We start from the raw sequence: 72,089 nt of genomic DNA, 5'->3' as shown, positions 1-72,089 counted from the left end.
TATATCTAACTGCTCGATTAATCCATAATATAGACTATAAGTGGTGTCACCTTGATAAAACATAGTAACAAAAGGGTTAGAGTCCATAATCCAAAACAACATATTAATTCTACGTAATGGACCATAGTTTAACAAAAAGGGGCCCACATTCGGAGGATTAAACCTCCTCTACCACGGATAATAATACACATTAGCTACTACTGAAATAGTAATTGTCCTAAGGACAATATACACAAAAGATAGTACTACAAGCATTATAAGTAGATCCTCCATACGAGCCAAAAACCTGGAGTCGGCTTCTCGAACCGTCGACTAGTCCAATCCGGTGGAGTGAGTAGCACTAATACCTGCAAACGGAGAATATCTATATGAGCTAACAAAGCTCAGTAAGGGTCTCGAAAGATACCGAGACTTGAAAATATAGTCGTACTACACATATTATGTTCTAGCCACACAAATGAAATGAAGTTAAATATAATGCACATTTCTAGCATTCAAAATTCGTGTACGTAAGAAAGCTTTTTCATTTTATCGGATCCGATGAGAAATTAACTTCTTTACTTAGAAAATAAGAAGTTTATTCTGAGCCCGTTTTTGGTGGAATCAAACCACCCAACTGTAGTATCTATGGTTGGAATACCGGCCCCCCGTATCCTTTCTCATCCTTTCTAAGTATTTCATTAATCTCCCCAATTTATTTTATTTAATTTCAAAAGTGGCATGGTCGAAGAATTTAGAATTCCGGTTGAGTACATAAAGGTATCAATATTCCACAATAACCCATAAGAAATTTAAAACCACCACAAAACATCACAAATATCAATCAAGTGACAAATAACCACATAACACACAATAAATCACACATCGAATTATGCATTCATGAATGTTTACTCACATATAACCAAAATTCCCCACAAGGCTAGTAAAGGTTCATTTAATTCCTATATCCTCCTTAAGCTACTAAATCCCAAAATCTCTTTACTAGCAAATATAGGATCAAGAAACATATTAACTTAGAAGATTTCGGGTATTCAGTACAATGCCCCTAAATCACTGGAAATTACAGTTTTGACCCCAAAAGTTTAAAAACTCACACATGCAATTAAGCTAAAAGTTCCTAATTCATATTTTCATGAAATCAACCCTTAATACATCTGAAGTTTCAATAATTGCAGAAAAATCCAGTTAGAAGTTATTTTTGCAGATTTTTCGAAAATTACATTTTTCGCCCTAGACTCTCTAGATCTATACATGCATGACCCTTAGAAATTCCCAAAAATACTTTTTCTTACAAAACTTCTTAGAAATTCAAATTTTCTTTTACCAAGTGCTGAAAAACAGATTTGGAAAGCAATTCGAAATTAACTTCTCAAAATTGCAGATTTGCCCCAAAAATCTTTCGGATTACACATGCATCCGTACTAAAATTTCAAATTTCATTTCTTCATAAACAACCCCCAAAAATCCGAAATCTTTGTTCAATATATGCAGAAGAACGAAACTAAAAACTTGATTTATGCAACAACTTCGAAAATTCTATTTTTCACCCTAAAAACCTTTAGATTTATACATGCAAGACCCCTAGAAGTTCAAAAATTACCTTTTCTTACAAAATTTTCTTAAATCTGAAATTTCCGTTCAATAAATGTCAAAAACCAATTTTGAAAACTCATATGAGTCTGACTTCTCCAAAATTACAGATCTGGCCCAAAAGTATGCAGATTTACACATGCAACCCCAAAACTTTTCCCAATTTTAATTTTTTTCACAATTTTCGAAATAACTGAAATTTCCTTGAAAACCATCAACTCAAATCTAGTATTTAAGACCTCTGATCATACATGCAATAACATAAATCATATAAACTAACACAAAGGGAAACATTAAATGCAAGAACAACATAAAACAAGAATTAGGGGTGTCTTTTAATTAATTTCGAAATTTTGTTCTTGATACTTGATACCTCCATTTGCAGCAAGGATTTCGATTCCTTACCTCAAAAATATAAAGAAATAAAAGCTAGCTGAAAAGGGGAAGGTTCTAAGGAACCTTCAAAGAAAAACCGAGAGTTAGAGGAAGAAAAAGAATGAAGAAGAAAGAAGGGTTTGAGAACTTCGAATGGTAGCTCTTACCTCTTCAAGCATTGACATTAAACCAAGCTACTTTGATATGGAAGGACACGGTATAGATTTCAAGGTGAGAAGTGTTTTCACTAGTGAAGGGGCACCATGTATTTATAGTGTTCTTGGAGTATTCAAGGGCAAGGGTGAGATAGGGAATTCTCATCTTTGGCTTGAGAAAAATCTTGTTGATTTAGGGAGGGGTTCGAGCTTGGTGGAGCTGATGGCAATGGTGGCTTGAAGAAGGAAGGAAACAAGGGAGAGAGAGGGGGTTTGATGCAGCCGAAATGAGGGGGACAGAAGGGGACTCTTGGCCTTCTAAATAGGCATGCTTGAGATGGAGTGTAGGATTGGTCTTAATATGGGTTAGGCTAGGCTTAGGATTATCATTTGTTTATTTTATAATTATTTAATAATCCTCCCCTAAAATACACACATATACGGCACATATACATACATATATATTATGTATTATGGAAATTATGCTAAGTCCTAGCATGCATGTATAATTCGCCCGTAAACACATGCACATAAGGTCACGTATAAAATTCGATATCTAATAATCCGGCACATAATAATTCATGTATAGCCCTATTTTTAGTATTTAAGTGGCTAGAGATTATTGTTTAGAAACTATCGTGTTTTGAAAACGTGGGGTGTTACAATCTTCCCCCCTTAAAAAATTTTGTCCCCAAAATTTGTTACATGCCCCGAATAATTCGGGATAGAGACTTCTCATTTCTGATTAGCGTTCCCATGTAGCTTCTTCGGGGGTTTGGTTGTGCCACTGTACTTTGACTAGGTGAATCTCGCGGTTTCGAAGTGTCTTGGTTTTGGAGTCGAGAATTCAGAGGGGTTTTTCTTTGTATGAAAGGTTTGGATTTAGCTCAATAGGTTCAGCTTTGAGGACGTGTTCGGGGATGGAAATGTATTTGCGAAGCATGGAGACGTGGAATACGTTATGGATTCGGGATAGATTAGGTGGAAGTGCTAGATGGTAAGCGCGACTGCCTATTCTTTCGAGTATTTCGAACGGTCCAATATATCGCGGAGATAGTTTTCCTCGGTTTCCGAATCGTAAAATTCCATTAAAAGGGGCTACTTTTAGGAATACTAATCCTCCGACTTCGAATTCCAAATCTCGCCTTCTATTATTAGCGTAGCTTTGTTGTCGGTTTTGGGCAACTCGCATATTTTCTCGGATGTCTCGAACTAGGTTCACCGTTTGTTGAACTAGGTCGGGTCCGAGAAGTTTTCTCTCTCCAACTTCGTCCCAGTAGAGGGGAGATCGGCACTTGCGTCCGTAAAGTGCTTCGTATGGTGCCATTCCGATTGATGATTGGAAGCTATTATTATACGCAAATTCGATCAACGGTAGCCGAGATTCCCAGTCGCCTCCAAAGTCGAGTATACAGGCTCGAAGTAGGTCCTCAAGGGTTTTGATCGTGCGTTCCGACTGGCCATCGGTTTGGGGATGAAAGGCAGTGCTGAAAGATAATTTGTTTCCAAGAGTTCCTTGCAAACTTTTCCAGAATTTTGAGGTGAACCGTGGGTCTCGATCCGAAATAATAGCCGTCGGAATTCCGTGGAGTCGAACGATTTCTCGCATATAGAGTTCTGCGAGTTTATCTAGGCTAAACGTCTTGCGGATTGGAAGAAAATGGGCCGATTTGGTTAGCCGGTCGATAATCACCCAAATAGAGTCAGATCCGCGCTGGGTCCTTGGGAATCCTTGAACAAAGTCCATTGTTATCACTTCCCATTTCCATTCGGGGATTTGATTTGGTTGTAGTAATCCTCCGGGTCGTTGGTGTTCAGTCTTGATATGTTGGCAGGTGAGGCATTGGGCAACGAATCGAGCGATATCTTTCTTCATTCCCGGCCACCAATATAGTTTCTTCAAGTCTTGGTACATTTTGGTTGATCCGGGATGACATGTATATGTGGTCTGATGTGCCTCGGCTAAGATGAGTCGTCTAATTTCGGCATCGTCGGGAATGCAAGTGCGGTTTTGGAATTGGAGAAATCCGTCTTTGGAAACTCGGAAGTTAGGGTTTGCTTCGAGATTTGTGCGAATTTTCCGAAGTTGGGGGTCTTGATCTTGAGCTGTCCTCACGCGTTCTGAAAATCTGATTCAACTACTAGGGCGTTTATCGACTTCCGACTAAGGGCATCTGCCACAACATTCGCCTTCCCGGGGTGGTATAGGAATTCGCAGTCATAATCTTTAACCAGATCGAGCCATCTTCGCTGCCTCATGTTTAATTCTTTCGGTGTGAAGAAATACTTCAGGCTTTTGTGATTTGTGTAAACGGTGCACTTATCGCCGTATAAGTAGTGACGCCAGATTTTAAGTGCAAAGACTACTGCTGCGAGCTCTAGATCGTGAGTTGGGTAGTTCTTCTCGTATTCCTTGAGCTGGCGGGACGCGTATGCTATCACTTTTCCGTTTTGCATTAGTACAGCACCTAGTCCGAGCTTTGATGCGTCACTATAAATCACAAATCCTCCGGATCCGTCTGGTAGTGAAAGAATTGGAGCGGTGGTCAAACGCTTCTTTAGTTCTTGGAAACTATCCTCGCGGTCTAGGGTCCATTGGTAAGTAACTCCTTTCTTTGTGAGTTGAGTGAGGGGTGATGCGATTTTTGAAAAATCTTGAACGAATTTGCGATAGTATCCGGCTAAGCCAAGGAAACTTCGTATCTCCCTTACATTCTTTGGAGTGGGCCAGGTTGAGATTGCGTCTATTTTGCCGGGGTCGACGGAAAGTCCTTTGGCAGAGATGATGTGGCCAAGGAAAGTGACTCGGGATAGCCAAAATTCACATTTACTGAACTTGGCGTAGAGTTGATGCTCTCGGAGTGTTTGGAGTACTATTCGTAATTGGGAGGTATGTTCTTCTTGGGTTTTGGAGTATATAAGAATATCATCGATGAAGACAATGACAAACTTGTCGAGGTACTGATGAAAAACTCGGTTCATAAGATCCATAAAAGCGGCGGGGGCGTTGGTCAAACCAAACGGCATTACTACGAATTCGTAGTGGCCGTATCTAGTTCGGAAAGCTGTCTTAGGAATATCAGCTTCTTTGACTTTAAGCTGGTGGTAACCTGACCGAAGGTCGATTTTGGAGAAGACGGATGACCCTTGGAGTTGGTCAAAGAGATCGTCGATACGGGGTAGAGGATATTTGTTCTTTATGGTCACCTTATTCAACTCTCGATAGTCGATGCAAAGGCGGAAAGATCCGTCTTTCTTCTTAACGAATAGTACCGGGGCTCCCTATGGAGAGTGACTGGGGCGGATGTAACCCTTATCGAGTAATTCTTGAACTTGATTTTTCAATTCTTTGAGTTCCAGAGGAGCCATACGGTACGGAGCCTTTGAGATTGGTTCTGTTCCCGGAATAAGATGAATTTCGAATTCAATTTCGCGATCGGGCGGTAGCCCGGGTAGGTCATCGGGGAAGACGTCGGGAAATTCTTGAACAACGGGAAGTTCAGACATCACCGGTTGAGGTTTTGAGCTAGTCTCCAGAAGGTCGACGAGATAGCCGATATGTCCCTTGTTGATGAGTTTGGTGGCTTTGATTGCGGATATTATAGGAATTAGAGTCTTGGTGTCGCATCGAAACTCTAAGAGGGTGTGATTTGGGAGAGAAAAGCTTACGGTCTTTAGGGCGCAGTTGATTTGTGCCTTGAACTTGGTCAACCAATCCATTCCCATTATGAGGTCAAAGTTCTTGATTGTTAAGATGATGAGATCGAACCTCATGGGTTGGGATTGAATTTGAATAGGACAATCCTTCACTACTTTGTCAGTGATCATTTCTTCGCCCGAGGGCATAGAGATGCGATATTCGTGGCTTACTTGAGTTGGTATTAGTCCAAGACGTACACACACATTGGTGGAAATAAAGGAATGTGTAGAGCCAGAATCAACCAAAGCATACACGGGTTTTCCAAGAATAAGAACGGTACCTGCGATCATCGTCGGATCTTGACGCACTTGTTCTCGGGTCATGGCAAACGCGCGGCCTGGAACTCGAGTTTGAGCGTTGGGGCAGTCTCTCGCCTTATGGCCGGGCTTTTTGATTCGAAAACACAACTCGGTATCCTTTACGCAGATCCCAAAGTGAGCCTTTCCGCAGTTCGAGCAAGTTGGCTTGGTCGTTGGTGCTACTGGTTTAGGGTTTGGACTTTGGACCTTCTTTCCTTTGAATTTGTGATTTCCAAAGTTGGCCTCCTTCCATGGTCGTGGTGTGGGTGGCTGGGGTCGCTTCCCTTGCTTAATTTCATTTTCGTCTTGAGCAGTAGTTAGTGCCTTGTCCACCATTTGGCGAAAAGTAGTGGCGTCGGACATGTGGATATCCCTTCGAATTTCGGGTTGTTAACCCCTTGTGAAGTGATTTTTCTTTTCCTCAACGTCCTTGGCGATGAATGGGGTGTACAAGCATCCTCGTTCAAATAACCGAACGTATTCGGTCATGGTGAGATCCCCTTGGCGGAGTTCCAAGAATATGTAATTTCTTGAGTTTTTTGGCCCGAACGTCCTTGGAAAAGTATTTCTCGAAGAATTGGACCTTAAATGACTCCCATGACAAGTTCTCGAGTTCGACACCTTCCTTAGCTCCCTCCCACCAGTTCCGGGCTTCGTTACGAAGTAAAAAGAGGGCACAGTGCACTCGTTCACGGTCATCCATTTGCATGTAATCAAAGATTACTTCCAAGGATTTTATCCACTCTTCGGCTACGACCGGGTCGGGATCACCGTGAAACTCAGAGGGTTTCATGCGAAGAAAACGCTCGTATAGGCTTTGGGGATTTGGTTGAGGTGTAGGTAGGGTTTGTCGGCTTTGAAGGAGTTGTTGAATTTGATCGCGATGATTTTGCGCTTGCTCACGGATGAGGTTGGAGAGACCGAGAATAACGTTAGCGGTGTCTGGGAGATTATTAGTGGCGGCGGTGTTCCGAGATGGTCTTCATGTCATTTCTTAGTGTGTGTTGCAAAAATTTTAGATCAAATAGAAAAATATAAAACACAAGTAAGCACATAATTACCGGACAGACCGAGTCTTCACGCTTCGAGGGTTCCGAATTCCGGTTCGGTGCTCGTATAAAGTTTCTACAAATTTTGCTCTAATACCATGTCTGTGACACCCCCTAGTAATCGTATAGCAAACTGAGAGGGTTTGCCATGCACGGAAGCTTTAAGTGTGTTATATAAGGGTTTAGATATATGGGTAGACTCCAAGGATTAGCGAGCCGATTTTTTAATTTTTTTTTTTTGTTTTATTTTTTTTTTCTAAGGACCTAAGACTTTAAGACGGGTTTGGCTTTGGAAAAATTTTCGGCGAAGTGATTTAGTGGGATGGAGGAGCATATATCTAACTGCTCGATTAATCCATAATATAGACTATAAGTGGTGTCACCTTGATAAAACATAGTAACAAAAGGGTTAGAGTCCATAATCCAAAACAACATATTAATTCTACGTAATGGACCATAGTTTAACAAAAAGGGGCCCACATTCGGAGGATTAAGCCTCCTCTACCACGGATAATAATACACATGAGCTACTACTGAAATAGTAATTGTCCTAAGGACAATATACACAAAAGATAGTACTACAAGCATGATAAGTAGATCCTCCATACGAGCCAAAAACCCGGAGTCGGCTTCTCGAACCGTCGACTAGTCCAATCCGGTGGAGTGAGTAGCACTAATACCTGCAAACGGAGAATATCTATGGTTGGAATACCGGCCCCCCGTATCCTTTCTCATCCTTTCTAAGTATTTCATTAATCTCCCCAATTTATTTTATTTAATTTCAAAAGTGGCATGGTCGAAGAATTTAGAATTCCGGTTGAGTACATAAAGGTATCAATATTCCACAATAACCCATAAGAAATTTAAAACCACCACAAAACATCACAAATATCAATCAAGTGACAAACAACCACATAACACACAATATATCACACATCGAATTCTGCATTCATGAATGTTTACTCACATATAACCAAAATTCCCCACAAGGCTAGTAAAGGTTCATTTAATTCCTATATCCTCTTTAAGCTACTAAATCCCAAAATCTCTTTACTAGCAAATTTAGGATCAAGAAACATATTAACTTAGAAGATTTCGGGTATTCAGTACAATGCCCCTAAATCTCTGGAAATTACAGTTTTGACCCCAAAAGTTTCAAAACTCACACATGCAATTAAGCTAAAAGTTCCTAATTCATATTTTCATGAAATCAACCCTTAATACATCTGAAGTTTCAATAATTGCAGAAAAATCCAGTTAGAAGTTATTTATGCAGATTTTTCGAAAATTACATTTTTCACCCTAGACTCTCTAGATCTATACATGCATGACCCTTAGAAATTCCCAAAAATCCTTTTTCTTACAAAACTTCTTAGAAATTGAAATTGTCTTTTACCAAGTGCTGAAAAACAGATTTGGAAAGCCATTCGAAATTAACTTCTCAAAATTGCAGATTTGCCCCAATAATCTTTCGGATTACACATGCATCCGTACTAAAATTTCAAATTTCATTTCTTCATAAACAACCCCCAAAAATCCGAAATCTTTGTTCAATATATGCAGAAGAACGAAACTAAAAACTTGATTTATGCAACAACTTCGAAAATTCTATTTTTCACCCTAAAAACCTTTAGATCTATACATGCAAGACCACTAGAAGTTCAAAAATTACCTTTTCTTACAAAATTTTCTTAAATCTGAAATTTCCGTTCAATAAATGTCAAAAACCAATTTTGAAAACTCATATGAGTCTGACTTATCCAAAATTACAGATCTGGCCCAAAAGCATGCAGATTTACACATGCAACCCCAAAACTTTTCCCAATTTTAATTTTCTTCACAATTTTCGAAATAACTGAAATTTCCTTGAAAACTATCAACTCAAATCTACCATTTAAGACCTCTGATCATACATGCAATAACATAAATCATATAAACTAACACAAAGGGAAACATTAAATTCAAGAACAACATAAAACAAGAATTAGGGGTGTCTTTTAATTAATTTCGAAATTTTGTTCTTGATACTTGATACCTCCATTTGCAGCAAGGATTTCGATTCCTTACCTCAAAAATATAAAGAAATAAAAGCTAGCTGAAAAGGGGAAGGTTCTAGGGAACCTTCAAAGAAAAACCGAGAGTTAGAGGAAGAAAAAGAATGAAGAAGAAAGAAGGGTTTGAGAACTTCGAATGGTAGCTCTTACCTCTTCAAGCATTGACATTTAACCAAGCTACTTTGATATGGAAGGACACGGTATAGATTTCAAGGTGAGAAGTGTTTTCACTAGTGAAGGGGCACCATGTATTTATAGTGTTCTTGGAGTATTCAAGGGCAAGGGTGAGATAGGGAATTCTCATCTTTGGCTTGAGAAAAATCTTGTTGATTTAGGGAGGGGTTCGAGCTTGGTGGAGCTGATGGCAATGGTGGCTTGAAGAAGGAAGGAAACAAGGGAGAGAGAGGGGGTTTGATGCAGCCGAAATGAAGGGGACAGAAGGGGACTCTTGGCCTTCTAAATAGGCATGCTTGAGATGGAGTGTAGGATTGGTCTTAATAGGGGTTAGGCTAGGCTTAGGATTATCATTTGTTTATTTTATTTAATTATTTAATTATTAGAAAGCTATTTTAGCTGGCTAAAATTCCTGTCTAATGTAAAATTTCCAAATTCGGACTCGAACATGGTAAAAATTGGATTCCAAAACCGACCATGAAAATATGGGCTACAGTTCGAGGACACGAATGCGCATCAAGAAACGTGCACCAAAACACTCGCTACAAAATATACGCACATATGTAAAAGTACAAAAGCATGCACAAAAGTATTCACGCAAAAGTGCATTCGCAAAAAGGATCAAGAAAACAAAAACTACAATCCTCGGACATTAATACTAATCAACAAACATGCACAAACACACTCGCTCAAATGGACATGCACAAACGTACATGTAAAAAAATATGCGCAAAAGTACATTCGCAACAACGTTCTTAAAAACACGAAATACAACACTAGGACTTTAACACGCATAACCAAACAATTGCAAAAACACTAAATACAAAAGATACATTGGAGTGTAGAAATAACATTCAACGTTTACATTTACGTGGATTTTTTTATGGATTAATTTATATTTTTGTTTTAATTGGTGGATTAAATCTTATAGGTACAAATTGATAATTAGGTGTCCATGAAGCAAAAATGATCAAAGAGTAAGAAAAGAGTTGCAATTAGGAAAATAAAATCAAATTAGAAGAGAGGATCCCCCAACATCTTCGGTAGTGTCCACGAAGTCGAGCATAACTTTCTCATCCGCACTCCAAATCAACTGGTTCCGGCAGCATTAGAAAGCTATTTTAGCTGGCTACAATTCATGTCTAAGGTAAAATTTCCAAATTCGGACTCGAACATGGTCAAAATTGGATTCCAAAAGCGATCATGAAAATACGTGCTACAGTTCGAGGACACGAATGCGCATCAAGAAACGTGCACCAAAACACTCGCTACAAAATATACGCACATATGTAACAGTACAAAAGCATGCACAAAAGTACTCACGCAAAAGTGCATTCGCAAAAACGATCAAGAAAACAAAAACTACAATCCTAGGACATTAATACAAATCAACAAACATGCACAAACACACTCGCTCAAATGGACATGCACAAACGAACATGTTAAAAAATATGCGCAAAAGTACATTCGCAACAACGTTCTTAAAAACACGAAATACAACACTAGGACTTTAACACGCATAACCAAACAATAGCAAAAACACTAAATACAAAAGATACAGTGGAGTGTAGAATAACACTCAACGTTTACGTTTACGTGGATTATTTTATGGATTAACTTATATTTATGTTTTAATTGGTGGATTTAGTATCTTATTGGTACAAATTGATAATTAGGTGTCCATGAAGCAAAAATGCTCAAAGAGTAAGAAAAGAGTTGCAATTAGGAAAATAAAATAAAATTAGAACAGATGATCCCTCAACATCTTCGGTAGTGTCCACGATGTCGAGCATAACTTTCTCATCCGCACTCCAAATCAACTGGTTCCGCAGCATTAGAAAGCTATTTTAGCTGGCTACAATTCGTGTCTAATGTAAAATTTCCAAATTCGGACTCGAAAATGGTCAAAATTGGATTCCAAAAGCGATCATGAAAATATGTGCTACAGTTCGAGGACTTGAATGCGCATCAAGAAACGTGCACCAACACACTCGCTACAAAATATACACACATATGTAACAGTACAAAAGCATGCACAAAAGTACTCACGCAAAAGTGCATTCGCAAAAAGGATCAAGAAAACAAAAACTACAATCCTCGGACATTAATACAAGTAAACAAACATGCACAAACACACTCGCTCAAATGGACATGCACAAACGTACATGTAAAATAAATATGCGCAAAAGTACATTCGCAACAACGTTCTTAAAAACACGAAATACAACGCTAGGACTTTAACACGCATAACCAAACAATAGCAAAAACACTAAATACAAAAGATACAGTGGAGTGTAGAAATAACATTCAACGTTTACGTTTACGTGGATTTTTTTATGGATTAATTTATATTTTTGTTTTAATTGGTGGATTTAATCTTATAGGTACAAATTGACAATTAGGTGTCCATGAAGCAAAAATGATCAAAGAGTAAGAAAAGAGTTGCAATTAGGAAAATAAAATCAAATTAGAAGAGAGGATCGCCCAACATCTTGTTAGAGTAAGTGACCGGCAAGCCAACTTGTGGCTGTGGTCTTTCTCTTTTCTTTGTAATAAAACAATCGTTTTTCGTTCGTAATAATAAAATATCATATTTGGCATTCTATATCTGTTATCCCATGCAAGCAGCATAGATATAGTCCTAACGAGTTACTCTATTACTATGAGTTGATCTAGTAGAATCGTGAGATAACTCAGCAATGTAATGTAACTGTTAAACCTTGTTCCTAGTCGATGGGTTACGCCAATAATGAGGATACCGGCCTTTCCCTTTTGAGACTAGCACTTAGTGTATGTGTACTGCGTCTCATCAGTCCTCGGTGTTGTGACATCGGCATACTTGAGTGGGTGCTCATACTGGATGAGTTCACTGAACTCCCTCGCCCTAGAAATCTATAAGTGGTTCTCATTCATCGAGTAATAGGTTTCTAAGATATAGTTGTACACCATAAGTCCTTAAGACCCAGACATCACCGTGACTTCACTAGAGGACCGATTGTATCGTGACCTGTCCCTGAGTCCCACCGCGGACCGCACCAAGGGCCAACGTTCGTGCAATCCGAAATCTAGTGTGAAGTCTGTGTATTGTAGTAGGGGATTCGAGCGCTTGAGTAGTCATGGATGTCCTGTGTGTTCTGACGGTTTATAATCCATGGAATCTCTGGCCAGAGTTGATAGTGGGGTGATTAGGGAAATGTGTTTCCCTAAGTCGCACACGAACGGATTTATAATACCTAGAACGTTCGCACGGTTATTGAACTTTATAAGAGGTCTCGGTGAACCAATGCCTCTAGTTCAATCGGGATATGTGCTACGAAAGGATCGTACTGTACGCTAACTATATCATAAGGTTCTTGCAGGCACTTCATTTGTATCTAGGGAATCATGATGCGTAGTTGCTAGACGCCAATCTTGATTCGTTGGGCACCGATTTGATCGGGATTAGGTAAAATGAGTTTTACCCTAATCGAGACTCTTGGGAGGAGTTCGTATAAGAACAATGTGTTGTTCGAATCACAAAGAGTTGTGAGCCCACGGCTAGCATACACCTGAACCATTGAGGGTCACACTTCTCGTGTAACATGGATCCTTGATAACAATGAGCATAGATTAATATGTTAATCCTTGCAAAGTTGGAGGTCAATATGATTGAGTCCAAGATTCGTGATTGTGGATTACGAGTCGGAATAAACGTGGAGAAAGAGAAATGCGGAATTTAGTGAACTTTCTAAATTGGGAAGTTTCCCGATTTAGCAAGTCCACTAAAGTGGAAGTTTCCAATTTTGGAAATTGGAAATTTCGAAGAGGCACTCGTATCGACGAGGACTTTGAGCTCGTCACAAATATAATTTTGTTATAATTTTGTGGACGATCGTTTATTAGAAACGAGGCCGACGAGGGAATGGGCTTAATGCATCAGTGGGTCAAGCCCAATGACTTAAGCCCGCTAGGGTTGAAAACCCTAGGTATAAATAGACCTCAAACAAGAGTTTGAGATCAGTTTTTTACACAACAAAACCCTAGCCGCTCAAGCCCTAGCCGTCCTCCCTCTCGGCCGTTGCTGCACCGCCGCACCACCGCCGTCCGCCGCCGCAATCCGCCGGTTTTTCCCTCTCCTTTCTCTATCGTATTCCCTTGTTATCTAACCCCTTTGTATCTAGTGCTACAGTAGGGGGAGATCCGTTTATTCGAGGTGAAACCTAATTGGAGAGGAGCTGCTGCCCCGACGGAATTGCCACACCGCCGCACGCGCCGCTGCACCGCCCACGCGCCGCCGCCGTTGTCACGCACGCGCCGCCGTCGCTCCACCTACGGACCAGCTGCCGTTCGGTGGTGTTCCTGCAGCCCCGAGGATTGGTAATCGCAGCTTGTACGTGATTGGTTCTTGATTTCGATTCGTTGAAATCTCACGCTACAAGAGGTAAACAAATCGAAACTGTCGTAGATTAATTCGAACATGTTTGTATGAATTGCAATTTATGACTATGAGTAATATGCGATTATGTGTTTCGATTTCATTAAATGATGTATAAGCATGTTTCGTGATTTTCGATTATACGTATTTTCAATTAAATCGAAAATTTACCATATGTATGGCGGAAGCGTTAAGGTACGTTGACTATGTGATTAGTTTATGCATGTAATCGAAACTAGTTCGATATAATTTTTTTAAATTCCGCTGCGTATACATGCACGATCCCCAACAGTGGTATCAGAGCCACGGGTTAATCGTTTATTTGTCAACGTGTTTATCGTTTTCGAAAGCATGCTTCGATTTGTTGAATTGTTGAATTTTTGGTATTATCAAATTGGGTGGTTTAATATTAATTAAATATTTTGAATATTTCAGAAAATATAAAATTTTGAAAACTCGTTTTTCTGCTGTTTTTCCCCAGCTGACCGAACAGGTCCGGTCGGACCGGTCGGACCGGTCCGGTCAGCAACAACAACAAAAAAAAAAAAAAAAAAAAAAAAAAAAATATTTCTTTTATTGATTTTCTGAGATTAATATTAAAATTAATTGATTTTTAATTTTTGAAATTATTTATCAATTAAACCCAATTAGATAATTGATCCATTAATTTAATTTGAATTCAAAGAATAGTGTTGGATTAATTATTTAATTTAATCGTTAAATTAGTTTAATTAATGGAACACAAATTAGATGGCAAATAATTAATGGACTTCATTCTTATTTGAATGATTTATGAATGAAGGAAGTCCGTTAATTATATTTGCAATTTATCGTATTTATTAATTAATTCATGAGATGAATAATTGTGATTAAGTACGATGATGATCGTATGTCTCTCTTAGGATCAATATGCGTTTCCACATACCTAGAGAACATAGTTGTAGGAATCACAAACGATCATAACCTAAAACTTCCGATGAGCTAATAAGATTTAATAAATAAAATCCCTCATTCTTAATTAAGAATAATTATCAAGCTATAAAGAAAAACCAAATTGTTGAATTTTTCTTTCCTTCTACCAACAATTAAATTATGTGTAGCCTCTCATAATAGTGCAGTAAGCCGTGTTAGCGGGGAGTGCTATTGTGGGATAAGCTGTAATTTAATTGACATTAGATGGAGATACGGTCATAGATAAAATTATGGTGGATTAATGTGGTCGGCTAGATTAACTAGGGATTGCATTAGTTTGATATAGTTGGATCTATGACATCTCATATTGGTAGGCTACACTTGACACACGAAGATTTTGATATTCGCTAGATTAACTTAGGTCATTATCAAGTGTGAGGTAAATCGATCTTTAGGGTCACATAGTGATGTGATTGATAGTACTCTACCTTTAGGCTTATGTAATCGGGATAGATTAACTACGGGTTACATTAGCGCTATTGGACCTAAAGCCCATTAAAGAAAAATAAGTTTTCTCGATTGTCTGCTAGAGGGTGGTGGAATTCGATAAAATTAGTGGGAGAACAATTAAAATATAAAAGTCCAAAATTTTAATTGTAACGATTATTACGAACTAAACTCTAATTATTGTCTTCTTAAAATTTTCTCAGCAACAATGTCCAAACATCCCCTTTCCTCAATCCTCGACCAAAACAAACTCACCGGTCCAAACTATTTGGATTGGCTTCGCAATCTGAAACTTGTGCTCCAAGTCGAGGAGCGTCTCTATGTGCTCAATGAACGTCCCCCCGCTGCTCTTCCTGCGACTGCTACTGCTGACGAGACTGCCACTTTCGAGGCATGGAAGAAGGACGACCTCCATGCGAGGTGCTACATGCTAGCATCCATGGTGCCAGAGCTCGCGAGGAAGTATGAGTCTCACGTGCATGCTTATGATATCAAGCACCATCTTGAAAGCATGTACAGTGAGAATACTAGGGCATCGAGGTACTCAGCTACCAAGGAGTTGATCACCATGAGGCTGCGTGAAGGGGCTTCGGTCCACGAACACGGTCACAAGATGATCACTCTCCTTGAGAAGCTGGTGAGCCTCGATGTCACCCTCCCGGCCGAGCTCTCGGTGGATTTGATCCTACTGTCCCTTCCTAGTTCTTATGAATCGTTCATAGTGAACTTCAACATGAACAAGCTCGATCCACCATTGGATGAGTTGTTGAACATGTTGGTCAGCTATGAGTCCACAATCAAGAAGGAGAAATCTGTTCTCCTAGTTGCTCCTTCTGTGAAGAAAAGTTCTTTCCAGAAGAAAAGGAAAGAAAGGAGTTTCGGCCCGAGCAAGAAACTTGAAAAGAGCGAGTCGAGCGGAGTGAAGAATGAAAAGGTCACCAAGCAAGTTGATGACGCTTGCCATCATTGTGGAAAGAAGGGCCATTGGCGACGCAACTGCAAGGCTTACCTCGATCAGAAACGTTCTGAAAAGGGTACGTATTTAGTTGAAGTTAACTTGTCCGTTAAATCTTCTGCTTGGGTATTGGATACTGGTTGTGGCTCACATCTTTGTAATGATTTGCAGCTCATGACAAGAAGTAGGAAGCTTAATGTGGGTGAGACCTACCTAAGAATGGGCAACGGAGCAAGGGTTGCTGCTGAAGCCATTGGGACAATTTATCTTTCTGTTTTGGATTCTAGTTTTTCCATTGTTTTGAACAATTGTTTATTTGTTCCGTCACTTATTCGAAACCTTATTTCAATTCCTGTTTTGGATAATGAAGGTTTTACTTTTGTTTTTGGAAATTCGATTTGCATTATACAAAAGGAACAAAATATGATTTGTAGGGGACAACTTATAAACAACTTATATGAACTGAATCCAAGTGAAATACCTATTAACGTTATATCAGCAAAACGAAAAGATATAAGTCTTAACCCCGCACAACTTTGGCACGCTCGACTAGGTCACATTTCCTTGAGAAGGATGAACAAGTTTGTTAGTGAAGGAATGTTCTCCTTGGAGGACGTTAAATCACTTCAATCTTGTGTATCCTGCCTTAAAGGAAAAATGACCAAGACTCCCTTCAAAGGGAAGATGGAACGGGCCGAGGGTCTTTTGGATTTGATCCATTCAGACGTGTGTGGTCCACTAAGCGTTAGTGCTAGGGGTGGTTTTAACTACTTCGTTACCTTTACCGATGATTATTCTAGGTATGGTTTCGTGTACTTAATGAAGTATAAGTTTGAAACTTTTGAAAGGTTCAAAGATTTTAGACACCAAGTAGAAAACCAACTCGGTAGACGTATTAAGAAACTACGATCCGATCGTGGTGGCGAATACTTAATTACTGAGTTTATAGACTATCTTAAAGAGAATGGGATTCTGTCTCAATGGACTCCTCCTGGAACTCCTCAACTTAATGGAGTTTCCGAACGTCGGAATCGAACACTGTTAGACATGGTTCGATCTATGATGGGGTTCACCGAGCTACCGGCATACCTGTGGGGTCATGCACTCCTAACTGCCGTGTATTTGCTGAATAGGGTTAATACCAAAGCAGTTAACTCCACACCTTATGAACTTTGGCACTCCAAGAAACCCACGTTTAAACATATTAGGATATGGGGTTGTCCCGCTTACGTGAAGCGGCTAGTGGGAGATAAGTTGGATACAAAATCCGACCTATGCTATTTTGTGGGGTATCCCGAGGATTCCATGGGATACGAATTCTACTATGTTTCCGAGGCAAAGGTGTTCGTCTCGAGAAATGCCGTGTTCCTTGAGAAGGAATTTCTATCGGATAGAAAGGGCAATGTAGTTGATCTCGAAGAAGTTCGAGAACCACAATCTGAAGTTCAAGCACAACAATCAGATAATGAACCAATTCAACAAACCACTAACATACCTCCTGAACCGTCGCTGCGTAGATCCGAAAGAGTTCGGAGAGCGCCCGATAGGTTATTCCTCGTTGATGAAGTTGACCGAGGATGTGATCCTAGAACTTTCAACGAAGCTGTATCGGATACAGACAAGGGACATTGGCTTAATGCCATGAAATCCGAAATGGACTCTATGTACTCCAACAAGGTATGGACCTTGGTAGATCCACCCGAGGGAATTGTTCCCATAGGCTGCAAGTGGATCTATAAGAAGAAAATTGGAGTAGATGGAAAGGTGTCGACCTACAAGGCTAGATTGGTAGCGAAGGGTTATACTCAAAAGCAAGGAGTTGACTATGAGGAAACCTTCTCTCCAGTTGCTATGCTTAAGTCCATTAGGATTTTGCTGGCCATTTCTGCGTGGTATGACTACGAGATATGGCAAATGGATGTGAAGACCGCTTTCCTTAATAGGGACATTGAGGAAGAAATATACATGGCGCAGCCGGAAGGCTTCATATCTTCTGGAGATGAGCAAAAGGTTTGCAAACTCCAGCGATCCATTTATGGATTGAAACAAGCATCCCGTAGTTGGAACAAAAGGTTCGACACAACTATCAAAGAGTTTGAATTTGTGAAAAACCCGGAGGAACCTTGTGTCTACAAGAAGGTTAGTGGGAGTGCAGTGACTTTTCTTGTACTTTATGTTGATGACATACTACTCATTGGGAATGATGTAGGGATGTTGCAGTCGACTAAAGTATGGTTATCCACACGTTTCTCGATGAAGGATTTGGGAGAAGCATCCTACGTATTGGGAATACGGATCTGTAGAGATAGATCGAGGAGATTGCTTGGCTTGTCTCAATCCATGTACATAGACACCGTTCTTAAACGGTTTAGCATGGAAGAATCCAAGAAGGGATTCTTGCCAATGTCCCATGGGGTTCGTCTCTCGAAATCCATGCGTCCTCAAACGCAAATGGAAATCGAGGAGATGAAAAGGACACCTTATGCATCCGCTATAGGAAGCATAATGTATGGCATGCTGTGTACACGACCTGATATTGCGTATGCTGTAAGCGTCACAAGCAGATATCAGTCCGACCCCGGCCCAGCCCATTGGAAGACTGTGAAGGACATTCTCAAGTACTTGCGAAGAACTCGAGATTTGTTTTTGGTCTATGGGGATACCGAGTTGAAAATAGAAGGCTTCACGGATTCTAGTTTTCAATCGGATGTGGATGACTCGAAGTCAAACTCGGGGTATATATTCAAAGTCAACGGAGGTGCCGTGTGTTGGAAGAGTTCCAAACAAGGCACGACGGCTGATTCCACCACCGAGGCTGAATATATTGCAGCATCAGATGCTTCAAAGGAAGGGTCATGGATTAGGAAATTCATCCAAGAGTTGGGTGTATTTCCGAACGCTAGCGATCCAGTACGGCTGTACTGCGATAACAACGGAGCCGTAGCACAAGCTAAGGAACCAAGAGCTCATCAGAAGTCGAAGCACGTGTTGAGAAAATACCATGTGATCCGAGAGATCATAGAGAGAGGTGAAGTCAAACTAGACAGAGTCACCTCTGAGGACAATATTGCAGATCCCTTCACCAAGCCATTGTCAGGATCAGTCCACGAGAAACATCGAGAGTCGATGGGACTTAGAATTATGAGTAGTTGGCTTTAGGTCAAGTGGGAGATTGTTAGAGTAAGTGACCGGCAAGCCAACTTGTGGCTGTGGTCTTTCTCTTTTCTTTGTAATAAAACAATCGTTTTTCGTTCGTAATAATAAAATATCATATTTGGCATTCTATATCTGTTATCCCATGCAAGCAGCATAGATATAGTCCTAACGAGTTACTCTATTACTGTGAGTTGATCTAGTAGAATCGTGAGATAACTCAGCAATGTAATGTAACTGTTAAACCTTGTTCCTAGTCGATGGGTTACGCCAATAATGAGGATACCGGCCTTTCCCTTTTGAGACTAGCACTTAGTGTATGTGTACTGCGTCTCATCAGTCCTCGGTGTTGTGACATCGGCATACTTGAGTGGGTGCTCATACTGGATGAGTTCACTGAACTCCCTCGCCCTAGAAATCTATAAGTGGTTCTCATTCATCGAGTAATAGGTTTCTAAGATATAGTTGTACACCATTAGTCCTTAAGACCCAGACATCACCGTGACTTCACTAGAGGACCGATTGTATCGTGACCTGTCCCTGAGTCCCACCGCGGACCGCACCAAGGGCCAACGTTCGTGCAATCCGAAATCTAGTGTGAAGTCTGTGTATTGTAGTAGGGGATTCGAGCGCTTGAGTAGTCATGGATGTCCTGTGTGTTCTGACGGTTTATAATCCATGGAATCTCTGGCCAGAGTTGATAGTGGGGTGATTAGGGAAATGTGTTTCCCTAAGTCGCACACGAACGGATTTATAATACCTAGAACGTTCGCACGGTTATTGAACTTTATAAGAGGTCTCGGTGAACCAATGCCTCTAGTTCAATCGGGACATGTGCTACCAAGGGATCGTACTGTACGCTAACTATATCATAAGGTTCTTGCAGACACTTCATTTGTATCTAGGGAATCATGATGCGTAGTTGCTAGACGCCAATCTTGATTCGTTGGGCACCGATTTGATCGGGATTAGGTAAAATGAGTTTTACCCTAATCGAGACTCTTGGGAGGAGTTCGTATAAGAACAATGTGTTGTTCGAATCACAAAGAGTTGTGAGCCCACGGCTAGCATACACCTGAACCATTGAGGGTCACACTTCTCGTGTAACATGGATCCTTGATAACAATGAGCATAGATTAATATGTTAATCTTTGCAAAGTTGGAGGTCAATATGATTGAGTCCAAGATTCGTGATTGTGGATTACGAGTCGGAATAAACGTGGAGAAAGAGAAATGCGGAATTTAGTGAACTTTCTAAATTGGGAAGTTTCCCGATTTAGCAAGTCCACTAAAGTGGAAGTTTCCAATTTTGGAAATTGGAAATTTCGAAGAGGCACTCGTATCGACGAGGACTTTGAGCTCGTCACAAATATAATTTTGTTATAATTTTGTGGACGATCGTTTATTAGAAACGAGGCCGACGAGGGAATGGGCTTAATGCATCAGTGGGTCAAGCCCAATGACTTAAGCCCGCTAGGGTTGAAAACCCTAGGTATAAATAGACCTCAAACAAGAGTTTGAGATCAGTTTTTTACACAACAAAACCCTAGCCGCTCAAGCCCTAGCCGTCCTCCCTCTCGGCCGTTGCTGCACCGCCGCACCACCGCCGTCCGCCGCCGGAATCCGCCGGTTTTTCCCTCTCCTTTCTCTATCGTATTCCCTTGTTATCTAAACCCTTTGTATCTAGTGCTACAGTAGGGGGAGATCCGTTTATTCGAGGTGAAACCTAATTGGAGAGGAGCTGCTGCCCCGATGGAATTGCCACACCGCCGCACGCGCCGCTGCACCGCCCACGCGCTGCCGCCGTTGTCACGCACGCGCCGCCGTCGCTCCACCTACGGACCAGCTGCCGTTCGGTGGTGTTCCTGCAGCCCCGAGGATTGGTAATCGCAGCTTGTACGTGATTGGTTCTTGATTTCGATTCGTTGAAATCTCACGCTACAAGAGGTAAACAAATCGAAACTGTCGTAGATTAATTCGAACATGTTTGTATGAATTGCAATTTATGACTATGAGTAATATGCGATTATGTGTTTCGATTTCATTAAATGATGTATAAGCATGTTTCGTGATTTTCGATTATACGTATTTTCAATTAAATCGAAAATTTACCATATGTATGGCGGAAGCGTTAAGGTACGTTGACTATGTGATTAGTTTATGCATGTAATCGAAACTAGTTCGATATAAATTTTTTAAATTCCGCTGCGTATACATGCACGATCCCCAACACATCTTCGGTAGTGTCCACGAAGTCGAGCATAACTTTCTCATCCGCACTCCAAATCAACTGGTTCAGGCAGCATTAGAAAGCTATTTTAGCTGGCTACAATTCCTGTCTAATGTCAAATTTCCAAATTCGGACTCGAACATGGTCAAAATTGGATTCCAAAAGCGATCATGAAAATACGTGCTACAGTTCGAGGACACGAATGTGCATCAAGAAAACGTGCACCAAAACACTCTCTACAATATATACGCACATATGTAAAAGTACAAATGCATGCACAAAAGTACTCACGCGAAAGTGCATTCGCAAAAAGGATCAAGAAAACACAAACTACAATCCTAGGACATTAATACAAACACACTCGCTCAAATGCACAAACACACTCGCTCAAATGGACATGCACAAATGTACATGTAAAAAAATATGTGCAAAAGTACATTCGCAACAACGTTCTTAAAAACACGAAATACAACACTAGGACTTTAATACGCATAACCAAACAATAGCAAAAACACTTAATACAAAAGATACAGTGGAGTGTAGAATAACACTCAACGTTTACGTTTACGTGGATTATTTTATGGATTAACTTATATTTATGTTTTAATTGGTGGATTTAGTATCTTATTGGTACAAATTGATAATTAGGTGTCCATGAAGCAAAAATGCTCAAAGAGTAAGAAAAGAGTTGCAATTAGGAAAATAAAATAAAATTAGAAGAGATGATCCCTCAACATCTTCGGTAGTGTCCACGAAGTCGAGCATAACTTTCTCATCCGCACTCCAAATCAACTGGTTCCGCAGCATTAGAAAGCTATTTTAGCTGGCTACAATTCCTCTCTAATGTAAAATTTCCAAATTCGGACTCGAAAATGGTCAAAATTGGATTCCAAAAGCGATCATGAAAATATGTGCTACAGTTCGAGGACTTGAATGCGCGTCAAGAAACGTGCACCAAAACACTCGCTACAAAATATACGCACATATGTAACAGTACAAAAGCATGCACAAAAGTACTCACGCCAAAGTGCATTCGCAAAAAGGATCAAGAAAACAAAAACTACAATCCTCGGACATTAATACAAATAAACAAACATGCACAAACACACTCGCTCAAATGGACATGCACAAACGTACATGTAAAAAAAATATGCGCAAAAATACATTCGCAACAACGTTCTTAAAAACACGAAATACAACGCTAGGACTTTAACACGCATAACCAAACAATAGCAAAAACACTAAATACAAAAGATACAGTGGAGTGTAGAAATAACATTCAACGTTTACGTTTACGTGGATTTTTTTATGGATTAATTTATATTTTTTTTTTAATTGGTGGATTTAATCTTATAGGTACAAATTGATAATTAGGTGTCCATGAAGCAAAAATGATCAAAGAGTAAGAAAAGAGTTGCAATTAGGAAAATAAAATCAAATTAGAAGAGAGGATCCCCGAACATCTTCGGTAGCGTCCACGAAGTCGAGCATAACTTTCTCATCCGCACTCCAAATCAACTGGTTCCGGCAGCATTAAAAAGCTATTTTAACTGGCTACAATTCCTGTCTAATGTCAAATTTCCAAATTCGGACTCGAACATGGTCAAAATTGGATTCCAAAAGCGATCATGAAAATACGTGCTACAGTTCGAGGACACGAATGTGCATCAAGAAACGTGCACCAAAACACTCTCTACAATATATACGCACATATGTAAAAGTACAAATGCATGCACAAAAGTACTCACGCGAAAGTGCATTCGCAAAAAGGATCAAGAAAACACAAACTACAATCCTAGGACATTAATACAAATCAACAAACATGCACAAACACACTCGCTCAAATGGACATGCACAATTGTACATGTAAAAAAATATGTGCAAAAGTACATTCGCAACAACGTTCTTAAAAACACGAAATACAACGCTAGGACTTTAACACGCATAACCAAACAATAGCAAAAACACTAAATACAAAAGATACAGTGGAGTGTAGAATAACACTCAACGTTTACGTTTACGTGGATTCTTTTATGGATTAACTTATATTTATGTTTTAATTGGTGGATTTAGTATCTTATATGTACAAATTGATAATTAGGTGTCCATTAAGCAAAAATGCACAAAGAGTAAGAAAAGAGTTGCAATTAGGAAAATAAAATCAAATTAGAAGAGATGATCCCTCAACATCTTCGGTAGTGTCCACGAAGTCGAGCATAAATTTCTCATCCGGACTCCAAATCAACTAGTTCCGGCAGCATTAGAAAGCTATTTTAGCTGGCTACAATTCCTGTCTAATGTCATATTTCCAAATTCGGACTCGAACATGGTCAAAATTGGATTCCAAAAGCGATCATGAAAATACGTGCTATAGTATGAGGACACGAATGCGCATCAAAAAACGTGCACAAAAACACTCGCTACAAAAGATACGCACATAAGTAAAAGTACAAAAGCATGCACAAAAGTACTCACGCAAAAGTGCATTCGCAAAAAAGATCAAGAAAACACAAACTACAATCCTAGGACATTAATACAAATTAACAAACATGCACAAACACACTCGCTCAAATGGACCTGCACAAACGTACATGTAAAAAAATATGCACAAAAGTACATTCGCAACAACGTTCTTAAAAACACGAAATACAACACTAGGACTTTAACACGCATAACCAAACAATAGCAAAAACACTACATACAAAATATACAGTGGAGTGTAGAAATAACATTCAACGTTTACGTTTACGTGGATTTTTTTATGGATTAATTTATATTTTTGTTTTAATTGGTGGATTTACTATCTTATAGGCACAAATTGATAATTAGGTGTCCATGAAGCACAAATGATCAAAGAGTAAGAAAAGAGTTGCTATTAGGAAATAAAATAAAATTAGAAAAGAGGATCCCTCAACATCTTCGGTAGTGTCTACGAAGTCGAGCATAAGTTTCTCATCCGGACACCAAATCAACAGGTTCCGGCGCATTAGAAAGCTATTTTAGCTGGCTATGATTCCTGTCTAATGTCATATTTCCAAATTCGGACTCGAACATGGTCAAATTGGATTCCAAAAGCGATCATGAAAACACGTGCTATAGTTCGAGGACACGAATGCGCATGAAGAAACGTGCTCAAAAACTCTCGCTACAAGATATACGCACATGAGTAAAAGTACAAAAGCATGCACAAAAGTACTCACGCAAAAGTGCATTCGCAAAAAGGATCACGAAAACACAAACTACAATCCTAGGACATTAATACAAATCAACAAACATGCATGCACAAACACACTCGCTCAAATGGACATGAACAAACGTACATGTAAAAAAATATGCGCAAAAGTACATTCGCAACAACGTTCTTAAAAACACGAAATACAACGCTAGGACTTTAACACGCATAACCAAACAATAGCAAAAACACTAAATACAAAAGATACAGTGGAGTGTAGAAATAACATTCAACGTTTACGTTTACGTGGATTTTTTTATAGATTAATTTGTATTTTTGTTTTAATTGGTGGATTTAATCTTATAGGTACAAATTGATAATTAGGTGTCCATGAAGCAAAAATGATCAAAGAGTAAGAAAAGAGTTGCAATTAGGAAAATAAAATCAAATGATAAGAGAGGATCCCTCAACATCTTCGGTAGTGTCCACGAAGTCGAGCATAACTTTCTCATCCGGACTCCAAATCAACTAGTTCCGGCAGCATTAGAAAGCTACTTCAGCTGGCTACAATTCCTGTCTTATGTCAAATTTCCATATTCGGACTCGAACATGGTCAAAATTGGACTCACAAAGCGATCATGAAAATACGTGCTACAGTTTGAGGACACGAGTGCGCATGAAGAAACGTGCACCAAAACACTCGCTACAAAAGATACGCACATAAGAAAAAATACAAAAGCATGCACAAAAGTACTCACGCAAAAGTGCATTCGCAAAAAGGATCAAGAAAACACAAACTACAATCCCAGGACATTAATACAAATCAACAAACATGCACAAACACACTCGCTCAAATGGACATACACAAACGTACATGTAAAAAAATATGCACAAAAGTACATTCGCAACAACGTTCTTAAAAACACGAAATACAACACTAGCACTTTAACACGCATAACCAAACAATAGCAAAAACACTAAATACAAAACATGCAGTGGAGTGCAGAAATGACATTCAACGTTTACGTTTACGTGGATTTTTTTATGGATTAATTTATATTTTTTTTTTAATTGGTAGTTTCACTATCTTATAGGTACAAATTGATAATTAGGTGTCCATGAAGCAAAAATGATCAAAGAGTAAGAAAAGAGTTGCTATTAGGAAATAAACTCAAATTAGAAGAGAGGATCCCTCAACATCTTCGGTAGTGTCCACGAAGTCGAGCATAAGTTTCTCATCCGGACTCCAAATCAACTGGTTCCGGCGGCATTAGAAAGCTATTTTAGCTGGCTACAATTCTTGTCTAATGTCATATTTCCAAATTCGGACTCGAACATGGTCAAAATTGGATTCCAAAAGCGATCATGAAAATACGTGCTATAGTTCGAGGACACGAATGCGCATGAAGAAACGTGCACAAAAACTCTCGCTACAAAATATACGCACATGAGTAAAAGTACAAAAGCATGCACAAAAGTACTCACGCAAAAGTGCATTCGCAAAAAAAGGACCAAGAAAACACAAACTACAATCCTAGGACATTAATACAAATCAACCAACATGCACAAACACACTCGCTCAAATGGACATGCTCAAACGTACATGTAAAAAAATATGCACAAAAGTACATTCGCAACAACGTTCTTAAAAACACGAAATACAACACTAGGACTTTAACACGCACAACCAAACAATAGCAAAAACACTAAATACAAAAGATACAGTGGAGTGTAGAAATAACATTCAACGTTTACGTTTACGTGGATTTTTTTATGGATTAATTTATATTTTTGTTTTAAGTGGTGGATTGACTATCTTATAGGTACAAATCTATAATTACGTGTCCATGAAGCAAAAATGTTCAAAGAGTAAGAAAAGAGTTGCTATTAGGAAATAAAATAAAATTAGAAGAGAGGATCCCTCAACATCTTCGGTAGTGTCTACGAAGTCGAGCATAAGTTTCTCATCGGGACTCCAAATCAACTGGTTCCGGCGGCATAAGAAAACTATTTTAGCTGGCTACAATTCCTGTCTAATGTCATATTTCCAAATTCGGACTCGAACATGGTCAAAATTGGATTCCAAAAGCGATCACGAAAATACGTGCTACAGTTCGAGGACATGAATTCGGATCAAGAAATATGCACAAAAACACTCGCTAGAAAAGATACGCACATAAGTAAAAGTACAAAAGCATGCACAAAAGTTATCACGCAAAAGTGGATTCGCAAAAAGGATCACGAAAAAAAAAACTACAATCCTAGGACATTAATACAAATCAACAAACATGCACAAACACACTCGCTCAAATGGACATGCACAAACGTACATGTAAAAAAATATGCGCAAAAGTAAATTCGCAACAACGTTCTTAAAAACACGAAATACAACAATTGGACTTTAATACGCATAACCGAACAATAGCAAAAACACTAAATACAAAACATGCAGTGGAGTGTAGAAATAACAATCAACGTTTACGTTTACGTTGATTTTTTTATGGATTAATTTATATTTTTTTTTTAATTTGTGGATTTTGTATCTTATAGGTACAAATTGATAATTAGGTGTCCAAGAAGCAAAAATGCTCAAAGAGTAAGAAAAGAGTTGCAATTAGGAAAATAAAATCAAATTAGAAGAGATGATCCCTCAACATCTTCGGTAGTGTCCACGAAGTCGAGCATAAATTTCTCATCCGGACTCCAAATCAAATAGTTCCGGCAGCATTAGAAAGCTATTTTAGCTGGCTACAATTCCTGTCTAATGTCATATTTCCAAAGTCGGACTCGAACATGGTCAAAATTGGATTCCAAAAGCGATCATGAAAATACGTGCTACAGTACGAGGACACGAATGCGCATCAAAAAACGTGCACAAAAACACTCGCCACAAAAGATACGCACATAAGTAAAAGTACAAAAGCATGCACAAAAGTACTCACGCAAAAGTACATTCGCAAAAAGGACCAGGAAAACACAAACTACAATCCTAGGACATTAATACAAATCAACAAACATGCACAAACACACTCGCTCAAATGGACATGCACAAACGTACATGTAAAAAAATATGCGCAAAAGTACATTCGCAACAACGTTCTTGAAAACACGAAATACAACACTAGGACTTTAACACGCATAACCAAACAATAGCAATAACACTAAATACAAAAGATACAGTGGAGTGTAGAAATAACATTCAACGTTTACGTTTACGTGGATTTTTTTATGGGTTAATTTATATTTTTGTTTTAATTGGTGGATTTAATCTTATAGGTACAAATTGATAATTAGGTGTCCATGAAGCAAAAATGATCAAAGAGTAAGAAAAGAGTTGCAATTAGGAAAATAAAATCAAATGATAAGAGAGGATCCCTCAACATCTTCGGTAGTGTCCACGAAGTCCAGCATAACTTTCTCATCCGGACTCCAAATCAACTAGTTCCGGCAGCATTAGAAAGCTACTTCAGCTGGCTACAATTCCTGTCTTATGTCAAATTTCCATATTCGGACTCGAACATGGTCAAAATTGGACTCACAAAGCGATCATGAAAATTCGTGCTACAGTTCGAGGACACGAATGCGCATGAAGAAACGTGCACCAAAACACTCGCTACAAAAGATACGCACATAAGAAAAAATACAAAAGCATGCACAAAAGTACTCACGCAAAAGTGCATTCGCAAAAAGGATCAAGAAAACACAAACTACAATCCCAGGACATTAATACAAATCAACAAACATGCACAAACACACTCGCTCAAATGGACATACACAAACGTACATGTAAAAAAATATGCACAAAAGTACATTCGCAACAACGTTCTTAAAAACACGAAATACAACACTAGCACTTTAACACGCATAACCAAACAATAGCAAAAACATTAAATACAAAACATGCAGTGGAGTGCAGAAATGACATTCAACGTTTACGTTTACGTGGATTTTTTTATGGATTAATTTATATATTTTTTTTAATTGGTAGTTTCACTATCTTATAGGTACAAATTGATAATTAGGTGTCCATGAAGCAAAAATGATCAAAGAGTAAGAAAAGAGTTGCTATTAGGAAATAAAATCAAATTAGAAGAGAGGATCCCTCAACATCTTCAGTAGTGTCCACGAAGTCGAGCATAAGTTTCTCATCCGGACTCCAAATCAACTGGTTCTGGCGGCATTAGAAAGCTATTTTAGCTGGCTACAATTCTTGTCTAATGTCATATTTCCAAATTCGGACTCGAACATGGTCAAAATTGGATTCCAAAAGCGATCATGAAAATACGTGCTATAGTTCGAGGACACGAATGCGCATGAAGAAACGTGCACAAAAACTCTCGCTACAAAATATACGCACATGAGTAAAAGTACAAAAGCATGCACAAAAGTACTCACGCAAAAGTGCATTCGCAAAAAAAGGACCAAGAAAACACAAACTACAATCCTAGGACATTAATACAAATCAACCAACATGCACAAACACACTCGCTCAAATGGACATGCTCAAACGTACATGTAAAAAAATATGCACAAAAGTACATTCGCAACAACGTTCTTAAAAACACGAAATACAACACTAGGACTTTAACACGCACAACCAAACAATAGCAAAAACACTAAATACAAAAGATACAGTGGAGTGTAGAAATAACATTCAACGTTTACGTTTACGTGGATTTTTTTATGGATTAATTTATATTTTTGGTTTAAGTGGTGGATTGACTATCTTATAGGTACAAATCTATAATTACGTGTCCATGAAGCAAAAATGTTCAAAGAGTAAGAAAAGAGTTGCTATTAGGAAATAAAATCAAATTAGAAGAGAGGATCCCTCAACATCTTCGGTAGTGTCTACGAAGTCGAGCATAAGTTTCTCATCGGGACTCCAAATCAACTGGTTCCGGCGGCATAAGAAAACTATTTTAGCTGGCTACAATTCCTGTCCAATGTCATATTTCCAAATTCGGACTCGAACATGGTCAAAATTGGATTCCAAAAGCGATCACGAAAATACGTGCTACAGTTCGAGGACATGAATGCGGATCAAGAATTATGCACAAAAACACTCGCTAGAAAAGATACGCACATAAGTAAAAGTACAAAAGCATGCACAAAAGTTATCACGCAAAAGTGGATTCGCAAAAAGGATCACGAAAAAAAAAACTACAATCCTAGGACATTAATACAAATCAACAAACATGCACAAACACACTCGCTCAAATGGACATGCACAAACGTACATGTAAAAAAATATGCGCAAAAGTAAATTCGCAACAACGTTCTTAAAAACACGAAATACAACAATTGGACTTTAATACGCATAACCGAACAATAATAAAAACACTAAATACAAAACATGCAGTGGAGTGTAGAAATAACAATCAACGTTTACGTTTACGTTGATTTTTTTATGGATTAATTTATATTTTTGTTTTAATTTGTGGATTTTGTATCTTATAGGTACAAATTGATAATTAGGTGTCCAAGAAGCAAAAATGCTCAAAGAGTAAGAAAAGAGTTGCAATTAGGAAAATAAAATCAAATTAGAAGAGATGATCCCTCAACATCTTCGGTAGTGTCCACGAAGTCGAGCATAAATTTCTCATCCGGACTCCAAATCAAATAGTTCCGGCAGCATTAGAAAGCTATTTTAGCTGGCTACAATTCCTGTCTAATGTCATATTTCCAAAGTCGGACTCGAACATGGTCAAAATTGGATTCCAAAAGCGATCATGAAAATACGTGCTACAGTACGAGGACACGAATGCGCATCAAAAAACGTGCACAAAAACACTCGCTACAAAAGATACGCACATAAGTAAAAGTACAAAAGCATGCACAAAAGTACTCACGCAAAAGTACATTCGCAAAAAGGACCAAGAAAACACAAACTACAATCCTAGGACATTAATACAAATCAACAAACATGCACAAACACACTCGCTCAAATGGACATGCACAAACGTACATGTAAAAAAATATGCGCAAAAGTACATTCGCAACAACGTTCTTGAAAACACGAAATACAACACTAGGACTTTAACACGCATAACCAAACAATAGCAATAACACTAAATACAAAAGATACAGTGGAGTGTAGAAATAACATTCAACGTTTACGTTTACGTGGATTTTTTTATGGGTTAATTTATATTTTTGTTTTAATTGGTGGATTTAATCTTATAGGTACAAATTGATAATTAGGTGTCCATGAAGCAAAAATAATCAAAGAGTAAGAAAAGAGTTGCAATTAGGAAAATAAAATCAAATGAAAAGAGAGGATCCCTCAACATCTTCGGTAGTGTCCACGAAGTCGAGCATAACTTTCTCATCCGGACTCCAAATCAACTAGTTCCGGCAGCATTAGAAAGCTACTTCAGCTGGCTACAATTCCTGTCTTATGTCAAATTTCCATATTCGGACTCGAACATGGTCAAAATTGGACTCACAAAGCGATCATGAAAATACGTGCTACAGTTCGAGGACACGAATGCGCATGAAGAAACGTGCACCAAAACACTCGCTACAAAAGATACGCACATAAGAAAAAATACAAAAGCATGCACAAAAGTTCTCACGCAAAAGTGCATTCGCAAAAAGGATCAAGAAAACACAAACTACAATCCCAGGACATTAATACAAATCAACAAACATGCACAAACACACTCGCTCAAATGGACATACACAAACGTACATGTAAAAAAATATGCACAAAAGTACATTCGCAACAACGTTCTTAAAAACACGAAATACAACACTAGCACTTTAACACGCATAACCAAACAATAGCAAAAACACTAAATACAAAACATGCAGTGGAGTGCAGAAATGACATTCAACGTTTACGTTTACGTGGATTTTTTTATGGATTAATTTATATTTTTTTTTTATTGGTAGTTTCACTATCTTATAGGTACAAATTGATAATTAGGTGTCCATGTAGCAAAAATGATCAAAGAGTAAGAAAAGAGTTGCTATTAGGAAATAAAATCAAATTAGAAAAGAGGATCCCTCAACATCTTCGGTAGTGTCAACGAAGTCGAGCATAAGTTTCTCATCCGGACTCCAAATCAACTGGTTCCGGCGGCATTAAAAAGCTATTTTAGCTGGCTACAATTCTTGTCTAATGTCATATTTCCAAATTCGGACTCGAACATGGTCAAAACTGGATTCCAAAAGCGATCATGAAAATACGTGCTATAGTTCGAGGACACGAATGCGCATGAAGAAACGTGCACAAAAACTCTCGCTACAAAATATACGCACATGAGTAAAAGTACAAAAGCATGCACAAAAGTACTCACGCAAAAGTGCATTCGCAAAAAAAGGACCAAGAAAACACAAACTACAATCCTAGGACATTAATACAAATCAATCAACATGCACAAACACACTCGCTCAAATGGACATGCTCAAACGTACATGTAAAAAAATATGCACAAAAGTACATTCGCAACAACGTTCTTAAAAACACGAAATACAACACTAGGACTTTAACACGCACAACCAAACAATAGCAAAAACACTAAATACAAAAGATACAGTGGAGTGTAGAAATAACATTCAACGTTTACGTTTACGTGGATTTTTTTATGGATTAATTTATATTTTTGTTTTAAGTGGTGGATTGACTATCTTATAGGTACAAATCTATAATTACGTGTCCATGAAGCAAAAATGTTCAAAGAGTAAGAAAAGAGTTGATATTAGGAAATAAAATCAAATTAGAAGAGAGGATCCCTCAACATCTTCGGTAGTGTCTACGAAGTCGAGCATAAGTTTCTCATCGGGACTCCAAATCAACTGGTTCCGGCGGCATAAGAAAACTATTTTAGCTGGCTACAATTCCTGTCTAATGTCATATTTCCAAATTCGGACTCGAACATGGTCAAAATTGGATTCCAAAAGCGATCACGAAAATACGTGCTACAGTTCGAGGACATGAATGCGGATCAAGAAATATGCACAAAAACACTCGCTAGAAAAGATACGCACATAAGTAAAAGTACAAAAGCATGCACAAAAGTTATCACGCAAAAGTGGATTCGCAAAAAGGATCACGAAAACAAAAACTACAATCCTAGGACATTAATACAAATCAACAAACATGCACAAACACACTCGCTCAAATGGACATGCACAAACGTACATGTAAAAAAATATGCGCAAAAGTAAATTCGCAACAACGTTCTTAAAAACACGAAATACAACAATTGGACTTTAATACGCATAACCGAACAATAGCAAAAACACTAAATACAAAACATGCAGTGGAGTGTAGAACTAACAATCAACGTTTACGTTTACGTTGATTTTTTTATGGATTAATTTATATTTTTGTTTTAATTTGTGGATTTTGTATCTTATAGGTACAAATTGATAATTAGGTGTCCAAGAAGCAAAAATGCTCAAAGAGTAAGAAAAGAGTTGCAATTAGGAAAATAAAATCAAATTAGAAGAGATGATCCCTCAACATCTTCGGTAGTGTCCACGAAGTCGAGCATAAATTTCTCATCCGGACTCCAAATCAAATAGTTCCGGCTGCATTAGAAAGCTATTTTAGCTGGCTACAATTCCTGTCTAATGTCATATTTCCAAAGTCGGACTCGAACATGGTCAAAATTGGATTCCAAAAGCGATCATGAAAATACGTGCTACAGTACGAGGACACGAATGCGCATCAAAAAACGTGCACAAAAACACTCGCTACAAAAGATACACACATAAGTAAAAGTACAAAAGCATGCACAAAAGTACTCACGCAAAAGTACATTCGCAAAAAGGACCAAGAAAACACAAACTACAATCCTAGGACATTAATACAAATCAACAAACATGCACAAACACACTCGCTCAAATGGACATGCACAAACGTACATGTAAAAAAATATGCGCAAAAGTACATTCGCAACAACGTTCTTGAAAACACGAAATACAACACTAGGACTTTAACACGCATAACCAAACAATAGCAATAACACTAAATACAAAAGATACAGTGGAGTGTAGAAATAACATTCAACGTTTACGTTTACGTGGATTTTTTTATGGATTAATTTATATTTTTGTTTTAATTGGTGGATTTAATCTTATAGGTACAAATTGATAATTAGGTGTCCATGAAGCAAAAATGATCAAAGAGTAAGAAAAGAGTTGCAATTAGGAAAATAAAATCAAATGATAAGAGAGGATCCCTCAACATCTTCGGTAGTGTCCACGAAGTCGAGCATAACTTTCTCATCCGGACTCCAAATCAACTAGTTCCGGCAGCATTAGAAAGCTACTTCAGCTGGCTACAATTCCTGTCTTATGTAAAATTTCCATATTCGGACTCGAACATGGTCAAAATTGGACTCACAAAGCGATCATGAAAATACGTGCTACAGTTCGAGGACACGAATGCGCATGAAGAAACGTGCACCAAAACACTCGCTACAAAAGATACGCACATAAGAAAAAATACAAAAGCATGCACAAAAGTACTCACGCAAAAGTGCATTCGCAAAAAGGATCAAGAAAACACAAACTACAATCCCAGGACATTAATACAAATTAACAAACATGCACAAACACACTCGCTCAAATGGACATACACAAACGTACATGTAAAAAAATATGCACAAAAGTACATTCGCAACAACGTTCTTAAAAACACGAAATACAACACTAGCACTTTAACACGCATAACCAAACAATAGCAAAAACACTAAATACAAAACATGCAGTGGAGTGGAGAAATGACATTCAACGTTTATGTTTACGTGGATTTTTTTATGGATTAATTTATATTTTTTTTTAATTGGTAGATTCACTATCTTATAGGTACAAATTGATAATTAGGTGTCCATGAAGCAAAAATGATCAAATAGTAAGAAAAGAGTTGCTATTAGGAAATAAAATCAAATTAGAAGAGAGGGGCCCTCAACATCTTCGGTAGTGTCCACGAAGTCGAGCATAAGTTTCTCATCCGGACTCCAAATCAACTTGTTCCGGCGGCATTAGAAAGCTATTTTAGCTGGCTACAATTCCTGTCTAATGTCATATTTCCAAATTCGGACTCGAACATGGTCAAAATTGGATTCCAAAAGCGATCATGAAAATACGTGCTATAGTTCGAGGACACGAATGCGCATGAAGAAACGTGCACAAAAACTCTCGCTACAAAATATACGCACATGAGTAAAAGTACAAAAGCATGCACAAAAGTACTCACGCAAAAGTGCATTCGCAAAAAGGACCAAGAAAACACAAACTACAATCCTAGGACATTAATACAAATCAACCAACATGCACAAGCACACTCGCTCAAATGGACATGCACAAACGTACATGTAAAAAAATATGCACAAAAGTACATTCGCAACAACGTTCTTAAAAACACGAAATACAACACTAGGACTTTAAGACGCATAAACAAACAATAGCAAAAACACTAAATACAAAAGATACAGTGGAGTATAGAAATAACATTCAACGTTTACATTTACGTGGATTTTTTTATGGATTAATTTGTATTTTTGTTTTAAGTGGTGGATTGACTATCTTATAGGTACAAATCTATAATTACGTGTCCATGAAGCAAAAATGTTCAAAGAGTAAGAAAAGAGTTCCTATTAGGAAATAAAATCAAATTAGAAGAGAGGATCCCTCAACATCTTCGGTAGTGTCCACGAAGTCGAGCATAAGTTTCTCATCGGGACTCCAAATCAACTGGTTCCGGCGGCATAAGAAAACTATTTTAGCTGGCTACAATTCCTGTCTAATGTCATATTTCCAAATTCGGACTCGAACATGGTCAAAATTGGATTCCAAAAGCGATCACGAAAATACGTGCTACAGTTCGAGGACATGAATGCGGATCAAGAAATATGCACAAAAACACTCGCTAGAAAAGATACGCACATAAGTAAACGTACAAAAGCATGCACAAAAGTACTCACGCAAAAGTGGATTCGCAAAAAGGATCACGAAAACAAAAACTACAATCCTAGGACATTAATTCAAATCAACAAACATGCACAAACACACTCGCTCAAATGGACATGCACAAACGTACATGTAAAAAAAATATGCGCAAAAGTAAATTCGCAACAACGTTCTTAAAAACACGAAATACAACAATAGGACTTTAATATGCATAACCAAACAATAGCAAAAACACTAAATACAAAACATGCTGTGGAGTGTAGAAATAACAATCAACGTTTACGTTTACGTTGATTTTTTTATGGATTAATTTATATTTTTGTTTTAATTTGTGGATTTTGTATCTTATAGGTACAAATTGATAATTAGGTGTCCATGAAGCAAAAATGCTCAAAGAGTAAGAAAAGAGTTGCAATTAGGAAAATAAAATCAAATTAGAAGAGATGATCCCTCAACATCTTCGGTAGTGTCCACGAAGTCGAGCATAAATTTCTCATCCAGACTCCAAATCAACTAGTTCCGGCAGCATTAGAAAGCTATTTTATCTGGCTACAATTCCTGTCTAATGTCATATTTCCAAAGTCGGACTCGAACATGGTCAAAATTGGATTCCAAAAGCGATCATGAAAATACGTGCTATAGTACGAGGACACGAATGCGCATCAAAAAACGTGCACAAAAACACTCGCTACAAAAGATACGCACATAAGTAAAAGTACAAAAGCATGCACAAAAGTACTCACGCAAAAGTACATTCGCAAAAAGGACCAAGAAAACACAAACTACAATCCTAGGACATTAATACAAATCAACAAACATGCACAAACACACTCGCTCAAATGGACATGCACAAACGTACATGTAAAAAAATATGTGCAAAAGTACATTCGCAACAACGTTCTTGAAAACACGAAATACAACACTAGGACTTTAACACGCATAACCAAACAATAGCAATAACACTAAATACAAAAGATACAGTGGAGTGTAGAAATAACATTCAACGTTTACGTTTACGTGGATTTTTTTATGGATTAATTTATATTTTTGTTTTAATTGGTGGATTTAATCTTATAGGTACAAATTGATAATTAGGTGTCCATGAAGCAAAAATGATCAAAGAGTAAGAAAAGAGTTGCAATTAGGAAAATAAAATCAAATGATAAGAGAGGATCCCTCAACATCTTTGGTAGTGTCCACGAAGTCGAGCATAACTTTCTCATCCGGACTCCAAATCAACTAGTTCCGGCAGCATTAGAAAGCTACTTCAGCTGGCTACAATTCCTGTCTTATGTCAAATTTCCATATTCGGACTCGAACATGGTCAAAATTGGACTCACAAAGCGATCATGAAAATACGTGCTACAGTTCGAGGACACGAATGCGCATGAAGAAACGTGCACCAAAACACTCGCTACAAAAGATACGCACATAAGAAAAAATACAAAAGCATGCACAAAAGTACTCACGCAAAAGTGCATTCGCAAAAAGGATCAAGAAAACACAAACTACAATCCCAGGACATTAATACAAATCAACAAACATGCACAAACACACTCGCTCAAATGGACATACACAAACGTACATGTAAAAAAATATGCACAAAAGTACATTCGCAACAACGTTCTTAAAAACACGAAATACAACACTAGCACTTTAACACGCATAACCAAACAATAGCAAAAACACTAAATACAAAACATGCAGTGGAGTAGAGAAATGACATTCAACGTTTATGTTTACGTGGATTTTTTTATGGATTAATTTATATTTTTTTTTAATTGGTAGATTCACTATCTTATAGGTACAAATTGATAATTAGGTGTCCATGAAGCAAAAATGATCAAATAGTAAGAAAAGAGTTGCTATTAGGAAATAAAATCAAATTAGAAGAGAGGGGCCCTCAACATCTTCGGTAGTGTCCACGAAGTCGAGCATAAGTTTCTCATCCGGACTCCAAATCAACTTGTTCCGGCGGCATTAGAAATCTATTTTAGCTGGCTACAATTCCTGTCTAATGTCATATTTCCAAATTCGGACTCGAACATGGTCAAAATTGGATTCCAAAAGCGATCATGAAAATACGTGCTATAGTTCGAGGACACGAATGCGCATGAAGAAACGTGCACAAAAACTCTCGCTACAAAATATACGCACATGAGTAAAAGTACAAAAGCATGCACAAAAGTACTCACGCAAAAGTGCATTCGCAAAAAGGACCAAGAAAACACAAACTACAATCCTAGGACATTAATACAAATCAACCAACATGCACAAGCACACTCGCTCAAATGGACATGCACAAACGTACATGTAAAAAAATATGCACAAAAGTACATTCGCAACAACGTTCTTAAAACCACGAAATACAACACTAGGACTTTAACACGCATAAACAAACAATAGCAAAAACACTAAATACAAAAGATACAGTGGAGTATAGAAATAACATTCAACGTTTACATTTACGTGGATTTTTTTATGGATTAATTTATATTTTTGTTTTAAGTGGTGGATTGACTATCTTATAGGTACAAATCTATAATTACGTGTCCATGAAGCAAAAATGTTCAAAGAGTAAGAAAAGAGTTCCTATTAGGAAATAAAATCAAATTAGAAGAGAGGATCCCTCAACATCTTCGGTAGTGTCCACGAAGTCGAGCATAAGTTTCTCATCGGGACTCCAAATCAACTGGTTCCGGCGGCATAAGAAAACTATTTTAGCTGGCTACAATTCTTGTCTAATGTCATATTTCCAAATTCGGACTCGAACATGGTCAAAATTGGATTCCAAAAGCGATCACGAAAATACGTGCTACAGTTCGAGGACATGAATGCGGATCAAGAAATATGCACAAAAACACTCGCTAGAAAAGATACGCACATAAGTAAACGTACAAAAGCATGCACAAAAGTACTCACGCAAAAGTGCATTCGCAAAAAGGATCACAAAAACAAAAACTACAATCCTAGGACATTAATTCAAATCAACAAACATGCACAAACACACTCGCTCAAATGGACATGCACAAACGTACATGTAAAAAAAATATGCGCAAAAGTAAATTCGCAACAACGTTCTTAAAAACACGAAATACAACAATAGGACTTTAATACGCATAACCAAACAATAGCAAAAACACTAAATACAAAACATGCAGTGGAGTGTAGAAATAACAATCAACGTTTACGTTTACGTTGATTTTTTTATGGATTAATTTATATTTTTGTTTTAATTTGTGGATTTTGTATCTTATAGGTACAAATTGATAATTAGGTGTCCATGAAGCAAAAATGCTCAAAGAGTAAGAAAAGAGTTGCAATTAGGAAAATAAAATCAAATTAGAAGAGATGATCCCTCAACATCTTCGGTAGTGTCCACGAAGTCGAGCATAAATTTCTCATCCAGACTCCAAATCAACTAGTTCCGGCAGCATTAGAAAGCTATTTTATCTGGCTACAATTCCTGTCTAATGTCATATTTCCAAAGTCGGACTCGAACATGGTCAAAATTGGATTCCAAAAGCGATCATGAAAATACGTGCTACAGTACGAGGACACGAATGCGCATCAAAAAACGTGCACAAAAACACTCGCTACAAAAGATACGCACATAAGTAAAAGTACAAAAGCATGCACAAAAGTACTCACGCAAAAGTACATTCGCAAAAAGGACCAAGAAAACACAAACTACAATCCTAGGACATTAATACAAATCAACAAACATGCACAAACACACTCGCTCAAATGGACATGCACAAACGTACATGTAAAAAAATATGCGCAAAAGTACATTCGCAACAACGTTCTTAAAAACACGAAATACAACACTAGGACTTTAACACGCATAACCAAACAATAGCAATAACACTAAATACAAAAGATACAGTGGAGTGTAGAAATAACATTCAACGTTTACGTTTACGTGCATTTTTTTTATGGATTAATTTATATTTTTGTTTTAATTAGTGGATTTAATCTTATAGGTACAAATTGATAATTAGGTGTCCATGAAGCAAAAATGCTCAAAGAGTAAGAAAAGAGTTGCAATTAGGAAAATAAAATCAAATAATAAGAGAGGATCCCTCAACATCTTCAGTAGTGTCCAGGAAGTCGAGCATAACTTTCTCATCCGGACTCCAAATCAACTAGTTCCGGCAGCATTAGAAAGCTACTTCAGCTGGCTACAATTCCTGTCTTATGTCAAATTTCCATATTCGGACTCGAACATGGTCAAAATTGGACTCACAAAGCGATCATGAAAATACGTGCTACAGTTCGAGGACACGAATGCGCATGAAGAAACGTGCACCAAAATACTCGCTACAAAAGATACGCACATAAGAAAAAATACAAAAGCATGCACAAAAGTACTCACGCAAAAGTGCATTCGCAAAAAGGATCAAGAAAACACAAACTACAATCCCAGGACATTAATACAAATCAACAAACATGCACAAACACACTCGCTCAAATGGACATACACAAACGTACATGTAAAAAAACATGCACAAAAGTACATTCGCAACAACGTTCTTAAAAACACGAAATACAACACTAGCACTTTAACACGCATAACCAAACAATAGCAAAAACACTAAATACAAAACATGCACTGGAGTGCAGAAATGACATTCAACGTTTACGTTTACGTGGATTTTTTTATGGATTAATTTATATTTTTTTTTTAAATTGGTAGATTCACTATCTTATAGGTACAAATTGATAATTAGGTGTCCATGAAGCAAAAATGATCAAAGAGTAAGAAAAGAGTTGCTATTAGGAAATAAAATCAAATTAGAAGAGAGGATCCCTCAAAATCTTCGGTAGTGTCCACGAAGTCGAGCATAAGTTTCTCATCCGGACTCCAAATCAACTGGTTCCGGCGGCATTAGAAAGCTATTTTAGCTGGCTACAATTCTTGTCTAATGTAAAATTTCCAAATTCGGACTCGAACATGGTCGAAATTGGATTCCAAAAGCGATCAGGAAATTACGTGCTACAGTTCGAGGACACGAATGCGCATCAAGAAACGTGCACCAAAACACTCGCTACAAAATATACGCACATATGTAAAAGAACAAAAGCATGCACAAAAGTACTCACGCAAAAGTTCATTCGCAAAAAGGACCAAGAAAACACAACATACAATCCTTGGACATTAATACAAATCAACCAACATGCACAAACACACTCGCTCAAATGGACATGCACAAACGTACATGTAAAAAAATATGCACAAAAGTACATTCTTAACAACGTTCTTAAAAACACGAAATACAACACTAGGACTTTAACACGCATAACCAAACAATAGCAAAAAACACTAAATACAAAACATGCAGTGGAGTGTAGAAATAACATTCAACGTTTACGTTTACGTTGATTTTTTTATGGATTAATTTATATTTTTGTTTTAATTGGTGGATTGACTATCTTATAGGTACAAATTAATAATTAGGTGTCCATGATGCAAAAATGATCAAAGAGTAAAAAAAGAGTTGCAATTAGGAAAATAAAATCAAATTAGAAGAGAGGATCCCTCAACATCTGCGGTAGTGTCCACGAAGTCGAGCATAACTTTCTCACCAAGACTCCAAATCAACTGGTTCTAGCGGCATTAGAAAGCTATTTTAGCTGGCTACAATTCATGTCTAATGTAAAATTTCCAAATTCGGACTCGAACATGGTCAAAATTGGATTCCAAAAGCGATCACGAAAATGCGTACTACAGTTCGAGGACATGAATGCGCATCAAGAAATATGCACAAAAACACTCGCTAGAAAAGATACGCACATAAGTAAAAGTACAAAAGCATGCACAAAAGTACTCACGCAAAAGTGCATTCGCAAAAAGGATCACGAAAACACAAACTACAATCCTAGGACATTAATACAAATCAACAAACATGCACAAACACACTCGCTCAAATGGACATGCACAAACGTACATGTAATAAAATATGCGCAAAAGTACATTCGCAACAACGTTCTTAAAAGCACGAAATACAACACTAGGACTTTAACACGCATAACCAAACAATAGCAATAACACTAAATACAAAAGATACAGTGGAGTGTAGAAATAACATTCAACGTTTATGTTTACGTGGATTTTTTTATGGATTAATTTATAGTTTTGTTTTAATTGGTGGATTTAATCTTATAGGTACAAATTGATAATTAGGTGTCCATGAAGCAAAATGATCAAAGAGTAAGAAAAGAATTGCAATTAGGAAAATAAAATCAAATTAGAAGAGAGGATCCCTCAACATCTTCGGTAGTGTCCACGAAGTCGAGCATAACTTTCTCATCCGCACTCCAAATCAACTGGTTCCGGCAGCATTAGAAAGCTATTTTAGCTGGCTACAATACCTGTCTAATGTCAAATTTCCAAATTCGGACTCGAACATGGTCAAAATTGGATTCCAAATACGATCATGAAAATACGTGCTACAGTTCGAGGACCCGAATGCGCATCAAGAAATGTGCACCAAAACACTCGCTACAAAATATACGCACGTACGCAAAAGTACAAAAGCATGCACAAAAGTACTCACGCGAAAGTGCATTCACAAAAAGGATCAAGAAAACACAAACTACAATCCTAGGACATTAATACAAATCAATGAACATGCAGAAACACACTCGCTCAAATGGACATGCACAAATGTACATGTAAAAAAAATATGCGCAAAAGTACATTCGCAACAACGTTCTTAAAAACACGAAATACAACACTAGGACTTTAATACGCATAACCAAACAATAGCAAACACACTAAATACAAAATATATACAGTGGAGTGTAGAAATAACACTCAACGTTTATGTTTACGTGGATTTTTTTATGGATTAATTTATATTTTTGTTTTAATTGGTGGATTTAGTATCTTATAGGTACAAATTGATAATTAGGTGTCCATGAAGCAAAAATGATCAAAGAGTAAGAAAAGAGTTGCAATTAGGAAAATAAAATCAAATTAGAAGAGAGGATCCCCTTAAATCTTTGGTAGTGTCCACGAAGTCGAGCATAACTTTCTCATCCGCACTCCAAATCAACTGCTTCCGGCGGCATTAGAAAGCTATTTTAGCTGGCTACAATTCCTGTCTAATGTCATATTTCCAAATTCGGACTCGAACATGGTCATAATTGGATTCCAAAAGCGATCATGAAAATACGTGCTACAGTACGAGGACACGAATGCGCATCAAGAAATGTGCACAAAAACACTCGCTACAAAAGATACGCACATAAGTAAAAGTACAAAAGCATGCACAAAAGTACTCACGCAAAAGTGCATTCGCAAAAAGGATCAAGAAAACACAAACTACAATCCTAGGACATTAATACAAATCAACAAACATGCACAAACACACTCGCTCAAATGGACATGCACAAACGTACATGCAAAAAAATATGCACAAAAGTACATTCGCAACAACGTTCTTAATAACACGAAATACAACACTAGGACTTTAACACGCATAACCAAACAATAGCAAAAACACTAAATACTAAAGATACAGTGGAGTGTAGAAATAACATTCAACGTTTACGTTTACGTGGATTTTTTTATGGATTAATTTATATTTTTGTTTTAATTGGTGGATTTACTATCTTATAGGTACAAATTGATAATTAGGTGTCCAAGAAGCAAAAAGGATCAAAGAGTAAGAAAAGAGTTGATATTGGGAAATAAAATCAAATTAGAAGAGAGGATCCCTCAACATCTTCGGTAGTGTCCAGGAAGTCGAGCATAAGTTTCTCATCTGAACTCCAAATCAACTGGTTCCGGCGGCATTAGAAAGCTATTTTAGCTGGCTACAATTCCTGTTTAATGTCATATTTCCAAATTCGGACTCGAACATGGTCAAAATTGGATTCCAAAAGCGATCATGAAAATGTTAGAGTAGGTGACCAACAAGCCAACTTGTGGCTGTGGTCTTTCGTATTTATAATGGTAATAAACGAACCTTTATTCGTATTAATGATAAAACATCTTGGCATTCTATATCTTTGTCCCTTTGTCACAAGCATAGATATAGTCCTTACAGTTATTACAAGTACTAGTAATTGATCGTTAGGATCGTGAGACATTTACTTAAGTATTATAACTATTAAACGTGTTCCTAGTCGAAGGGTTACGCCACCAATGAGGATATCGGCCTTTCCCATTAGAAGAATAGCACTCAGTGTATGTGTACTTCATTTCATTAGTAAACGGTATTGTGATATCGGCATGCATAAGTGGGTGCTCGTAAGTTGACGAGTTCACTGAACTCCCTCACCCTAGAAATCTCTAAGTGGTTCCCAATAATCGAGTAGAGATATCTATGGTATAGTTGTACACCATTAGTCCTTATGACCTAGACATCACCGTGACTTCACTAGAGGACCAGCTGTATCGTGACCTGTCTCTGAGTTCCACCGAGGACCATCCCAAGGGCCAGTGTTCGTGCAGTCCGAAATCTAGTGGGAGGTCTGTGCATTGTAGTCGGGGATTCGATCGCTAGAATAGTCTTGGATGTCCTGTGTGTTCTGATAGTTTGTAATCATTCTAAGTCTCTGGCCAGAGCTGACTAAGTGATGATTAGAGGATTCGATTCTCTAAGTCATGCACGTGAAGATTACAATACTTAGAACGATCGCACCGTCATTGAACATATAAAGAGGTCTCGATGAACCAATGCCTCTAGTTCAATCGGGACATATGAATCGAAGGGACCGTACTGTACGTTAACTATATCTGAAGGTTCTTGCAGGCACTTCATTTGTATCTAGGGAATCATGACGCTTAGTTGCTAGACGCCAATCTTGATTCGTTGGGTGATTAAGGTGAAACGAGTTTCATCTTAATCGTAACTCTAAGGGGACGAGTTTTGACCACAAAGGGTTGTGGGCCCACGGCTAGCTTACACCTGAACCATCGAGGGTCACAATGCTCGTGCACATGAGATCTTTGAATAAACGGTCAAAGGTAAAATATGTTTATCTTTGCATGATTGGAAGTCAATATGATTGGGTCCAACATTCGTAATTTGGAATTATGAATGAGAGTAACAAAAGGAAAAGAATAGGCGAACGTATTAGTGAACCTTCTAAATCGGGAAGTTTCCAAATTTAGAAAAGTGCACTGAATTAGGGTTTCCACTTTTGGAAAGTTGAAAATCGAGAGTTGGCACTCGTAATGACGAGGACATTATAATGATTCCAAAAATGTAATCGTTACAGTTTTCCGATCATCGAATTGAGAGAGATGAGCAACTAAAAGAACTAACGAACTTAAGCTGTTGGGCCCGGTCCAACTTAAGCCCATTAGGGTTTTATGCAAGACATATAAATACTTGATTTATAGGTCTTGCACACACACAACTAAGAGAACACACGTTCATAACCCTAGCCGTTGCCTCTCTCCATCAGCCACCCTCTCCCACGGCCACCACCACTGCGCCGTCGCCGGAAATTCTCCGGAATCGGCCACCCGTTGGACGATCTCTCGGTATTCCTTTCCTTCTTTCTTTTCTTCCGTTATTCTGACTATTACGTGTCTAGTGCCACGTGTTTAGTTGATGGAAGTATACGAGGTGAAATCCAAGAGGAGGAAGATTGAAGAATCGAAGTTGCGAGAAGGCAATTCTGAAAAACTGCTCTCGAATTTTCTGCGCTGTCCAGCGAGAAAATTCTCCATAAATCAACCGGTGATCGGATGGACGTGACATTTTGACAGAAGCTTCACGACTCATAAATCGACATTATTCCAGAAGGAACTGTCCATCCAGTAAATACCAATGGAGATATTGAAGTCGGAGCGAGACTGTAATTTCAGATCAGCAAACAGGTTGGATCAATAGGAGTGGGAAGAGCAGCTGGCCATCTTCTCGAGTCTTCGTTCGATTGATGCTTCAAGGACAACACGTGAATCACACGCGCCGCCGTAGCTCGGATCATCGCCGTTGTTGCCCCGGATTGCACGGATTGGTTTCCGTGGCAATCTAGCTTTGCTTAGTGCTCCTACCTCACGCTTGAAGAGGTAATGTTTCGAATCTATTGTCATTCGATTCAGTTACGTGTAAATTAATATATGCATGTTCGTTTTAATAAGAAACTTGTATGATTTTATGTGTCTACATGAAATTGGTTTTATTATTGTGAGCATGATTATTTGATTTAAACGCGAGCATGATAATTGATTTAATTTCGATTAAGTAATTAAGCATGTTGTTCTTTTAATTTCGCTGGAAGCGCAAAGGTACGCAATGTATGTTGTTTTTAATTTCGCTGGAAGCGCAAAGGTACGCAATGTATGTTGTTTTTAATTTCGCTGGAAGCGCAAAGGTACGCAATTAATTGTTATAATTATCGGGCACGTGTTTATGTGTTTTAAATTCGTTTAATTCACATAATTTTTTTGTTTTCCGCAGCGTACACGTGCCCGTTACCCAAAACAGATCGAGGACACGAATGCGCATCAAGAAACGTGCACCAAAACACTCGCTACAAAATATACGCACATATGTAAAAGTACAAAAGCATGCACAAAAGTACTCACGCAAAAGTGCATTCGCAAAAAGGATCAAGAAAACACAAACTACAATCCTTGGACATTAATACAAATCAACAAACAGGCACAAACACACTCGCTCAAATGGACATGCACAGTTGTACATGTAAAAAAATATGCACAAAAGTACATTCGCAACAACGTTCTTAAAAAAACGAAATACAACACTAGGACTTTAACACGCATAACGAAACAATAGCAAAAACACTAAATACAAAAGATACAGTGGAGTGTAGAATAACACTCAACATTTACGTTTACGTGGATTTTTTTATGGATTAACTTATATTTCTATTTTAAATGGTGGATTTAGTATCTTATAGGTACAAATTGATAATAGTCCATGAAGGAAAAGTGCTCAAAGAGTAAGAAAAGAGTTGCAATTAGGAAAAGAAAATCAAATTAGAAGAGAGGATCCATCAACATCTTCGGTAGTGTCCACGAAGTCGAGCATAACTTTCTCATCCGGACTCCGAATCAACTGGTTCCGGCAGCTTTAGAAAGCTATTTTAGATTGCTACAATTCCTGTCTAATGTCATATTTCCAAATTCAGACTCGAACATGGTCAAAATTGGATTCCAAAAGCAATCATGAAAATACGTGCTATAGTTCGAGGACACGAATGCGCATCAAGAAATGTGCACCAAAACAATCGCTACAAAATATACGCACATAAGTAAAAGTACAAAAGCATGCACAAAAGTACTCACGCAAAAGTGCATTCGCAAAAAGGATCAAGAAAACACAAACTACAATCCTAGGACATTAATACAAATCAACAAACATGCACAAACACACTCGCTCAAATGGACATGCACAAACGTACATGTAAAAAAATATGCACAAAAGTACATTCGCAACAACGTTCTTAAAAACACGAAATTGAACACTAGGACTTTAATACGCATAACCAAACAATAGCAAAAACACTAAATACAAAACATGCAGTGGAGTGTAGAAATAACACTCAACGTTTACGTTTACGTGGATTTTTTTGTGGATTAATTTATATTTTTGTTTTAATTGGTGGATTTAGTATCTTATAGGTACAAATTGATAATCAGGTGTCCATGAAGCAAAAATGATCAAAGAGCAAGAAAAGAGTTGCAATTAGGAAAATAAAATCAAATTAGAAGAGAGGATCCCTCAACATCTTCGGTAGTGTCCACGAAGTCGAGCATAACTTTCTCATCCGGACTCCAAATCGACTGATTCCGGCGGCATTAGAAAGCTATTTTAGCTGGCTACAATTCCTGTGTAATGTCGAATTTCGAAATTCGGCCTCCAACATGGTCAAAATTGGATTCCAAAAGCGATCATGAAAATACGTGCTATAGTTCGAGGACACGAATGCGCATGAAGAAACGTGCACAAAAACTCTCGCTACAAAATATACGCACTTAAGTAAAAGTACAAAAGCATGCACAAAAGTACTCACGCAAAAGTGCATTCGCAAAAAGGATCAAGAAAACACAAACTACAATCCTAGGACATTAATACAAATCAACAAACCTGCACAAACACACTCGCTCAAATGGACATGCACAAACGTACATGTAAAAAAATATGCGCAAGAGTACATTCGCAACAACGTTCTTAAAAACACGAAATTGAACACTAGGACTTTAATACGCATCACCAAACAATAGCAAAAACACTAAATACAAAACATGCAATGGAGTGTAGAAATAACACTCAACGTTTACGTTTACGTGGATTTTTTTATGGATTAATTTATATTTTTGTTTTAATTGGTGGATTTAGTATCTTATAGGTAAAAATTTATAATTAGGTGTCCGTGAAGCAAAAATGATCAAAGAGCAAGAAAAGAGTTGCAATTAGGAAAATAAAATCAAATTAGAAGAGAGGATCCCTCAACATCTTCGGTAGTGTCCACGAAGTCGAGCATAACTTTCTCATCCGGACTCCGAATCAACTGGTTCCGGCAGCTTTAGAAAGCTATTTTAGATTGCTACAATTCCTGTCTAATGTCATATTTCCAAATTCAGACTCGAACATGGTCAAAATTGGATTCCAAAAGCAATCATGAAAATACGTGCTATAGTTCGAGGACACGAATGCGCATCAAGAAACGTGCACCAAAATACTCGCTACAAAATATACGCACATAAGTAAAAGTACAAAAGCATGCACAAAAGTACTCACGCAAAAGTGCATTCGTAAAAAGGATCAAGAAAACACAAACTACAATCCTAGGACATTAATACAAATCAACAAACATGCACAAACACACTCGCTCAAATGGACATGCACAAACGTACATGTAAAAAAATATGCACAAAAGTACATTCGCAACAACGTTCTTAAAAACAAGAAATACAACAGTAGAACTTTAACACGCATAACCAAACAATAGCAAAAACACTAAATACAAAAGATACATTGGAGTGTAGAAATAGCACTCAACGTTTACGTTTCCGTGGATTTTTTTATGGATTAATTTATATTTTTGTTTTAATTGGTGGATTTACTATCTTATAGGTACAAATTGATAATTAGGTGTCCATGAAGCAAGAATGATCAAAGAGTAAGAAAATAGTTGCAATTAGGAAAATAAAATCAAATTAGAAGAGATGATCCCTCAACATCTTCGGTAGTGTCCACGAAGTCGAGCATAACTTTCTCATCCGGACTCCAAATCAACTGGTACCGGCGGCATTATAAAGCTATTTTAGCTTGCTACAATTCCTGTCTAATGTCAAATTTCCAAATTCGGACTCGAACAAGGTCAAAATTGGATTCAAAAAGCGATCATGAAAATACGTGCCACAGTTCGAGGACACGAATGTGCATCAAGAAACGTGCACCAAAACACTCGCTACAAAATATACGCACATATGTAAAAGTACAAAAGCATGCACAAAAGTACTCACGCAAAAGTGCATTCGCAAAAAGGATCAAGAAAACACAAACTACAATCCTTGGACATTAATACAAATCAACAATTAGGCACAAACACCCTCGCTCAAATGGACATGCACAATTGTACATGTAAAGAAATATGCACAAAAGAACATTCTTAACAACGTTCTTAAAAACACGAAATACAACACTAGGACTTTAATACGCATAACCAAACAATAGCAAAAACACTAAATAAAAAAGATAAAGTGGAATGTAGAATAACACTCAACGTTTACGTTTACGTGGATTTTTTTATGGATTAACTTATATTTCTATTTTAATTGGTGGATTTAGTATCTTAGAGGTACAAATTGATAATTAGGTGTCCATGAAGCAAAATTGCTCAAAGAGTAAGAAAAGAGTTGCAATTAGGAAAATAAAATCAAATTAGAAGAGAGGATCCCTCAACATCTTCGGTAGTTTCCACAAAGTCGAGCATAACTTTCTCATCCGGACTCCAAATCAACTAGTTCCGACAGCATTAGAAAGCTATTTTAGCTGGCTACAATTCTTGCCTAATGTCATATTTCCAAATTCGGACTCGAACATGGTCAAAAGTGGATTCCAAAAGCGATCATGAAAATACGTGCTATAGTTCGAGGACACTAATACGCATCAAGAAACGTGCACCAAAACACTCGCTACCAAATATACGCACATAAGTAAAAGTACAAAAGCATGCACAAAAGTACTCACGCAAAAGTGCATTCGCAAAAAGGATCAAGAAAACACAAACTACAATCCTAGGACATTAATACAAATCAACAAACATGCACAAACACACTCTCTCAAATGGACACGCACAAACGTACATGTAAAAAAATATGCACAAAAGTACATTCGCAACAACGTTCTTAAAAACAAGAAATACAACACTAGGACTTTAACACGCATAACCAAACAATAGCAAAAACACTAAATACAAAAGATACAGTGGAGTGTAGAAATAACACTCAACGTTTACGTTTACGTGGATTTTTTTATGGATTAATTTATATTTTTGTTTTAATTTCTGGATTTACTATCTAATAGGAACAAATTGATAATTAGGTGTCCATGAAGCAAGAATGATCAAAGAGTAAGAAAAGAGTTGCAATTAGGAAAATAAAATCAAATTAAAAGAGATGATCCCTCAACATCTTCGGTAGTGTCCACGAAGTCGAGCATAACTTTCTTATTCGGACTCCAAATCAACTAGTTCCGGCGGCATTACAAAGCTATTTTAACTGGCTACAATTCCTGTCTAATGTTAAATTTCCAAATTCGGACTCGAACATGGTCAAAATTAGATTCCAAAAGCGATCATGAAAATACGTGCTACAGTTCGAGGACACGAACGCGCATCAAGAAACGTGCACCAAAACACTCGCTACAAAATATACGCACATATGTAAAAGTACATAAGCATGCACAAAAGTACTCACGCAAAAGTGCATTCGCAAAAAGGATCACGAAAACACAAACGACAATCCTAGGACATTAATACAAATCAACAAACATGCACAAACACACTCGCTCAAATGGACATGCACAAACGTACATGTAAAAAAATATGCGCAAAAGTACATTCGCAACAACAATCTTGAAAACACGAAATACAACACTAGAACTTTAACACGCATAACCAAACAATAGCAAAAACACTAAATACAAAAGATACAGTGGAGAGTGTAGAAATAACACTCAACGTTTACGTTTACGTGGATTTTTTATTGCTTAATTTATTTTTTTGTTTTAATTGGTGGATTTAGTATCTTATAGGTACAACTTGATAATTAGGTGTCCATGAAGCAAAAATGATCAAAGAGTAAGAACAGAGTTGCAATTAGGAAAATAAAATCAAATTAGAAGAGATGATCCCTCAACATCTTCGGTAGTGTCCACGAAGTCGAGCATAACTTTCTCATCCGGACTCCAAATGAACTGGTTCCAGCGGCATTAGAAAGCTATTTTAGCTGGCTACAATTCCTGTCTAATGTCAAATTTCCAAATTCGGGTTCGAACATGGTCAAAATTGGATTCCAAAAGCGATCATGAAAATACGTGCTACAGTTCGAGGACACGAATGCACATCAAGAAACGTGCACCAAAACACTCGCTACAAAATATACGCACATATGTAAAAGTACAAAAGCATGCACAAAAGTACTCACGCAAAAGTGCATTCGCAAAAAGGATCAAGAAAACACAAACTACAATCCTAGGACATTAATACAAATCAACAAACATGCACAAACACACTCGCTCACACTACAAGATAAAGCGTAATCTATAGCGCTCAAAAAATGCTATCGTAGGTTTTAATAGCGCTTTTACTAACGCTATGTCTGCCGGAGCTATAATAGACTCCGGAGTTTTTATAGCGTTGGTGAAGCGCTATTGTAGAGAACTTTATGATAGCGTTTTTTGTGTGCTATTATTGAATTTTTATTAGCGTTGGTTAAACGCTATAATATGTTTTCATAGCATTTTTCAATTGCTGTAGTTTAACTTTCATGGCTAATAACCGGACGCTATTATTCACTTGTTGTGGTGTTTAACCAAACGTTGCAGTTAATTTTGTAATAGCAATGTGTTTATGTTATAGATTTAATTTTGTAATAGCAATTTCATTCAATTGGTGCAAATTATACACCTTTTATTTAATTTCTTTTGCAGCATTTTAATTTGCTATTATTTCTTCACGTTATAATTATTTTCGACATGACATTATATGGACAACAATAAATATACTAAAGATAAAATCATATGGAGCATAACCAAAATTTGCATTGATAATAAAAACAAAATATTTACATTTTGGTTATTTAATGCCATTCACCAAATGGTAAATATCCTTACCATAATCTTTGCTAGTTATTTGAAATAAGACATAATAATAGCAGGAACCATAAAAATTGCACGTTCAAACACCCCTAGAACAAGCTTCCGCTGATATCGACTCTCATGTTTCCTTCATTTACCTGTTAAGAATAACCAATAAACTTGGTACGTGATATTTGAAAGTTACAGTAGAAACATAGAACTCAGCTAATTGTAAGACAAAATATTCAATCTCATATATTAATCCCTAAATTTAATCATGAGATTAAACTAAGTTAATAACAATTACACAGTCAGTCCAACACCATATATTCGTTCGTGAAGTGTTCAACCCGGCACCATCCTAACTTATAGAACCACTGACTTTTGTTGTATTTCTCCAATAACCGTCTCTCTCTCATCATCTCTCTCTTTCTCTCTATCTTCCTCTCTTCTCTCTCTCTCTCTATATATTGATTCTTGGGTGAAATACCCAATTCATATTATCAGCATAATCGGGGCTGCGTGGATGCTTTAGCAAAGGGTATTAATGATCAGCTCATATGATTAGAAATATTGGGAAGTCAGATTTAAAGTGGTGGTGGTCTCCAGCAGCAGTCGCCGGCGGTGGTGGCTGGAATCCGACAAAGAAGATAAGCTGTCCAAAATCTGAATTTCAGCTTTTGGTCCTTTGAAGAATTAATTGCTCGGAGACCTTAAAGGTTGAATATTGACTATCAGGACACACGGTTAGAAACCTCGAGATGTTAGCTTTCCATTGGTGTTGGAGCTCGGTAGTATTAATCGGCGGTGGTTGCCGGAATCGGGCGAGAAGTTCAGCCTGCTCGCTGGACCTATAATGAAATCTGCTGCCGCACCTGTTTTCGGAGCCAAAATCGAAGGGTTTGGAGTAAGAATTTGGGAATAATTCCTTCACAAAACTCGTAGAGGACATCATAAACTATAAGTAAGTGTTCAATTGTATTGAATTAGAGTATTCACGTGTTTGAGAGGTCGGAATCCGATGACAGTAATCTGCCGGAAACAAGGCAGTTTTGAGTATCTTCTTGCGGGACTGTTTTCGATATGTTGGGATCATAATTTGGGCTATGTGCCTCCATGAAACTTGTAGATTAAACTTCCACGTTTTATTTGATGTATTATTTGGACAATTTGGATAACCTTACAATTTGTTATGATTTTTCAAACGGGCTGTGACAGTAAACAAAATTATCCGAAAATCTGGCAGGTTTATGTGTCCATCTTTCGGGGTTGTTATGGACGGGTTATGTTGTTAGTTTGGGATTAGTGTCTTTAGTAAACTTGTAGATACAAATGTTATCTTTAACTATATATATTATTTAGGTCATTCGGATAGGTAAGACGATCGCAGTGATTATTTGAATAGAGTGCCACGAGAAGCAATTCTTAGTATATGTTTAAGAAATTGACTATGTCATATAGTGGATGGTAATATGGCTATATTACTGTTTGGAATCTTATTTAGTTCTAATATTTTCATAGGCGTTGAGCGTAGTAAAACTCTCACTCAAGGTTTAAGCTTAAAGATGCTTCTATAGCACTTCTATAACACTAGCGTTGGACTCCAGGTGAGAAACTATGACTCCTTATCCAATTTCTTTCCTGCGCATAATATCTCCTTTGTTTGAACCGAATATTTTGTATATATTGAAGCCTTCGATACCTTGATTATATTTGTTCTTGAAATATGATCCTTAATGTTCTGCGAGCATATTGTTTTCTTGGCTCGAACTTGGAACCTTGATCCTGTTTCCTGAAATCTGAACTTGTCATTTCTCTTGGTTGCTATGTTCACGGTTAATTCTTATACTTATTCTTGGCCTGAACATTTTCCTTGAATCGATATTGAACTATATTTATTCTCAAAATCTTGTCTTGAATGCTTTCCGAGAATAAATATTTTGTTAGCTCGAACTTGAATCTCATGTTTATTGAATTCATTGAGATATTGATATACTCGTTCTTGGAATCCGATATTGAACTTATGGTTCTTCTTGACTCTCATATTCATGAATATTCACTCCTTGACTGGAACTGAATTCTCGAACATGTTCATTATCCTGAGACTTGATATTCAATTATCATGATCGTGACTTATCTTGTGAATGATTGACTTGATTCTTGAATTTATTCTTGAAATGAATGACTTGATATTCCTAAAAGGAATGATATTGATTCTTGAACCTATTGTCCCCACCCTTGAGGACGCTCTTGGGGGAGCTGGGCCCTAGGACCATTTCGGCAAGACGATCGGGCAGTATTGGGCTGACGATGACTGGTCTCCTGAATGGTACCTCCTGATGGTTCGGACTCACGTTCGTTTGGAGTTAAATGTTCTTGAGCCGAATCGGCACTTTCCGGTCGTGCCCCTTGCTTGTTTCCGACCGAGCGGCCACTCGGGACGGAGTGGAGGGATAAGGATGTGATATGATTTTATTTGTTGGGAGTTACAAGGTTGGAGACCCTACCAAATATTGAACTCAAGCCGTACATGTTACACTCTTGTACATGCACTACAAGAAAAATGACTTTCAACAACACATAATTGACAACGTGCATGAAAAGTATGTTGTAATATTATATATTCTACAACATGCTTTTAATGCATGTTGTTATTAGCGACAACTCAATGTATTTTACAACACTCTTAGGTTGCATGTTGTTAAACTAACCTACTACAAGCTGCATTAGCACATTGTAAAATTATTCAATGTTCAACCAATATAACAAGATGCGTTGTTTCTTGTCATTATTTACTATATACTACAAGATGCACTTGCATGTTGTAAATTTATTCAAATTTTGTCGAATGAACAACCAGTTTAAGAATTGTCGGCATTATTATTTATGTTACCATGTCTTGTTATAAGTTCTAACTTTTAAGACCACACATTTAAAAAAAAAAATTAAATTAATTAATGTTACTTTGTATTGATATATAATATAATGTGTTCTAGTGCTAGTAGTTTTTTTTTTTTCTTTTTGAGGAAAATCTACTGGTCGTAGTTTATGAGTAAAATAATTGTAAATATATATTACATATATATAAGAGCGGATGTTGTCAATTATCCCCACATTATTTTCTTTCCCCTTTTTTTTTTGGCCCCCAAACATGTAAAACGACGTCGTTACCTGCCGCTGCCTTCTCCTTTTCTTCGATTTTATTTCTGCCCTTCCCCCCCTTCTCACGTTCTTCCCCTCACACTCGTTGGCCACCGTCCAGGGGGAGAGGTTCAATTTATATACACTGCACATTGCCCTTTCATCCAACGTCCGCCGCTGCCTCTCTTAATTAGGCTTATACTCCACCGATTGCCGACCGGGAAGAGCGATGCGAAGCGCTCGCCGCTTTAGGCGGCGACGAGCATCGAGGTCACCGCTTCTGCCGCCTACGTAGGCGGACAACCTCGCCTCCATTGGTGGTTTCTTATTTGGCTTCCGCAGTGGTGGATGCTCCTCCTCCGTCGGTGGCTCCTTAGCACCGCACTCCGTCAAGCGCGTGGGCCCCTTCTGCTTTTTTTTTTTTTTCTTGCCAAAACAGAGTCTTACGACCAGATAAACCTCCACCGCACACGAAGATAGGAGACAGCCATCAAACAACGAATTATTCGATTCGATTTCTCTATGTAAGGTCTCTCTATGTCTCTCGTTTTTGCTGGTGCACCCCAAATTGATTTTATATATGCAGAATTTTTTTGCTTAAACTGTGATCACCTCTATCAATCTATGTAGGTATATATTATATTAAGTTATTGTCTTTTGTAATGAAATGTAATGGCTGAATTGCAAATAGAAGAAGTATTGGTCTAGAAATCAGAACTGGTTGTTGTAGGGATTTCTAGATGAATATTATATTGGTAGTTTGATGGGTTTGTAGGATATAAAGTACTGTGAGTAACCTTTTGCAGTTTGAATTTTTCTTCAAGTTCCTTTTATATATCGAAGAAGAACATGTGTTGTTATACAAATAAGATTCCCTGAACCATTTTTGCTACTTTATGGTGACTAACAAAAGAGAAAGATCTTTTTTTTTCCAGGAATGTCCATGTAATCATTCGCTTGAGATCTGATGACTTGGGCAAACATAAACTAGCAAATTAACAAATTTTGGTAAGAATTTGTTTATTCATGGTAGTGAGGTTGGCATCAAATGTTTTTTATCGGACTTGCTTTCACTATTGTTTATATGCTCATTTTAGTAGCTTTTATTTTCTCATAATCGACAGGTTTGTACTTTAATAAGTCTAGAATACTTTCGAGATTCTTGTTTTGGTAGCAGGATTGATGCCGGACTCGGAAATTAACTTCAGTTATAACAATGTGGTAAGTATTAATATAGTATATAAACTTTTTCTCTTACACATAAACTATCTCTTACATGATTGATTATAGTCTAAGTGTTGCAGCTACGTAGCGAAACAAGATAAGAACTCTCTCTCTCTCTCGTATTTGTTATTGAATTCAACCTTATTTTAGTAAAATAACCTAAGCTCTTTCTTCTTGACAGAGATGTTGGTATCGATGCCATGTGGTAGCTAGAGAGGTTAGCATCAATGTCCTATACAAGAGCTCTATTTTTTTTGCTTAATCAAACAAAATTTACATTGGGTTTTCTTGTTTTTTGATCATTTTTTGTTTCGTTTGTGGAAGGCTAATAGTGATGTAGATGAGTTTATCACTTTTGAGAATGATAGATACTTTATTGTAACGAATAATTATTTTAATGAAATGATATTTTTTTATGGATAATTGTATTTCCAGTAAATTATTTGAAAATGGAAAATATTGATTTATTTATATATAGTAAAATTTTTTTTGTGAAAGTAAGTAAAAATTACAACATGCATATAAATGTTGTTAAAATTCTATTGCAAGATGCACTGGTCTGTGGTGGTAACACCAGCCACAACATGCATATGAATCTTGTGAATGCTATAGCGCAAAATACGATGTATGTTGTTGTAATATAAACGACAACGCCGTTTACCACGTACTTGGCACGTTGTTATTATTCGGTCACTTTTAACAACATGTTGGTCAACCACGTGCGCCCGAATGTTGTCGAAATAGTTTGACGACGTGCTTCGCGTGTTGTTAAAAGGACTTTTTCTTGTAGTGATGTTAAACTCCTGTTAATGAAATTCTTGTAAAGTCTCTCGATATATGTTCTGTTCTGTTGATTCTCATCATACTCATGGATCATATGTTTTTCACTAAGTCATTCGGACTTATTCGTTTCTCCTTTCTGATATTAATGCGCAGGTAAAAGAAAGATTTATACCTAAATTTTCATACTAAGAGTTAAAGCTCGTGTATGCCTCCGATTAGTCTCGTCGATAAGTATCTCTATTTATGTTCCGTATAGGAATCCTTTGATCGAGAATTTTGTAATAGAGTGAGTGGTGTCGAAGTCGACTTGTAATAGAACCTCCTGTTGTAAACACGATAGTATAGATATTGGGGGTTTAATGTTTTGATCGTCGAAATTTTGAGGAGAATATTTGGGGTCATTGAATGTACGGCATGTTGAGTGGTGTTCCGCCACGAGGTGCCTGCTACTCGGGGCGGGGCGCTACAGGTGGTATCAGAGCTTTGGGTTGGTAAAGCTTTGGGTTGGTAAAGCTTTGGGTTGGATGCCCGAGCGATGATGAAAAGGGATCTTTGAGAATTGTAGAGCTATGAATTTAATCTTGGGAAAATGAGAAGATAGGTAGTAATCGAGTATTAAAGGCATTGATATAATTCTTTAGCGTCTATTACTCATATAGATAGTTAGGAATACCCCGTAGAAATATCTATCATACACAACCTGCGACGCAGTTTTAGATTCTCGGTTCTTTTGGTTACTTCAATTGACTTCCAATTCTCCCAATTCTCCAATGTTGATCACGAGTGAGGTTTCTAGTCTCACTTGAATTTGGTAACACCTTTTCTTGCAGATATCCCATTCCTTTTTACTTCATAACTTGACTTCCTTTATCGAAACCATATTATCTCGTTTTGAGTATTGATTTACGGTGAACCAAATATTCGGGAGTTCTTTTGTTCACTCCTTATCATTCCAATGAATTCAATTTTGCTTCGTTGGCCTATACTGTCTAATTTCATTTGTGGATCGTAATAGATTTTCTTATCTCATTTTAATACCTCATAGTCTTGGTTACCAATGTTGTGAGGTTTCCTACCCCTTCAAATTCCACATGGTTTGAATTATCCCTTCTTTTGAAGCCCCTTACCTTATTGTGCTACCATCTCCACCTTCTTTCCTTTTTAAATATTCTATGGTTTTGGCTTATCTATTTGCCGAGACTTCTTTTCCCGTTCGCTCATTTTGAATACGTCATGACTTTGGTCATTTTCTTGTGAGGCTTCTTACTTCATTATGTTACCATCTGCTTTGATCATCTGCCTGGTTTAATCATCTACCTGATTGTGAGGTTTTGTATCTCTTTGAACACTCTATAGTTTCGGCGAATCTATTTGTCGAGACTTTTTGTTTCTTGAATATTGCTTTACTTAATCTATACTACTTCCTTTTTCAGTGTTCCAATTTCCTTGAAAATCTCGTGATTTTGTTTAAGTGCCTTTGAGGTCCCTATTCTCGTTTGATTTGGCTATACCATTGTCATTATTCTCATGTCGGATCAATCCTTCTACCTATTTTTGAGATTCTTGTTCTTTGGCCTCAAAATTCAATTCTTGTACATGTATTGTTCCATTGTTATTATTGATCACAATGGAACTCCCTTATCTCATTTCAAAACTCTTTATCTCATTTCAATACTTCGGCATCTCGGTTACCTACTTTTTCAGGTATTTGATTCTTTGTATACAATATTGCTTGACTATCTTACTTCCTCCCCACTATTGATCACGAGTGAGGTATTTGATCTCGTTTGAATGCCTGGATTTCCTTGTTCCGTTCTTTGTTGAGATTCCTCATCTTATTTAATACTTCTCGATTTGGGTAGCCTATTATGTGAGGTTTCTTATTCCTTTGAAACCTTGTGATTCGACTTCTTCATATCGCTTCTTGTTGTTCCCTCTCACTCATAGGACATGATTATTGTTAATTCAGGGTTAAAGGTATAGACCTTGTTTCGGCAATGTCATGTAATATGACTACAGATGTATGCATCTATTGTTATATCATCTTATGGATTCGACCTGGAATAATTTCGACGATTATCTTACTCGACGGAAAAAGATTATGTAGTTATCACGACTTAGAAATTCTATAGAGTTTGTTGACTCTTAAGGTATCTTGAGCATTTTGAATTCTTGATTCTAACCGTCAGGGTACAGGGAGCTAAGTGCTATGCAGGGCAAAGTGCTACCCAACGGGAGCCACCTCTTAATCTTTCATGAGCCACCTCTAGAGTCCCTAGTATTCGATAAGTCAGCTATATCTTGACATTGGATTATCTGTTTTTGCAATTCTATTTGGTTAATATCAAGAGCTAAGTGCTATGTGGAGAAGGTGTTTAAAGTACAACACCTATGTCAATAACACTATAGAGGATTGCACTTCTCTTTGTAAGATGTGAACGAACAACTACAAGAATTCGTCCTTGATGATCAACTTGCTATAAATAAGTTTTGCCCGTCATGTCGTTTGGTTGAAGTAATTCACCATCGGCATTAATAGACATAATGTGTGTAATGTTCGGACATGATTAAAGCGTGCTTAGTGTCGAACAATGACATTAGACAAGTTCACCTATGTTGAAATAGTAGTGAATTGAATGAAATGAAGGCTACTCAATTGTCGGATATTCTGAGTCATGACTTCTCTACGATAAGTATTTATTAGGCATGCGGTTGCGAAACCACGGGAAGATTGTATCAACCGTTGCCATTTTCGATTACTCTTGATTTTAGAAGTAAAGCTCTCTTCCATCAACCGTTGCCTGGTCGATATATTGTTCGAAAACCATTTCCTTGCGAACGCCATCTATAATCAAGCTCTTCTAGTGTCCTATGTTGATACCATAAGTAAATCAGGCAGGCCCGTCCTCTTTGATTGTAATTGTGGTGCATTCAATTCAACTTTATGTAGACCAATGAGAGGAGAATTTTTGTGGACCGGGAAAGTAGTTGCCTCCTTGTCTCCTGAAGATAATTTAGATCCGAAATCTATCTCTTGTAGCTAACTCACATTATCTCGATATAGATTATGAGTCATCTCGTCCTTATGGAAGCAACTATCCGCAATATGGGACGAAATCTCAGCTCGGTACGAGAAACGTTCTCAAATCTAACTCTCGTGTGAGTGGATGACTGAAAACATTGAAGGAACATTGAGAACGTATAACGCAGATTACTGTGATAATTGGGAATCTATCAAGCTGGAATACAAACATTTTCGCAGTGTTCATGGAATAAAGTGTCAATTGAGTTTGCAATTCAAGACTAGAGAGGCGGATAGCCAATGATAGCAAATGCAAAGAGTGGTGATTGGAGTTCATAGGGAATGCTACGGTAAAGTTCGACTTATCAAATAAAGATCAAAGTCTACACGAGATCGTCAAAAGAGCTATGCAAATGTGGAACTAGATATATAATTCTAATTGCATCAAATTTTCGAGCGAAACAGAGGAGAAGAAACACGTTCTCTTGAGTAAGGTGACACGGATAACTAGGGAGAAATTTAAAGATTCGAACGATGTGAGACCCTTATTAATCCCTTTCATTCCTCTCATCAGACCATTTGTAGGACTCCTGGCTACAACCCTAACTCGATTGTTTCCTCGTAGTTGATGTACCTCACAAGTCCCATTAATTGGTTTACGAACTATATCTCGGCCTTCAACTTCTAGAACGTTATAAATATTTAGCATCTTGCTCAACGGTAAGGCTACATCGAGTATGAGACCAATGAACTGTACGATATTGCTAATGGTGCCGCAGATATTAAGGTTCCACAAGCAGTACTTTCTAGTACTACCTCAGATTTGAATGAAATAAGTAATTTCGAATTCATTACGATAGTAGTTTGACTCGTTACTTAAGTCAATACCAAGTTTGGAACATATAGATTGTTAAGGAAACAATTTATGATATGTTTTAGGTATACCGACTAAGCTAACACCATTTTGATCGATTTCGAATGTTATTCATTGAAGCGACATGGCTTGAAGATAAATTATCATATGAATAGAAATCGGTCGCTATTGTCGGCACCAACTTCTATACTTGCTAGAGACTATACGCACAAGTCATATCTATCATGATAACGAATTCCTCAATCACAAGACTTGAAGGTGTTATGAAGAAACCACCAAGTTGATGCAACGGATGAGCAAGAAGATAATTTTAGGAAATTGTATTTCCATGTTCGAATAATAGTTGAGAATCTGGGGACCAGATTCTTTTAAGGAGGGAAGAGTGTAACACCCCGTAAATATGTAAGTTGTTTAAGTCTGGGAATAATTGAATTTAATTAGTTAATATGTGTCGATATGAGATTATAATATATCTCGAATTTGATGGGACGTGTAGAATTGTAATTATCTAAAGTTGTGGCATCTATTTAGTAATTAAGAAAACAATTTGGCCTTATAGCCAATTTTCAGAATTTATATTTGAGATAGGAATTGACGTGTACATCGTCAATTCACAATACTCCTTTGGCAGCCACGTTTCTTCTTTTCTCCCCAACTCTTCTCTCTCCTTCACCGTCTCTCTACCTCACCGTCTCTCTCTCATCATCTCTCTCTTTCTCTCTATCTTCCTCTCTTCTCTCTCTCTCTCTATATTGATTCTTGGCTGAAATACCCAATTCATATTATCAGCATAATCGGGGCTGCGTGGATGCTTTAGCAAAGGGTATTAATGATCAGCTCATATGATTAGAAATATTGGGAAGTCAGATTTAAAGTGGTGGTGGTCTCCAGCAGCAGTCGCCGGCGGTGGTGGCTGGAATCCGACAAAGAAGATAAGCTGTCCAAAATCTGAATTTCAGCTTTTGGTCCTTTGAAGAATTAATTGCTCGGAGGCCTTAAAGGTTGAATATTGACGATCAGGACACACGGTTAGAAACCTCGAGATGTTAGCTTTCCATTGGTGTTGGAGCTCGGTAGTATTAATCGGCGGTGGTTGCCGGAATTGGGCGAGAAGTTCAGCCTGCTCGCTGGACTTATAATGAAATCTGCTGCCGCACCTGTTTTCGGAGCCAAAATCGAAGGGTTTGGAGTAAGAATTTGGGAATAATTCCTTCACAAAACTCGTAGAGGAAATCGTAAACTATAAGTAAGTGTTCAATTGTATCGAATTAGAGTATTCAATATACGTGTTTTAGAGGTCGGAATCCGATGACAGTAATCTGCCGGAAACAGGGCAGTTTTGAGTATCTTCTTGCGGGACTGTTTTCGATATGTTGGGATCATAATTTGGGCTATGTGCCTTCATGAAACTTGTAGATTAAACTTCCACGTTTCATTTGATGTGTTATTTGGACAATTTGGATAACCTTACAATTTGTTATGATTTTTCAAACGGGCTGTGACAGTAAACAAAATTATCCGAAAATCTTAGGGTTTATGTGTCCATCTTTCGGGGTTGTTATGGACGGGTTATGTTGTTAGTTTGGGATTAGTGTCTTTAGTAAACTTGTAGATACAAATGTTATCTTTAACTATATATATTATTTAGGTCATTCGGATAGCTACGACGATCGCAGTGATTATTTGAATAGAGTGCCACGAGAAGCAATTCTTAGTATATGTTTAAGAAATTGACTATGTCATATAGTGGATGGTAATATGGCTATATTACTGTTTGGAATCTTATTTAGTTCTAATATTTTCATAGGTGTTGAGCGTAGTAAAGCTCTCACTCAAGGTTTAAGCTTAAAGATGCTTCTATAGCACTTCTATAACACTAGCGTTGGACTCCAGGTGAGAAACTATGACTCCTTATCCAATTTCTTTCCTGCGCACAATATCTCCTTTATTTGAACCGAATATTTTGTATATATTGAAGCCTTCGATACCTTGATTATATTTGTTCTTGAAATATGATCCTTAATGTTCTGCGAGCATATTGTTTTCTTGGCTCGAACTTGGAACCTTGATCCTGTTTCCTGAAATCTTCAACTTGTCATTTCTCTTGGTTGCTATGTTCACGGTTAATTCTTATACCTGATTCTTGGCATGAACATTTTCCTTGAATCGATATTGAACTATATTTATTCTCAAAATCTTGTCTTGAATGCTTTCCGAGAATAAATATTTCGTTGGCTCGAACTTGAATCTCATGTTTATTGAATTCATTGAGATATTGATATACTCGTTCTTGGAATCCGATATTGAACTTATGGTTCTTCTTGACTCTCATATTCATGAATATTCACTTCTTGACTTGAACTGAATTCTCGAACATGTTCATTATCCTGAGACTTGATATTCAACTATCATGATCGTGACTTATCTTGTGAATGATTGACTTGATTCTTGAATTGATTCTTGAAATGAATGACTTGATATTCCTAAAAGGAATGATATTGATTCTTGAACCTATTGTCCCCACCCTTGAGGACGCTCTTGGGGGAGCTGGGCCCTAGAACCATTTCGGCAAGACGACCGGGCAGTATTAGGCTGACGATGACTGGTCTCCCGAATGGTACCTCCTGATGGTTCGGACTCACGTTCGTTTGGAGTTAAATGTTCTTGAGCCGAATCGGCACGTTCCGGTCGTGCCACTTGCTTGTTTCCGACCGAGTGGCCACTCGGGACGGAGTGGAGGGATAAGGATGTGATATGATTTTATTTGTTGGGAGTTACAAGGTTGGAGACCCTACCAAATATTGAACTCAAGCCGTACATGTTACACTCTTGTACATGTTAAACTCCTGTTAATGAAATTCTTGTAAAGTCTCTCGTTATATGTTCTGTTCTGTTGATTCTCATCATACTCATGGATCATATGTTTTTCACTAAGTCATTCGGACTTATTCGTTTCTCCTTTCTGATATTAATGCGCAGGTAAAAGAAAGATTTATACCTAAATTTTCATACTCAGAGTTAAAGCTCGTGCATGCCTCCGATTAGTCTCGTCGATAAGTATCTCTATTTATGTTCCGTATAGGAATCCTTTGATCGAGAATTTTGTAATAGAGTGAGTGGTGTCGAATTCGACTTGTAATAGAACCTCTTTTTGTAAACACGATGGTATAGATATTGGGGGTTTAATGTTTTGATCGTCGAAATTTTGAGGAGAATATTTGGGGTCATTGAATGTACTGCATGTTGAGTGGTGTTCCGCCACGAGGTGCCTGCTACTCGGGGCGGGGCGCTACAATTTGCAAAAACGCTATGACATAATGCTATTAAATATTGATTTTGTTGAAGTGTCAAATGAACATGCACAAACGTACATGTAAAAAAATATGCACAAAAGTACATTCGCTACAACAATCTTGAAAACACGAAATACAACACTAGGACTTTAACACGCATACCCAAACAATAGCAAAAACACTAAATACAAAAGATACAGTGGAGTGTAGAAATAACACTCAACGTTTACGTTTACGTGGATTTTTTTATAGATTAATTTATATTTTTGTTTTAATTGGTGGATTTATTATCTTATAGGTACAAATTGATAATTAGGTGTCCATGAAGCAAGAATGATCAAAGAGTAAGAAAAGAGTTGCAATTAGGAAAATAAAATCAAATTAGAAGAGAGGATCCCTCAACATCTTCGGTAGTGTCCACAAAGTCGAGCATAACTTTCTCATCCGGACACCAAATCGACTGGTTCAGGCGACATTAGAAAGCTATTTTAGCTTGCTAAAATTCCTGTCTAACGTCAAATTTCCAAATTCGGACTCCAACATGGTCAAAATTAGATTGCAAAAGCGATCATGAAAATACGTGCTACAGTTCGAGGACACGAATGCGCATCAAGAAACGTGCACCCAAACACTCGCTACAAAATATACGCACATATGTAAAAGTACAAAAGCATGAACAAAAGTACTCATGCAAAAGTGCATTCCCAAAAAGGATCAAGAAAACACAAACTACAATCCTAGGACATTAATACAAATCAACAAACATGCACAAACACACTCGCTCAAATGGACATGCACAAACGTACATGTAAAAAAATATGCACAAAAGTACATTCGCAACAACGTTCTTAAAAACAAGAAATACAACACTAGGACTTTAACACGCATAACCAAACAATAGCAAAAACACTAAATACAAAAGATACAGTGGAGTGTAGAAATAACACTCAACGTTTACGTTTACGTGGATTTTTTTATGGATTAATTTATATTTTTTTTTTAATTGGTGGATTTACTATCTTATAGGTACAAATTGATACTTAGGTGTCCATGAAGCAAGAATGATCAAAGAGTAAGAAAAGAGTTGCAATTAGGAAAATAAAATAAAATTAGAAGAGATGATCCCTCAACATCTTCGGTAGTGTCCACGAAGTCGAGCATAACTTTCTCATCCGGACTCTAAATCAACTAGTTCCGGCGGCATTAGAAAGCTATTTTAGCTGGCTATAATTCCTGTCTAATGTCAAATTTCCAAATTCGGACTCGAACATGGTCAAAATTCGATTCAAAAAGCGATCATGAAAATACGTGCCACAGTTCGAGGACACGAATGCGTATCAAGAAACGTGCACCAAAACACTCGCTACAAAATGTACGCACATATGTAAAAGTACAAAAGCATGCACAAAAGTACTCACGCAAAATTGCATTCGCAAAAAGGATCACGAAAACACAAACGACAATCCTAGGACATTAATACAAATCAACAAACATGCACAAACACACTCACTCAAATGGACATGCACAAACGTACATGTAAAAAAATATGCGCAAAAGTACATTCGCAACAACAATCTTGAAAACACGAAATACAACACTAGAACTTTAACACGCATAACCAAACAATAGCAAAAACACTAAATACAAAAGATACAGTGGAGTGTAGAAATAACACTCAACGTTTACGTTTACTTGGATTTTGTTATGGATTAATTTATATTTTTGTTTTAATTGGTGGATTTAGTATCTTATAGGTACAACTAGATAATTTGGTGTCCATGAAGCAAAAATGATCAAAGAGTAAGAACAGAGTTGCAATTAGGAAAATAAAATCAAATTAGAAGAGATGATCCCTCAACATCTTCGGTAGTGTCCACGAAGTCGAGCATAACTTTCTCATCTGGACTCCAAATCAACTGGTTTCGGCCGCATTAGAAACCTATTTTAGCTGGCTACAATTCTTGTCTGATGTCAAATTTCCATATTCGCGTTCGAACATGGTCAAAATTGGATTCCAAAAGCGATCATGAAAATACGTGCTACAGTTCGAGGACACGAATGTGCATCAAAAAATGTGCACAATAACACTCGCTACAAAATATACGCACATATGTAAAATTACAAAAGCATGCACAAAAGTAGTCACGCAAAAGTGCATTCGCAAAAATGATGACGAAAACACACACTACAATCTTAGGACATTAATACAAATAAACAAACATGCACAAACACACTCGCTCAAATGGACATGCACAAAGGTACATGTAAAAAAATATGCACAAAAGTTTATTCGCAACAACGTTCTTAAAACCACGAAATACAACACTAGGACTTTAACACGCATAACCAAACAATAGCAAAAACACTAAATACAAAAGATACAGTGGAGTGTAGAATAACACTCAACGTTTACGTTTACGTGGATTTTTTTATGGATTAACTTATATTTCTGTTTTAATTGGTGGATTTAGTATCTTATAGGTACAAATTGATAATTAGGTGTCCATGAAGCAAAAATGCTCAAAGAGTTACAAAAGAGTTGCAATTAGGAAAATAAAATCAAATTAGAAGAGAGGATCCCTCAACATCTTCGGTAGTGTCCGCGAAGTCGAGCATAACTTTCTCATCCGGACTCCAAATCAACTAGTTCCGGCAGCATTACAAAGCTATTTTAGCTGGCTACAATTCCTGTCTAATGTCAAATTTCCAAATTCGGACTCGAACATGGTCAAAATTGGATTCCAAAAGCGATCATGAAAATGCGTGCTACAGTTCGAGGACACGAATGTGCATCAAGAAACTGTTAGAGTAGGTGACCGGCAAGCCAACTTGTGGTTGTGGTCCTTCTCTTTTTCTTTGTAATAAAACAATCGTTTTTCGTTCGTAATAATAAAATATTTCATTTGGCATTCTATATCTGTTATCCCATGCAAGCAGCATAGATATAGTCCTAACCAGTTACTCTATTACTGTGAGTTGATCTAGTAGAATCGTGAGATAACTCAGCAATGTAATGTAACTGTTAAACCTTGTTCCTAGTCGATGGGTTACGCCAATAATGAGGATACCGGCCTTTCCCTTTTGAGACTAGCACTTAGTGTATGTGTACTGCATCTCATCAGTCCTCGGTGTTGTGACATCGGCATACTTGAGTGGGTGCTCATATTAGATGAGTTCACTGAACTCCCTCTCCCTAGAAATCTATAAGTGGTTCTCATTCATCGAGTAATAGGTTTCTAAGATATAGTTGTACACCATTAGTCCTTAAGACCCAGACATCACCGTGACTTCACTACAGGACCGATTGTATCGTGACCTGTCTCTGAGTCCCACCGCGGACCACTCCAAGAGCCAACGTTGTAGTAGGGGATTCGAGCGCTTGAGTAGTCATGGATAATCCAAGGAATCTATGGCCAGAGTTGATAGTGGGGTGATTAGGGAAATGTGTTTCCCTAAGTCGCACACGAACGGATTTATAATACCTAGAACGTTCGCACGGTTATTGAACTTTATAAGAGGTCTCGGTGAAGCAATGCCTCTAGTTCAATCGGGACATGTGCTACGAAAGGATCGTACTGTACGCTAACTATATCATAAGGTTCTTGCAGGCACTTCACTTGTATCTAGGGAATCATGATGCGTAGTTGCTAGACGCCAATCTTGATTCGTTGGGCACCGACTTGATCGGGGATTAGGTAAAATGAGTTTTACTCTAATCGGGACTCTTGGGAGGAGTTCGTATAAGAACAATGTGTTGTTCGAATCACAAAGAGTTGTGAGCCCACGGCTAGCATACACCTGAACCATTGAGGGTCACACTTCTCGTGTAATATAGATCCTTGATAACAACAAGCATAGATTAATGTGTTAATCTTTGAACGATTGCATGTCGATATGATTGAATCCAAGATTCGTAATTGTGGATTGCGAATCGGAATAAACGTAGAGAAAGAGAGACATGCGGAATTTAGTGAACTTTCTAAATTGGAAAGTTTCCCGATTTAGCAAGTCCACTGAAGTGGAAGTTTCCAATTTTGGAAATTGGAAATTTCGAAGAGGCACTCGTATCGACGAGGACTTTGAGCTCGTCACAAATATAATTTTGTTATAATTTTGTGGACGATCGTTTATTCGAAACGAGGCCGACGAGGGAATGGGCTTAATGCATCAGTGGGTCAAGCCCAATGACTTAAGCCCACTAGGGTTGAAAACCCTAGGTATAAATAGACCTCAAACAAGAGTTTGAGATCAGATTTTCAGCACCAAAACCCTAGCCGCTCAGCCCCCTTCGGCCGTTGCTGCCCCGCCGCGCCACCGCCGACCACCGCCGGAAAACCGCCGGTTTTCTCCTCTCGTTTCCTTCGTTTTTATTCTTGTTGTTATCTAACTCTTTTACATCTAGTGCTGTAGTTCGAGTGGGTCGAAAATACGAGGTGAAACCTAATTGGAGAGGAGCTGCTGCCCCGACGAATCCACGCACCGCCGCACGCGCCGATACGCCGCTCACGCGCCGCCGCTGCTACTGCCACGCGCCGCCGCTGCTGCTGCCGTTCGTCGCTTGCTGGATCAGCTTGTTCCAGCCGTGAATTGCAGCCCCGAGGATTGGTAATTCGCAGCTTGTACGTGATTGGTTTAAGGTTTCGATTCGTCGAAATCTCACGCTACAAGAGGTAAATAAATCGAAACTATCGTAAATTAATTCGAGCATGTTTGTATGAATTATGATTTATGAATATGAGTAATATGTGATTACGTGTTTCGATTTTATTGAATGATGAACAAGCATGTTTCGTAATTTTCGGTTTTACGTGTTTTTCAATTAAATCGATAATTACCATATGTATGGGGGAAGCGTTAAGGTACGTTGACTATGTGATTAGTTTATGCATGTAATCGAAACTAGTTCGATATAAAATTTTAAATTCCGCTGCGTATACATGCACGATCCCCAACAGTGGTATGAGAGCCACGGGTTAATCGTTTATTTGTCAACGTGTTTATCGTTTTCGAAAGCATGCTTCGATTTGTTGAATTCGTGAATTATTGGTGTTATCAAATTGGGTGTTTTAATATTAATTGAATATTTTGAATATTTCAGAAAATATAAAATTTTTAAACTCGATTTTTTCTGCTGTTTTTCAGCTGACCGAACCGGTCCGGTCGGACCGGTCTGACCGGTCCGGTCAGCACAAACAAAAAAAAATAAAAAAAATTAATTTGATTTTCAGAAATTAATATTAAAAGTTAATTGATTTTTAATTTTTGAAATTATTTATCAATTAAACCCAATTAGATAATTGATCCATTAATTTAATTTGAATTCAAAGAATAGTGTTGGATTAATTATTTAATTTAATCGTGAAATTAGTTTAATTAATGGAACACAAATTAGATGGCAAATAATTAATGGAATTCATTCTTATTTGATTGATTTATGAATGGAGGGAGTCCGTTAATTATATTTGCAATTAATCGTATTAATTAATTAATTCATGAGATGAATAATTGTGATTAAGTACGATGATGATCGTATGTCTCTCTTAGGATCAATATGCGTTTCCACATACCTAGAGAACATAGTTGTAGGAATCACAAACGATCATAACCTAAAACTTCCGATGAGCTAATAAGATTTAATAAATAAAATCCCTCATTCTTAATTAAGAATAATTATCAAGCTATAAAGAAAAACCAAATTGTTGAATTTTTCTTTCCTTCTACCAACAATTAAATTATGTGTAGCCTCTCATAATAGTGCAGTAAGCCGTGTTAGCGGGGAGTGCTATTGTGGGATAAGCTGTAATTTAATTGACATTAGATGGAGATACGGTCATAGATAAAATTATATTGAATTAATGTGGTCGGCTAGATTAACTAGGGATTGCATTAGTTTGATATACTTGGATCTATGACATCTCATATTGGTAGGCTAGACTTGACACACGAAGATTTTGATATTCGCTAGATTAACTTAGGTCATTATCAAGTGTGAGGTAAATCGATCTTTAGGGTCACATAGTGATGTGATTGATAGTATGTTAGAGTAGGTGACCGGCAAGCCAACTTGTGGCTGTGGTCTTTCTCTTTTCTTTGTAATAAAACAATCGTTTTTCGTTCGTAATAATAAAATATCTTATTTGGCATTCTATATCTGTTATCCCATGCAAGCAGCATAGATATAGTCCTAACGAGTTACTCTATTACTATGAGTTGATCTAGTAGAATCGTGAGATAACTCAGCAATGTAATGTAACTGTTAAACCTTGTTCCTAGTCGATGGGTGTTGAGTGTAGATTTTACACTCAATACGTTTACTTTACGTGGATCTTTTGTTTAGATTTAATTATATTTGTGCTTTAATTGATTGATTTTGTGTTTTATAGGTGAAAAACGAGAATTAGGTGTCAATGAAGGAAAAAAGATCAAAAAGAAAGGAAAAAGTTGCAAATAAGGAAACAAATCAAATTGGAAGAAGGAATCTCGCCACAGCTTTGACAGTGTCCACGATTTCGAGCATATCTCTCTCATACGAACTCCGAATTAGGTGATTTTGGCGGCATTGGAAAGCTAATTTCAAGGGCTACAATTCTTATTTACAAAATATTCCAAAATTCGGACTCCAACATGGCGAAAATCGAAGAACAAGTCCTGATGGGGGAAAGTGGCGGAAATTGATTCCTATTAGGTTTCTACTACTTCCTTATCAAGAAAAGCCTATAAAAGCAACATGTCTCTACACCATAAGCACGAAATTTTACACCACAAAACGCGAAGAACGAAGATCAACGAAGACTCACGCATAGTTTTTCTTATTTATTTTATTTATTCTATTTTGCTTATCATAAGAATTACGAGTAGCTAAGTTATTAATCTAGGATTTTGTCGGAACCCTATGTGGGGATGGTGAACCCGTTTTCTTGAGTTTATGAAATTATGATTTTATGATTATTTCTTATACTTGTTATGATTGTTAGTGCATGAACTTGATCAATTTATGTGCTTTATCTGTGATTATTGGGATTGACTCGACAGAGCTATTTTGATAATTAGACGGTAAGTAGAAGAGCCTTCGAGTAGTTTTCACCGGATGAGTGTGTCAATTGCATGTGGTGTCGTAGACATACAGATATCACCTTAGGTAGCCATTTACGAGACTTGTTAGTTAATGCTTTATTTATAATTGGTTTGCATAGACATATAGTGAATCGTTTATGAATAATAGACTCATAATACAAAACTGCTTTTCAAAGAGAATCTTCTTCCATCTAGAGGGCGGGTTATGAGTAAATTAGTGTCTCGGGTTAATAATCATGAATCATATATTTCATAATTGAGGGGTTTTGGGTGAGCAATTCTTGCATAGGGGGAAGATAAAATCCTAGGTCCGTTTTTATTGATATTTTCTCGTGTTTAATTGCGCTCTTAATTAGTTTAATTGTTTAATTGATTTAATTTGACAAACTTGCGTAGGCTGGATAAAAATCATAATTGTTAGAATTTGGTACTTAGGATTAGATAATTTGAGTATTCCCTGTGGGATCGACATCCGACTCTCACGAGTCCACTATTACTACTTGTTTGCGATACGTGCACTTGCGTGTTAGGTATTTAGCACCCAACAATGGGTTACGCCAATAATGAGGATACCGGCCTTTCCCTTTTGAGACTAGCACTTAGTGTATGTGTACTGCGTCTCATCAGTCCTCGGTGTTGTGACATCGGCATACTTGAGTGGGTGCTCATACTGGATGAGTTCACTGAACTCCCTCGCCCTAGAAATCTATAAGTGGTT

The 72,089-nt window shown here is 37.5% G+C and overlaps 2 long non-coding RNA genes across 3 annotated transcripts; both read left to right on the top strand.

The window, feature by feature from the left end:
* The first annotated feature begins 55,422 nt into the window (after positions 1–55,422).
* On the top strand, positions 55,423–56,702 carry LOC148766428 (uncharacterized). 2 transcript variants are annotated; one of them, XR_016035081.1, is made up of 3 exons: positions 55,423–55,625; positions 56,037–56,322; positions 56,507–56,702. It is a non-coding gene; the product is annotated as an uncharacterized LOC148766428 (long non-coding RNA). The 2 variants fall into 2 exon arrangements; XR_016035080.1 differs by having other exon boundaries at positions 55,423–56,109; positions 56,226–56,322.
* A 2,192-nt stretch (positions 56,703–58,894) lies between these two features.
* LOC148766427 (uncharacterized) lies at positions 58,895–62,899 on the top strand. Its single transcript, XR_016034915.1, has 2 exons — positions 58,895–62,250; positions 62,812–62,899. It is a non-coding gene; the product is annotated as an uncharacterized LOC148766427 (long non-coding RNA).
* Positions 62,900–72,089: the final 9,190 nt, after the last annotated feature.

This window comes from Erythranthe guttata, chromosome 12 (assembly GCF_056151865.1).
Source record: "Erythranthe guttata isolate IM_541 chromosome 12, IM_541, whole genome shotgun sequence".
Taxonomy (NCBI): Eukaryota; Viridiplantae; Streptophyta; class Magnoliopsida; order Lamiales; family Phrymaceae; genus Erythranthe; species Erythranthe guttata.
Note: the sequence above shows the minus strand (reverse complement) of the source record. Positions and strands in the feature narration are given on the sequence as shown.